The sequence below is a fragment of the Hibiscus syriacus genome, unplaced genomic scaffold, assembly GCF_006381635.1.
Source record: "Hibiscus syriacus cultivar Baekdansim isolate YM2019G1 unplaced genomic scaffold, ASM638163v2 tig00005974_pilon, whole genome shotgun sequence".
Classification (NCBI taxonomy): domain Eukaryota; kingdom Viridiplantae; phylum Streptophyta; class Magnoliopsida; order Malvales; family Malvaceae; genus Hibiscus; species Hibiscus syriacus.
The window spans coordinates 1,136,617-1,208,705 of record NW_024062076.1 but is presented as its reverse complement, the minus strand read 5'-3'; the positions used below and the strand labels follow the sequence as shown (position 1 = coordinate 1,208,705).

At 33.6% G+C, this 72,089-nt stretch overlaps 1 pseudogene; it reads right to left on the bottom strand.

The window, feature by feature from the left end:
• Positions 1-14,799: 14,799 nt before the first annotated feature.
• On the bottom strand, positions 14,800-42,958 carry LOC120200466 (annotated as a pseudogene).
• Between the last annotated feature and the right edge of the window lie 29,131 nt (positions 42,959-72,089).

Below are 72,089 nucleotides of genomic sequence, written 5' to 3'. Positions count from 1 at the left end.
TCAAACGGATAAATGAACTCTAAATGAGCTCATTTATCATTATGTCAAATTACTCACTTGAAAAGTGAAAGAAAAAAATAAAACCAAAATGTAGTTAGCAAGGGCCCAACTCAAAAAACACAATAGTATGTTATAAAGGGTTGTTCTCTCTAAGATAAGTTAGGACATATGAGGAGAAATTAAATTTTATAACAATAAGCAACTACTTTGGTTATTATGAGCAATTTAGGGGTTATAAGTTTTATAATATCATAATTATAAATAATTTTAAGGTGAGATCTATAACATTATTTTTGAGGATGTTGAGTTTGGAGGGATAAATAAGGTTTAAGGAATTGAGTTTGAGGAGAAATTGGATTATAACTCAATTCCTATGATCACTTTTGATGATATTATGTGTTCATACATTTCGTTAATCAAGAAGTGAATCTAGAATCTCAACAAGATTATTTTGAACAACTCTCCATTAAGATGAGAAGTTGTCATAGAAGAACAAACTCAACAACCTTGAAGAACAAACTCAACAACCTCAAAGAACAAGTGTCATTAAAAAGATCCATGAGATAAGAGATATTATTTTAGATTATAATGTTTTTACAAGAAATAAGGATGATAGTGGAATGATGGAAGATGTTTAATCAACTTTCATCATGTCATAAAACTTCTGACTCTCAAAAGTGGATTAATGTCATGTAAGGAGAGTATAAGTTCTATACAAGATAATAAAGTTTGAGAACTTGTCTCATTACCTGAAGATGCAAAACTTATTGGTTGAGAATGAATATTTAAAACCAAGATGGATGCAAATGATTATGTTAATAGGTATAAGGCGTGTCTTGTATCTAAAGGATATACTCAGAAAGAATAGACTAATTTCATAGTCTTTCTCTTTGGTTTAATTGAAAGACTCTTTTAGAATAATTATGATACTTGTTGCTCATATTTGATTTTGATTTACATAAGTTGGATTTTAAAATTGTGTTTCTCAATGGTAACATTGATGAAATATTTTATATGGTGGAGTTAGAAAATTGTGTCAAATGATACAAAATTAATGATATGCAAATTAAGGAAATCCATTTATAAGTTCAAGTATCACTCCTGTTAATTGTATAACAAATTTCACCAAGTGATTATCTTTTTTAGTTTTGAAATGAATTTGGTTGACAATTGTATATAATATAAGTTCAATAGGAGTAAATAAAATAATTCCCCTTATTGCTAAAGGAAACAAGTATACTCTTGATCAACTCCCTAAGGATGATTATGAAACTAAGGAAATATTAAAGGTTCCTTATGCTTTAAAAATAAATGAGGACTTTAATGTATACATAATATGCATTCAGACATAGCGCATGATTTTAGGATATTAAGTAAATATTTAAGCAATTTGTGTATTAATCATTGAATATCAGTCAAATTGATTCATACGATATATTTACAAATAAAAATATTACATGCTCACATATCGGAGGTCTAGTAAGTAAAAGATCATCAGATTTATGGACTCTGACTTATTGGAATATGGATTCAGAATTTTATCAGATAAACTATTATTTATTGATTGATAAGAAATACCACTTGAGTTATTTTGTGATAAAAAAGTTGCGGTCTTTGTTTTCAAATATAACATAAACATCTTAAATCTGAGTACATAGACATTATGTTTCTGGTTGTTTGAGAAATTTTAGAGTGATTATGTGTGTAGACAGTGGTTTTCGCCCTTATTATTATTATTATTAAATAATTAAAATTTACATTACAATCCTAATTATAACATCAAATCAGGCCCAACAAACCCAAACCCGATACATGATCCAGAAGGCCCAAAATGAAGACCCAAATAGAACCAGTCGACCCAAAGTCCAAGATCTGACCCAATCATCTGGCCCAAACCTGGCTAGGGTTTTTACCCTAGCCCCAGCCACCTTTAATCCTAGCCGTTGGATATGATTGAGATTCAACGGTCCACAAGCGTTTAGATTAGAGTTTTAACCCTAAAGACTTATAAACCTCCGCAGCCGATAACATTAGAACCGTCCACCTGCCGTGTGTGTGTTGCACGCGTCCACCTCCTTAGATTCCAGCCACCGCCGCTGTCATTTTTAGACCGCCGCTGTCATTTTCAGACCGCACGACCAAAATCCAAAAGATCTGGATGCATTAAATGCACCCAACTAGGAATCGACGTCACCCCTAAGTGAGTCACTATCATAGCCCGATGATTCAGAGGACTTCTCCTCTCCGACCGGTTCGAAGGGAGAGCCATGGGTCCCTATAAAAGGAACCCACCTGCAAGTAAGAGAAAAGAGAAGCAACAACCAACTACCAATAGACAAAAAATACACAGCAACCATTCGAGCAACAACAAGACCAAAAACAATAGAAAACCGAAAAAAACTTACCTCGTCGTCATCGGAGCCTTCAAGCATCGTCGGAGAGTCGTCGGTTCGAAGGTATCTCCCTAGATCTAGGGCGTTTGGTGGGATTTTAGTCTTAGGGGTGATTGGATTTGGGTTTAGGGTAGGAAAATGGTTATTTTGAGGTAACGTTTATATCGCTGGCCGTCGTGTGTGGCGGCGGGAAGCTCCGGCAAGCGGTGGCCAGAGGTTGGCGGCCTTCCTTCGATGAGAGAAGTAATAGCGAGGCGAGAGACAAAAAGTTTTCTGTCTTTCAGAGATATAAGCAAAATGAAAAATTGAGAGTTTTGGCTCATTTTTGGGACGGTTAAGGGTATTTATACCCTCCCTCATATGGCGCCGTTTTGAGGGGAATTTTTGCGTTTTAGTGTGTGGGCAAACCCTTTTCCAGTCCTTTGAATTTTGTAAAACTTTAATTTTGGTCACTGTAATTAATTTCCATGTACTTTAATTTGGATCTCAAGTTTTATCCGTGTTCTATTTTAGTCCTTTTATGCTTGTTGTTTTATATTTTATGTTTATTTAATTCGAGTCCTTAAATTTTAATGATTTTCATTTTATTCCTAGATATTGGTAGTGGTTAAATTATGATTCCAGTACCTTTATTGTGTAATATTCTAGTTTATGGCCATGACTTTCGATGGGTTTATAGTTTAATCCCTAAATTTAATATTTTTTTATTTTAATTCTTCATTTAGATGTTTGTCAATTTTTCTAATTGTAATGATTTTCATTTTAATCCTAGATATTGGTAGTGGTTAAATTGTAATATTTTTAAATGTTATTTTACTTGAAAAGTTTATAGAAGCAAACCTTAACTGACAAGGAGTGTGTTTCCAAGAATTTTTCGAAAAAAATAATATATTTTACATTCGAATAATTTTTTTTAATATAATTCATATATGTATTTCGACAATATTATTTTGTATGGGAAATACATAAAAATATCCACTTAACTAACAAGGAATGTATTTTTGAGAAATTTTCTTGCAAAATAACAACCTTTATATTTTTTCTAAAAAAATATCATAATTTAAATGTTTTTCGAATTTGCCAATTTCAATATTTAGATGATGTATAATCGCTTAGGTACCAATTTCGGGCATTATGGGGGTGCTACTCCTTCCCCACACTTAATCGACTCTCAAAACCTTTTCAAAATGAATTATTGGTCAAACACATATCATTTTTTATCTTTTAAAATTGTTTTTCTTAAAATTATTTTAAAAGATATTTTTAGGTATTCGACCTACCTAATCCAAAGGTCGATGGAGACGCCAAAAATAATTATTTTTTTATTTTAAAACCCAACCTTTTCCTAAAATTAAGTTGGATCAATCCCCACCATAGCCCTAAAAAGTTATAAGGGTCGTTCCAACAACTTGGCGAAGAGAGTTATACTGTAATCGATTATATGTCATCTTTTTAGTTGAAAATAAAAAATATGAATGATATTTAAATTTTGAAAATTAAATTTTTTTCCATCACATCACATTTTTTATTAGTCGTACTAATGTTATTGGTTTACGTGTTTCAGATTTCTAACCTTTATTGGTTTGATTATTCTTGGATCGAGGCAAAGGATTATGAGTTTCCCCTCACACAAACCATAACTTTTGACATTTAGAACCTTCTAATTGTGCTCTATCCCGTTAGGTAAAGGTGAACGCTATGCTTACGTGAGAAAAAATATTTTTCTCCACATGGGCTTTAGCAAGTAACCTCTGGCGTATGTATGCCTCATGTTTATGAATGAAACATCAAGTTTCCTCATATGGACATGGGGAAACACATCCTCTCGAATTGAACTCAATCCGTTTAAGCCTATAATGGGTGAGGATCGAGGGTCTGACATGCTCAAGGGGGCACCATCAAAGGATAATTTGAGGACCCTATTCATAGTACCAAATTTATGCCTGTTTTATACTGAATCTCTGTCTGCGGTTCTTCAAAAGTCACAAAGGGGGAAACTTACTCTAACCTTTTTCTCGAATCTATTTATTTATTTTTGCAAAAAGCATGAGAACTAGAAAAGTATGCAATTAAGTTTTATATTTTCGTATGAAGTCTGTGAATTAGATATTATATGGTTAGGATTATTTTCTTGTAAATAACTGTATAAGTTTCTAGAGATGAAAAGAAGTCATGCAATCAAAACTCATTGGTACTTAGGAGTTTGCTCCCAAGTTCAGAGACTCAAGTTCAATCCAAGCCGAGAGGTGGCTCTCATTTTGATTCTATCCCTATATCATATAAGGAGTTGTACAAGAAGTTACTAGAAGCCCGGGAGGTGGCCCTGCATTATGTGAAACCTTGGCAACTTCCATATCCAAATTGGTATGGTATCAATGTTCATTGTGAATATAATGTCAGAGCTCAAGGATATGCCATTAAGAATTGCACCGCCTTCAAGCATCGAGTCTAACACCTTTTAGATCATGGAGTTAGAGATGAAAGGTTGATCTAGTTTGGTAACTGATTGTCCTATTAGGTTGGAGCCAAAAATATTTGAAGGTAAGGGTATCAGTGGGGACATCCAGGAAGAAGAAAGTTTGTTAAAGTACGAAGCTCAAGTGCATCCCTTAAGGAGTAGATAACAGGGGTCACTAAGATAAAGAACGATGTTGAACACTGGAGAAAGAATTGAAAAGTACATGAAGGTCGAGACAAAAAGTCCTCTCATGATTTACAGATGGCAAAAAAAGGCGCAATACAACAGTTAATGACTTGGAAAGATGCCAAGTCGAAAATCATATGTTGAATATGTTCATAGCCAATATGGAAGCTTCATACTAGCGTCACCAATGTGAGAATAATGTCGAGCTAAAAGTCACTAAAGCTAAAAACAAGACATTGACGAGGATTATAGATGTTTCATAACCACAAAGACTCTCGTACAAGGAAAAAAGAACAACAGTGTATACAGCTCCGAGAGTTAACACAGACGAAGATGATTTCATGCAAGAAGTTGTTGCCCAAACAAGGAATATGGATCACAAGTTGATTGATTTAGTTGGCTTTGCAGGAGAATTGAAGCAGATTAATAACTCAACACTCGAGTATGAGAGAAAGTTAACTCGACCTCTAAAAAAATAGAAAAGTTAGGAGTTAAGGCTATCCTTTCTATGTAAAGTTTGTTTGACATACCAAAACCCTTGTGTTCAATGAAAGTTGTTTTAAGATGGTCACTCTGGAATGACATCTCTTGCATTTGCATCGCAACTTTTACATTTCCCTTTCTGTATCTTCACATTCGTATGTGCATCTTTACATTCATATAATACGTCATACATTGCATAATATATATGCATTAATCACAGATTTTGGTATTATCTCGTAGAGAGTCTTGTGACAGTAATATTGAAGGTAAATTGAAGCCACCCCGTTTGTACCTAAAAAATGTTTGAAAACAATGGATATGAAGCTTTGGGCATGCCACTAAGAACAATTGGGCGTCGAAGAGCATGTTGTAGAATCTAATTGATTCAGAGACATAGTCTTTAGATTGTAATAACCCTGATGATCAAGTCGAGCATCCACATGTCTGATGAGTAATGGGGCATCCTAATTAGGAAAATATCATTTCATTCATCATGAAGCGTTTTCTTCACTTGCATTGTCTTGTTTGAGTCTGTTTTTGTTCTTTCTTTCTTTATTTACCTAAATATTTACTAAAAATGTTTGGTGATTGAACTTATGCTACTTTTTAAGGTCATGAGCAATGAATCAAATTTTTAATCTTGAAGTTTTTTTTAGTACCAAGTGAATTAAAAATTCTTTTAATTTTTCAAGAGTTATAGATCTTTGGCAAATGGTAAAATTAGACCTTTCATATCTCGTCCAAAGCCAAAAAAAAATTACTCGATCTTCTTTTACCTTAAATAATTCTTAGTCATTACCAAAACCAAATTTTGACACTACATTTATCGGAGTCTCTGAAGTCATACCTTTACCTTTTTTTTCGAAACACTAAATTCATACTTTTTATCTTCTCGGGTAGAGCCGATCTATTTAAAACACTATCTTCCCCCATATACATGACTCAAAGTCACATTTTTTCCTTTTCAGATACAAAACCATCATTTTTCTTTATACCAGTGAAACCGAAAGGCCTCAAAGTACAAAACTTTCATTTTTCCATGAATTTTCCTATAAGAAGAGATGAGATGGTGCATCATGGACCAACTTGTTGAAGAGAAGCTCGAGTAATTAAGGCATGATCGAAGCAAGAAAAAGAAAAAAACAAAGGGAATGATTTAAATAACTATATCATGCATTAATTACATTGTTTTCATGTAAATAAAAGTTAATCCTAAATATTCATCCCCTGGGGATACCTCTTTTTACAAGGACTTATGTGTATGAAATGATGAACGACTTTCTTTCATTTATCCCTTCAAAAAAAGAGAAAAATATATCCCTTCTTGTCCCCATTTGAGCCTGAATTATTTTTCTTCAGATTCAACACTAACCAAGGATCTCCCTCCACATTGGGGGCAAGGTGAATGATATCTGCTCACAGGAGTAAAGTTCGTCAAACCAATTTTATTACAGGGGTAACTCTCCATGAAATAAAGAGGAATAACAAGGAACAATAAGGTAGATCAAATGCAAAGTGCTCAGAGATCAAATCCAGTCGAGAACAACGAATGAAATTCCAAATACAAGAAACAAATAGGAAAAGAAGTTGCTCAAAACAATTACAGTCCTATATTAATCTAATAAAGCAGAGATAGAAGAAAAAATAGATAAAAAGATAATAGAAAAAGAAAAAGAAAGAGAAAGAGAAGAAAAAAGATAGAAAGAGAAAAAAGAAATGATAAAAGAAGCAAAGAAATAAAGAAAAAAGAGAGATGAAAACAAAGAGAAAAAAGAAGAAAGAAAATAAATCAAGTATTTCAAGATGAGTGACTCATTGAGCCTCAAGCCACAAGGTTGATCAAGTGCAATCATTTCAAAGATTCATATTCAAAAATAAGAGCAAGAAATGCTGAAAATATAAGAAAGTGGAAATGAACTCTAGCGTGAAAACCCAAAAATGGGCAGACTAGAGGGATCCAGAAAAAGAAAAAGAAGATAAAAGACAAATACCAAGCAGTCCAAGCCAAGAAAGGCAAGATTGAAGGCATCAGAATGAATTTATCCTTGGTTCAATTACCCTTGAACACTTGTTTGGGCCTATTTATCACTTTCTTTCGTAACCTTGAGCCCTAGCCTATATTACGGGCCTAAAAAGTCCATTCTAATCATACATCAATTTCCAAGTGAAAGAGACTATCTTCATATTTCATTCCGCTTCTCAGGATTGATTTTTATTTGCAAAAATTGGGTTTTTAAAATATTTAATGCATGATAAGAAAAATATTAAATGAAAGAAAGACGTTTATCATTTCATACACATAAGTCCTTGTAAAAAGAGGATACCTCTTTTATTTACATGAAATGATGAACGGCTTTCTTTCATTTTCCCTTCACAAAAGGAGAAAACATTTTTCAAAATTCTTTTAATTGATATTTTATATTTTTTTTAAATAAAAAGAAGAAGAAAAACATTTTCAAACAAGGCAATCTTTGGAGTAGGTCTTGGTAGTTAAGACATGTCCCTCAGACACAAATTTCATGCTTGGAATCAATGATGGAACAAGGAAATGATAAATGTTGGGGAATTTTTTGAAGTCTCGTATCATTCAAGAATACAAGATCATATTACTGACCGCAACAAGAATTTGAGAGAGAAAACACTTCCTCTAAAATGAAGATGGAAAACAAAGACCATAAGAGAATCAGGCTAATCCTATAAAGATTGCAAACTTGAGCTGATTAGTTGCTATAGGTACATTCATCTTGTTATACATGTATACATGTTTCTTACATATTATGCAAGAAAAGAAGAGAAAAGAAAAATCATAATTCAAGCCTCAAATGGAGGGGATTGCATTAAGAGTGGCAGAAACCCAAGAATTGAGAAACCCAATGCACATGACAATCATCGTTTTAGAAGTGGGCTAGGTTACCCAGCTAATGCGTTTTTTGGAAACTAAGTCTGACTTTCAGAGGTTTCCTGATAGAATTTTAAATGAGTTATCAAAGAAGCTAAGTCTGGTTTTCAGATGTTTTTGAACATGATAGATTTTTTTTAAAAAAAACTAAGCTTGATTTGCAAAAGTTTCTTACTTGGTAAGTTATTTGGGCAATCAGTAGTCTTTTGAGCATGATGATTAAATCCTTTGGGTCATATGTAAGTCTTTCGAGAAAGATAATAAGTCCTTTGGGCATTTCGGTTAGGATGTTTTCACATAAATTTTGATAAATGAGAAAGTGATTTCCAAAGTTTCTTACCCAGTAAACCATTTCCCAAATTGGACTATCAGATGTAGAAGGAAAGCAAAGATTCTTAGGCAAAGAAAGCCAATCTTATCAGGGGTAAATATTTGTTGGGGATAAGAAGAAATTGACACAACTCAAGACTTGGAAGAGTGCATGCTGGTGCAAACAAAAGTGAAGATAACTTAATCAGGAAAAGAATAAAGATCGCTCTTACAGCCATTCCCACCATATATCAAGAAAACATGAATTTATACATGATACATGAATTTGTGTCATTGCACCATATGTCATTTCATATATATGTGATAAATTTTGATCTCTCTCATGAGAATGTCTATTAAAATATGTTTTGAGAAATTTTTGTCTCTCTTAAGTTGGTTTCCCTAGAAACTTTAATTGTGGAATTCTTAGAACATGTCTCATAAGAAACTCAATCTTGTCTTACTAAAAATCATTTTCCCTTGAAACTTCAACTTGACTTCCTCATGAAGAGAAGTCAATCTTTATTATTACTGACTTCCTCACGAAGATGAGTCAATCGTTGACTTTCTCGTAAAGAGAAGTTAATCTTTGTTATTCCTGACTCCCTTGGGAAGAAGAGTCAATCCTTGACTTCCTCGTAAAGGGAAGTTAATCTTAGTTATTCTTAAATTCCTCGTGATGAGAAGTCAATCTTTGTTATTCCTGACTCTCTCGCGAAGAGGAGTCAATCCTTGGCTTTCTCGTGAATAGAAGTTAATCTTTGTTATCATTTACTTTCTCGTGAAGAGAAATAAATCTTTGTTATCCTTGACTTCCTTGTAAAAAAAAGTCAATCTTTGTTATTCTTGATTTTCTCGTGAAGAGAAGTCAATTTCTCAGTATTATTATTCTTGACCTTCTCGTACAGAGGAGTCAATTTTCAGTGTTGTCTTCCTTGATTTCTCATGCAGAGGAGTCAATCTTTTAGTGTTGTCCTTCTTGATTTTCTATCGAAGAGGAGTTAATCTTTCAAATTCGGTCTTCTTGAAGAGCAGCAAAGCAATTGACCTTCGATTCAATCATCCCTGAAGAGTATCGAAGTATATTAAAATTTTTCTCGAGTTTGATCTCACCTAAAGAGTAGTGGAGCAGACTTGTCTTCCCTAAGATCTTATCTCTCCTAAAGAGTAGCAGAGCATATCGTTATTTTCTAGATTTGATCTTCCTGAAGAGCAGTAAAGAAAATCAAGTTCGATTCAAGCTTCCATGAAGAGCAGCGAAGTAGATCAAATTTTTTCTTGAGTCTAATCTCCCCTAAAGAGTAGTGGAGTAGACCCATCTTCCCTTAGATCTGATCTCTCCTATAGAGTAGCAGAGCAGATTGTCATTTTCCAGATTTGATCTTCCTGAAGAGCAGTGAAGCAAATCAAGTTTGATTCAATATATCCTGAAAAACAGTGAAGTGAATTAAAAATGTTTATATCTGAGTACCCGAAAAAGAGGAACAGATCAAGTCCGATCTACCCTAAAGAAATAGTAGAGTAGATCTCTCATCAGATTTCAAAGCATGAAGTCGACTGGACGAGAACTCATTATCTCTTTGTCTTTGCCCTATTCTTGTTAACACTAGAATAAACAAAAAGGGGCAGTTGTAGATAGTGATTTTCGTCCCTATTATTATTATAATTATTATTAAATAATTAAAATTTACATTATAGGCTCAATTACAACATCAAATCAAGCCCAACAAACCCAAGCCCGATACATGATCCAGTAAACCCAGAATGAAGACCCAGTTACAACTAGCCAACCCGAAGTCCAAAATTCGACCCAATCAGTAGGCCCAAACCCGACTAAGGTTTTCACCATTAGCATCGGTTGCCGTTAGATCTGATTGAGATCCAGCTGTCCATAAGCATTCAGATTATGATTTTTACCCTAAAGATTTATCAACCATCACCGTCGATGGAATTAGAACCGTCTGCCACGCGTGTGTTGCACGCGCCCGACTCCTCATATTCTAGCCACCGCCGTTGTCGTTTTTAAACAGCACCGGCCAAAATCCAAAAGATCTTGATGCTTTAAATGCACCCAGCTAGAATTCGGTGTTGCAGCTAAGTGAGTCATCGCCATATTCGGGTGACCCAGAGGACTTTTTCTCTCCGATCGGTCTAAAGGGAGAGCCATGGGTCCCTATAAAAGGAACCCACCTGCAAGCAAGAGAAAAGAAAAGTAACAACCAACAACCAACAGACCAAAAATACACAACAACCATTCAAGCAACAACAAGACCAAAAACAGTAGAAAACAAAAAAAAAAGCTTACCTCGCTATCACTGGAGCCTTCAAGCATCGTCAGAGAGTCGTCGGTTTGAAGGTATCTCCCTAGATCTAGGGCGTTTGGTGGGTTTATAGTCTTAGGGGTTATTGAATTTGGGTTTAGGGTCAAAAAAGGGTTATATGAGGTAACTTTTATATCACCGACCGCCATGTGCGGTGGCGGGAAGCTCCGACGAGCGGTGGCCAGAGCTTGCCGACCTCCCTCCAGCGAGAGAAATAAGAGAGAGGCGATAGAGAAAAAGTTTTCTCTCTTTTTAGAAAGATAAGAAAAAAATGAGAGTTTGGCTCATTTTTGGGCCGATTAAGGATATTTATACCCTCCCTCATATAACACTGTTTTGAGGGGTCTCTGCGTGTTTGCAAATCCTTTTCCAGGTCCTTTGAACTTTTTAAAACTTTCATGTTGGTCATTGTAATTAATTTCCATGTATTTTAATTTGGATCTCAAGTTTTACCCGTGTTTTGTTTTAGCCCTTTTATAGTTGTTATTTTATTTTTTTTGTTTATTTTAATTTGAGTCCTTAAATTTTAATGATTTTCATTTTAAAACCTAGATATTGGTAGTGGTTAAATTACGATTCCATTACCTTTATTGTGTAATATTCTAGTTTATGGCCATGACTTTCAATGATTTTGCAGTTTAATCCCCAAATTTAATATTTTTAATATTTTAATTATTCATTACATGTTTTGCAAATATTTGCTAATTGTAATATTTTTAAATATTATTTTACTCGAGAAATTTATAAAAGCACACCTTAACTGACAAGGAGTGTGTTTCCAATAATTTTTTGAATAAAATAATATATTTTAGATTCAAATGAATTTGTTTTTAATATAATTCATATATGTGTTTGGGCAATATTATTTTGCATGGGGAATCCATAAATATACCCCCTTAACTAACAAAGAAGGTATTTTCGAGAATTGTTCATGTAAAATAACAACCTTTATATTTTTTTCTAAAAAATATCATAATTTAAATGTTATTCAAATTTGCCAATTTCAATATTTAGTTGACATATAATTGCTTAAGTACCGATTTCGGGCGTTGTGCCTGTGCTAATCCTTCCCCACACGTAATCGACTCTCGAACTATTTTCAAAATGAATCTCTTGTCAAACGCAAATAAATTTTTTATCTTTTAAAATTGTTTTTCTTAAATTTATTTTAAAAGGTATTTTTAGGTATTCAACATACCTAATCCAAAGGTCGATGGAGACTCCAAAAATATTTATTTGTTTTATTTTTAAACCCAACCTTTTCCTAAAATAAAGTTGGATCGATCCCTGCCATAGCCCTAAAAAACTGTAAGGACCGTTCCAACAATGTGTTTACAGAGCATATTGATACAAACTCATAACTGCGCTTACTAAAGAACTTTCACCCAAGGTCTTTTATGAGCACACTACTCATGTGAGTGTAATATCATTTAAGGATATTCAGTTTTAGTGAGAGTTTGTAATTATAATGCTTGTTTGTCATAAACACAATTCCAGTTGCTTCAGTTTAAGGATATTTATGTCAAAGTTATTTTCTGTATAAATAAAGTTTGTTTGGTTTATCCACCATCTGATTTTGGTAAAATTTGATTTCACTAATGTTTAAAGATTACTAGTTGGAGATAGACATGTGTGGTTCACATTGCATGGAATTTTCATGTTATGCTCCATGATTGATCTATGTTATTTGACTTTATTTGTATACGTGACCATTGATGGATTTAGTCATGATTTCTATAGCAAAGGATTCTTTGATCCTATATGAATATAGTTGATGGACGAGATTGTTATAGAATACCTATTGTATGATAACAAGTTTTGAGCTCATAAGGTTATACATTTATCATGAAACATTTGTAGCCCAAGTGGGAGATTGTTGGATTAAAATCCATAATTATGGGCACATATTTATAATGTATATTGTTATCATAAAATATGACATAAATTAAGTGACTAATTATGTTATAAAATCATAAGGTATTAAAAGTGTCATGGAAACAAAAGTGTAGATACTATTAAAGTTTTATTTATAATTCAATAAGAGGCAGAGTTATAAGCACAAACAATAATTGATTTTTAAATCAGTTAATAAAGGGGTTATGGTCCCTAAGACATAGATATCTCATATTTTTTTCTTATCTCGTCATAGAGTTTATATGTAAGGGGACTATCTTCTTGGAAGATCAAAATCAAAGAAAGATTCAAAGATCTCAAGCTTTTGGGTAATCTCTAACAATTGATTCAAGTACGCTTCCATCAATCTAATATTTATTTTATTTGTGATGATTTAACATAATTAGATATTGGTTGTTTTTCATATTTATTATCTTTGTTTCTTAAAAAAAACTATAAGTATATCTTATTTCCTTTGCAATTACTCTATTATTAAATATAGAAAGGGACTTTGGCATAAATGCGAAGACATAAATGGGGTTACGAGTTTTTGTACTTAAAAACTAAAATCCCAGGCTGTCTTCCTCCCTCGTCTGTTTAATTAATGGGATTGATTTAAGAGGGCGGCAAATCAATGGTTGCCTTCATATATAAGAACCTGTTTTTATATATTTTGCATTTACATTTACATTTATACACTTAAATGTAATAACTCAAAATTAAGTAATTTGGAAATTCCTTATATATAACTATTTAATCATAAGTTCAGGTTTAATTGGACCTTGGCTGTTAATATGGGCAAAAGCTAATAGGAGCATCGGGTTGACATCTTTTTTTTAAATAGTTTATATATTTTATATAAAAAATATAAAAATAATTGGCCTACATTGTTTGTCTCATCCATTTTAAAATAAATTTGATACTATAATTTAATTTTTCTTATTCCGTTTGTGTTAGAGAAAAATATTTTTATTTTTTATTAAATTTCATAAAAAATATATAAATAAGATTTATTAGATAATATTTTAATTCAATTTCAAATATGAATAAAATCATGTATCTTTATATAAAATTGTTCAAACTCGAGTTACTTAGAGAGCAAACAATACTTTATTATTAGAACTACTTATTGAATTATGTATTGTTAAGAGATTTGAAAAACTGTGTTGTAGAGAGTTTTTTTTTTTTTTTTGAATAGTGTGTTGGAAAGAGTACTTTTATTTTTGACATCGCGTGTTGTAAAGAGTTAAATGTTGAAAATGGTGTGTTTATGAGGTCTATTGATACTATATTTAATTCTCGAGAAACATGTTTGAAATTCACCTCTCATGCTCTGGGGTAAATTTGTTCAATATTTTTCTAATAATTTAGATTAGTATAAGATATTATCCTTTTAAAATCTGTTTTTTAATTTATTCTCTTTAACCATTATAATCACTCATAAAGAATAGAGATTCCACATTATTGTTTGAAAATAGAGAATTACGCATAAGTACATACAATATAACTCCAAAATTTTTGGTAATAATAATTAAATAGAGGCAAACATATAATTGAATTAATTAAAGTCTTAAAAGTAGCATTCAAATTAAGCAAGAGAGAAACGGCAGTCACGCAGAAGTCAATTCCAAAATTGGTAAGGAGCCATTTTAGGCCTTACAAGAAAGCAAGGATCACAACTGGTGCGCTCTTGACTTCCCCCACTATTGTAAATAAAGTCTTTAGCCTCCCATCATATATTACATTTAAATTACTAAAACTGCACTACCCTGATAATTCCACTACTTGACTTTAAAAAAACTACCAATAACTTCCTCATTTATCACTCCATCTTCAATTCCAAAAACAAATGAGGATGTTATGGGTAACACACGAAGGACCAAGACCCTATTTTTCTGATGCATTGGCGGCCTCACTGCAAGAGCATGCACCATTTCCTTTATCAGGGCTGCTACTACTACTACTACTGAGAGCAGCCCTGATTTGGTGAACGTTTTTGCATAAATTGTTGTTGATGGTGGCAATGCTTGAGAAATTGATCTTTGCTAATGGAATTGTGCTGGCAAGAACTTGAAGTCCAACGGTGAGTAAACTGCCTGCAGACATGTGCCCATTTGCGTCTTCAGTACTGCCATCATCTTTGATGAGTTCCATTGGTGCTATAAAAAAGCCTAAAGGAAGCAATGGGATGCAAGATGTATCCTCCCGGCTCATCGTAGCCTGAACGGAATCGACATAGATGGTTGAGTATGAAACGAGGCTGCCGGATCGATCGGTGCAGCTCTCTTGCAGCATCAGCTCTACGTGCTGTGAGGAGTTGCTGGAAACCTACACTTAATGCGATTACAAGTTATATGTAGAAACATAGAATTTAGCAAGCCGAGGAGGAAACTTACATTCATTCTAAGAAGTGAAATGCAATTTCCGGGATGGGCGCCATTAGCAATGTGAGCCACTTCTTGTAAAGCATTCCTATTTGAAAGTATCTCCAGCTGCATAATATTCCATTAAAATGACGCAATCCGAGATGAAGCTAAAAAATGGATACAGATGAAACAAAATGGAATCTGAGCTCTGAGGCGTTCATCCCTCAAAAGGTCAAAGATTTGGTGGTGAGGATATGGCATCCAAGTAGTGGAAACAGCACAACGAATGAGTCCGTTGGGTTGGCCTGGTTAAGTGACTTTCCTTGTCGTGATTCTGACAGTATCATCATCGGAATCTGTAATAGCTGTCCATAACTGATCACTGGAACAGCTGATGTTAACACAGAATGATCTTATCATTCTTTGAGCAAGTCTCATCAGATTCTTCCTTGCTTCAGGGGAAGGTATCACTGAAAGTGAAAGAAACAAAAGGTGTGTGACTCATTATAATGGAACCCAAATCATAAAAAGTGGGATTTTTTGAACCTCCTATGTCAGTGATATTTCTGACCATGAGGCTTGCAATCCTTTTCACATTGTCTCTCTAAAACAGCAAACCAACGATTTGCTCCAAAAGCCGTCCCACTCTGAACGAAATGGTTAAATATCTGATGGATAGGTCTCTCCTCTATCTCTGCATGTTTAACCCATGTACCTGCAATTGTCTAATATCAAGTCATGCACAACTTTAATTAGAAACATTTATGTAAAAGAAAAGGATATTTTTGTACGCACCCTTGAGTATCCGTTACGCATGTCAAGAATTAAACATCCAGAGGGCCTTCTCTTGTATACGGGAAACGAAGTCTGTAAGTTATTATGAAAGCCACCAGTGGGAAATCAACAATTGCCCAATACGTTTCATCGTCCAGATTTTTCTGTTGGCAATTACGAAGGAAATATCCCTCTGGAGTGGGCACTGTTAGAAGTTAGTTGTTAAGTATAGCTGAGGTTAAGTTCAGCTAGGTTCAGGTGGTTGAGTTCTTGAGGTGATTAGTTTGTTACTCAAGGTTGTTAGTGTAGTTAACGGTAGTTAGCTTAACTACTTAGCATTGTAAGTTGTATATAACAGCAGGTGATGAACTCTTGTATTGTGTGTTGAATACAATTTCTAAAATTTACAAGTAGTTGATTTCTCAATATGTATCTAGGATCAAGGTCCTTCAGGCTCAAGATGATGTGGTTAATGAAATGAAAGAATCGGCATCCAAGGAACTTCTGAATGTGAGCCGTGATCACCGTGTGTACAAAAATCTTTTGAAATATGTCATTGTTCAGAGTTTGGTCAGACTGAAAGAACCTGCTGTTTTACTGCGTTGTCGCAAAGATGATGTGCACTTAGTGGTGTCTGTACTGGATTCAGCAAAAGGGGAATATGCTTCTAAAGTTAATGTTGATCCATCGGAGATATTCATCGACGATGTCCATCTTTCCCTGCACCTTCTCACCACAACGCTCATGGTCCTTTTTTGCTCTGGAGGTGTTGTCTTGACATCTCAAGATGGAAAGATTGTTTGTGAGAACACCTTAGATGCACGGTTGGATGTTGCATTCAATAAAAAGCTTCCAGAGATACACAAGTGGCTCTTTGGTCAGGTTGGTGCTTGAAGGGTAGATGTTGAACAGGATCCAGTTTCTATACTGGTGCCAATGGCAAGGCTATCACTGCTATTTCTGCATAGTTGTATAATTCTTTTGTGTGTGTAAACAGAAGTTTAATTTTGTATTCATTTTGTTGCTTTTGTTGCTTCTATCTCAAAGTGTCATGGGACTTGAAAACTTCACAGCTAAGAGTCCATAAAAAAAATTTCAAGGAACCTTGTAAAAGAGGGTGAAGAAGGAAGAAATGAAGGTGAATAAGAAGAACGAACGGAAGCATCGGCACTTTCGATTTAAAGTGAACTGAAGGAAGCATCGGCACTTTCGATTCAAGAAGAACGAAAGGAAGCATCGGCACTTTCAATTAAAAGTGAACGGAAGGAAGCATCAGTACTTTCGACTCAATTGTTCATCTTTTTGTCAAGAAGGTTGAGAAAGTAGGGAGAATGTTAGAAGTTAGTTGTTAAGTATAGCTGAGGTTCAGTTCAACTGTGTTCGGGTGGTTGAGTTCTTGAGGTGGTTAGTTTGTTACTTAAGGTTGTTAGTGTAGTTAACAGTAGTTAGCTTAACTACTTAGCATTGTAAGCTGTATATAACAGCAGGTGATGAACTCTTGTATTGTGTGTGTTGAATACAATTTCTAAAATTTACAAGTAGTTGATTTCTCAGTAGGCACCAATGGAGAGTACTTGAAGTTCAGCATACATCTGCTCAAATAAACAAAAACAACTTATGAATACAAGTTTAATGAATATAGTGTAGACATTGCATGAGTGTATACCAGCTGGAGGCAACCATTAGTCCCTGAAAGACCTGGTGATATCACTTGAATAGTTTTGGCTCTAGCAACTATAGAGGGAAACAGCTCGGTCCATTTGTTCTACAATTGTAAAGAAACTATTTCAAAAAATGAGTTTATGCCATTAACAACGGCTATCGTGAGAAATTGTAAGACAAAATTCAAGGAAAAGAAGTGTACGGCATCAAGGAATGCATCTATCAAGGTGATGCTATTCATTATAACAACTGCACTATCACGGCTAGCCTCAGTTCTGAACTCACTTGAGCGCTGCTTGAGATTTAATGGCCAATGAAACACCTTGGCATGCTCTTGGGGGTAAAGTAATTCCTTGCCATTTTCGTTGCTTCGGACCCAAAGAGGTTCATTTGATCGGCACATCTTCACCAGTTCATCCACGGCAGAGATTGCAAGCTCCATGGCAATAGTTTTCTCCTCCATTAAAAATAGATTGTTATTCTCAGGAAAGGAGGCTGCTTAATTCAGACAGTATTGGAGCCATAGGCTCTGGGAATTGTCTTGGATAAATGTTCATGTCCAAGTCTAATGCAGGTGGCATCAATGCACCCAATGTTTGGATTGGCCGCTCCCATATCATAGTACTAAATTGCAGCCGCAACGCTGCGTAAGGCCCGCATCGTAACGTTTTTTAAGGTTACTTCGACGCAATGCAATAAGGGAACCACATCACGATTGTTGCAGTAAAAAATCATTACGTAACACCGCAACACGATATAAATTGCGCCCCAATGCTGCAACAAACTTTAAATTATCTGAAATATAAAATTACATAGATGAATTGTTCTAATTGAATTCTTAAAACAATTATAAATATATATCATTAATAATATCATAATAACTATGTTTAAAATTAGTTACTTAAATTTGAATTAATTAAATTATTTATTACTTTATTTTAAAAGTAAATTAATTTAAATTTAAATTAAATTTTTCTCATATATAAATTGACTTGATTAGTTTTAAAATAAATTTTTATATTAACTAATTATATGTTTATTTATTATTATATTGGGAAATAATTGATAGACGATGAAGTAAACATCTTCATAGTGATTTGCATTCTGTTGGTACGTTATAAAACTTTTAAATTTAAAATTTGATATCTTGTTTAGATATTTATTATGCTATTTTTATGTAGGTGACAACTGTCGTTTTGATATCAAAATAAATTCCTTCTTCTCAATTAATAAATAAAAGAAATACGTAGTAAAGAGAATCAAGGGTCGATCCTCATGGACTTAGAAAATTTCATATTTCTGTTTGAATTGCTTAAACCATGCGATAAGTAGTAAAAAGGGGGTTTTGGTAAAAATGATTAAATAATAAAAATCAATTTTGAGTAAAAATAACGAAAACAAATAATGTAAAGATGAAAATGAATACGGTAAAAATAGCCTCAAGCCTCGCTTTGACTCAATTTCCTTCGGATAATCTAATTAGATTTTCCCTTCGGGATTCACGTCGGATACTTTGTCTACAAATTTGTCTACAAAGACAATCCTCGTGACTTTTTTGTATACTGAATACCCAATGCAATCTTTAATTCCATCTTTGGAAATTGACCTGATCAACATCAATTGTCGTAGATCAATAATAGTTTAAGTTCGTGAAGACGGACTCAGATTGTTATTTCAATAACTACTAATTCCGATCTCAATTCCCTCTTGGCAAGGTAATCTCACCAAATGTGTTCCCAAGAAGTCGAATGTGATTTCAATAAGTCGATTATTCCTCTCACACATTTAATCACAACAACATCTTGACCAAAGTCAATCTTTGATTTTAAAAAATGTTTTGATTTTGAAAATAAGCACAGAGATTGAGAGAGATATTATGAAGTTATTCAAGTGCTTTTCAATTCTCATGTTCGAATTGAGACATCGCTTTAGCCCTAGACTTATGAGAAAATTAGCAAAGCATGACAAAAATAATACTTAGCACGTTTAAAAATAAAACTTAAAATAAAATATAAAATAAAACTTGAAAATAAAAAAAAGAATTTTATAGAACTAGAAATAAGAAGAACAGTAAATTTTGAGTTGTCTATTTAGGCTTACCTCACGAGGGTATTTATAGCCTCTAAAACCCTATAGATAAACATAAAAATAAAAATAATCCTAAAGGTAATTCCAAATGTTTTCTAAATTTAAAATTTAAAATTTAAAAATAAGTATCCTAATATATATTTACCCGTCCAAATTCTAGAAGGCGCTGACTAGATCTTCTAGAAAACTGCTGCTGACTAGACCTTCTTGAAACTACCACATCAAACCATGTCATGCCCAGAGTCGTTCCCATGTCTCCAGCCATGACCAAATAATAAAAAATGCAGAATGCACCCTTTTTTTTGGTAATTCTAGAAAGTAAGCTCCCGTACCAAATCAGCAGAAAGAATCCATAAGATCGAAAAACAGGCAAATAAATATTATCGATTTAGAACACTCATCAAATTCCCCCTCACTTATCTCATGCTTGTCCTCAAGTATGATATAATCAAATCATCCAAAAATTACATTTGCCTTTCTTTGTCAAGTCTCACATTCAAGTAAGCAAAGTAGAGACTACAATAATCATGCAAGTCAAGACACCAATCAATTTAACATCACCAATTGGATCAAGTTAAATACAATTGAAACATCCATTCATTCATCTATCTCAATGCCCATAACTCAACACCTTACCGGGATTCACTCAAATCACTCAATGTGTTTGAGGAATAAAATCACTCAATGTCAGAACCGACATGACATTACCATAAGCCTGCAAGTAAATCGAATCTACACTACTAATAAGAAAAAGATGCATAAATCAAAGGGACCTTTATTGGTTGTAACGAGGCTTAGGTAAAGGTGGGAATAAGGCTAAATATATGGCTAAAATTCAAGACAATGAACTACAAATAATAAGTAATACTCCATCAATCGACTAAGTACAACAAGATCAAAGACACAATATCATCAAACAACACCTTTCCTTTCAAATTGAATTTGACTTTTTTGCACTTTTATTATTTTTTTTTTGTTTTTCCGCTATTTCCCATTTCTTTTTCTGTTTTGTTTTCTTTTCTTTTCTTTTTCTTTTTGAACTGTTTTTTTAAGAAGAACTTTTTCTTTTGCACATCACACCATACAAAATATTCTTATGTTCATAGAGCATACACCAGATAAATTGTTCACTTGTTCTGGAAAGGGTAGAAAAGATGGATAAAATAAATAGGCTCGAGTTTATGAATATGGTGAAAAAAAGAGTGGAAATAGGCACAATAGTGGTTAACTAGGGGAAAATGCATGGATAGACAATTTTAGTGGGGCAAAACGGAATGGTTAATCATAAGGTGCTCAAATCATTTGTAAGCATCATGTTCGTGTGTAATCTTGATAGTATTTAAAATGAAGGTTCTAGAATACCAATGTTAAATTCGACAAACTTAATCCAAAAAATGAGAGCAAAAATATATGTTCGAAAAGGCTCAAATCTTACCACATTGTTTTCATGCATTGAGCTAAGCACTTTTCAACCAACAAAATCATGGAATATCACAATAAATCCAACTTGATCTCAATTCATGCTATCCGCTATCAAGAATATCTTAACCTAAACAATTATGTGTTCCCAAACAAGCATGGCAGGCCAAAAACATTCAACAAGACAAAGAAATTCAAAGGAATTATAAGTAAATCCAACCAACACATAATAACATCAAAACTTAGAGATAAGAAAATGAAAATTCAACCTAGTCTCTACTCACCCTCACTTAAATCATTTTGTCAAAAAACATAAAATCAAAGTACGAGAGAAGGAATATATAATTCCCCGGGTTTATTATTGACTACAACCACGACCATGGCCACGGCGGGAGGTGTTGAGACAGAAAAGTGGGCTACCCGGGTTGATGTCATGAACTAGAAACATCATCAGGTGTGTGGTAGGTGGAAAACAACATCTAAATCCCCTGTAAAACTTAAACGGGATAGTACATTATTAATGGTTGAACAAAACTAGGATCGAAATTTACTTCAGGAGTATTTTCGGATGTTTTCGAATGCATTGAACATGATGATAAATTTGACGGGCATAGACATGAGGAAGAAAAGGCCACGGTTGGCATGGACTAGAAAGATGGTGATGGAGACCGCAACAGAATATGGACGACGACAAGTGCTCGATCCGGAGAGAGGTAGTGAGTGCAAATGTCGAATGATACGACACGGGTGGAGAATTAGGTGCGTGCCTTGGACTCATGCTAGGCGAGGATCAGATTACGGTGATGGCGGCTCTGAATCACAGGGCACTTCAACGATAGCTGGAGCGTTAAGCCGGCGGCACCTACCGAGAATGGTTGGTGGTGCGGCGTCATGGAATTGTTGGTTCCTTGTTCGGTTTTGTGAGCAGCAGTGGACGGGTAGGAGGCCGGTGACACGAACGGAACGACACGATAAAGTTAGCGACGATAAGCACCCCAAAGAGGAATAAACGGTGGACAATTTTTGGGGTGGGGGTTACGGTTTGGGGAAGAAAATATGCAGGAAAGGTATTGGGGTTTTAATTGTTTTGGTTTGGTTACAAAAACACGTGGGGGAAGAGTTTTAATTTGGGTGAAATTGGGTTGGTTTAAAAAATATATGATAACTGATAAGGGATGAGATAGGGTGTAGGTGTTTTAATTAAAATAAAAGAAAAAGGGTTTTAAATTCAAAAACTGAAGATACGGAATAGATGGGGGCCCACGTTAAATGAGAGAAAGAAAGGCAGATGTATGGTGAGCGGTAGCAGACATGTTACAAAAAGGGTGATAAAACTTTTTTTAAGGGTTAGCTAACATGTGTCAGCCTTTAAGAGGAGATTCTAACTTGAACTGTTTAATGAAACGATGTGCACAGTGTTGGGAAAATTGTTCCATCGTTATGGGTGATAGATTTTGCTACTTAGGGACTGAATTTTGCACTGTTCGAATATAATTTCGAAATCAACAACATTTAAGCTTGATTAAAAACATTTGGTCCCTGAAAAATAAAAATTAAACAAAATTTACTTAGTCGAAAATAAAATAAAATAAGAATAAAAATGCAACAGAATTAAAAATAATGGGTTGCCTCCCACGAAGCGCTTTTGTTTAACGTCGTTAGCTCGACGACCTGATTCAGACTACATGTTCTTCCAATTCGAGATATTCAATTAAGCAAGCCTGACTATTCACATAATAGAGTTCCCAAATCATATTCAAGTTCTACTACGCCATGAGGAAAATTTTTAATTACCGTATAAGGTCCACTCCACTTCGATCGAAGTTTACTTGTAAAAAGTTTCAACTTTGAATTAAAAAGAAAAACTTTTTATCCAATAGAAAAAGATTTAAAAGTAATTTTTCGATCATGAAATTCTTTTGTTTTGTTCTTATATATCCTGGCATTGTCGTAAGCATCTCTCCGGATTTCTTCAAGTTACAAGACGATATGACGACATGCCAATAGGTCCTTTATATGCAGTTCGATAAGCCTATAAGGCATCAATTAATTTTAAGCTCCAATCCTTGCAATTCGACTTGACTATCTTTTTAAAGAATTGTCTTCACTTCATGGTTTGATATTTCTGCTTGTCCGTACATTTGCAAATGATAAGTTGTGGCAATTCTGTGAGTTACTCCATGCTTTTTCATAAGAGCATCAATTACCCGATTGATGAAGTGTGTGCCGCGATCACTTTTTTTCGCTCTTGGTGTGCCAAACATGGAAAAATGCAATTTTTTTAGAAACTGAACAATAGTTTTGGCATCATTGTTTCGAGTGGCTTTAGCTCCTACCCACTTCAAAACATAGTCAACAAAAAGAATTATATAATAATTGCCAAAGGAAGAAACAAAATGACCCATATAATTAAGTCCTCAAACATAAAAAATTTCACATATGTGAAAAGGACTAAGGGGCATTTCCTTTCTTTGGTTCAAATTACCTGCACGTTGAAATTTATCACAGGATTTGAAAAACAAGTATGCATCATGGAATATATGAGGCCAAAAGATCCCGCATTCAAGAATTTTATGAGCAGTCCACTTTGGTACGAAATGGCCATCACACGAATAAGAATGAAAAAAAATTAATATGGAGTTTACCTCGCTTTTAGCAACACAACACCAAATTACCTAGTATGAATACTGCTTCCAAAGATACGGATCATCCCAAATGAAAAAAAAATATTCTCTTTTAATACGGTTTACTTTGGCTCTGATAAGTGCTTATTTTAGTTAATATTTTGCTTATAAATTACTCCTTAATCATTGGTTTTTATGGCTTAATAGTTCGTTTTCATTCATTTTCTGTGCAGGACGTCATATTCTGGAAATTGCACTAAAAGGAAAAAATTTGTAGTTTTTTTATTTTCGAAATCAAAGATGGATTAGTAGGCATGAACTCGAGCATGAAACATCTGACGAGGTGATGATGTCAACAACTTCTAGAAGATACAGTCACCGTTTCTAGAAGAACGAATGAGTTGGATGCACGTTTCTGGAATTTTGATTTGGATTAAACTCATGTTTATGATAATATTTTAAACATTATATTTTATCTTTGCATTTTATTTTAGATAGATGTTAGTATTTCAATTAGGATTTAGGATATTATTTTAAATAGTATTTTAGTTTATCTTTGTTTAAGGTATTTTAGTTTAAATAGTTTTATGTGCTTTTATTAGGATAAAAGATATTATTTTAGGAATTATCTTTAGCTTATTTTAGGAATTGAAGGCTATAAATACCCTCTAAGGATGAGCCTAGAAGCATATATCTCTCATCTGAGAATTAAATCTTCTTTTTCTCTCTAGTTTTCTCCTATTTTCGCATACTCCTTTATTTTTCTTTAAATTATGTTTTCAACAATTGCTAAGTATGACTTTGGTCATGCTTAGCTAATTTTCTTTTAAGCCGAGGGCTAAACGAAGGCTCAATTCTAAACGTGAGAATTGTAAGGTTTTCAGATTTCTCTCTCTGTTTTCTGAGCTTACTTTTCAAATCAAAACTATTTCGACATTGTTCCAGATGTTGTTATGGTTAAAGTTTGAAGAAAGATTTTCTTATTGAAGCATATTCAACTTCCCGAGAACAAACTTAGAAATTTGTTTGCTAAGAGTAAACTGAGATTGGAATAAGTTATTGTTGAAACGACACAATCCAAGTTGGCAACGAAGAATTGTCCTTGAAAGCCGACGTGAATCTTGAAGTAGAAATCCGTTTCGATGATATGAGGGATTTGAGACAAAGCTGAAGTCTGAGGTTGCTTTCACTATAAGTTTCTCTTTATCTCAATCTCTTTCAATTATTTATTTAATTATTTCTTTTATTGATTTCTTATATTTTATTTTAAAAACAACTTTTAAAAAACCCTTTTTTATTTTACTACTATTATTTATTATTTTATTATTTTCCCTTTTATTTATTATTACCTATTTTATTTTATTAAATCTTTTCACTTTTACTTGGAATTCTATTTCCTCCTAAAGTTAAGAAACAATTTTACTAAATCAGAAACACCACAGTCCCTGTGGATCGACCCTGCTTCTCTATACTACCTTTTCTTTTCTATTTAATTAAGAAGTCAGAATTATTTTGATAACAAAACGAAGGTTATCAAATTGGTACCGTTGTCGGGGACTAACGACAAGTACTGATTTATTTTTTTAGTTTTTGATTTATGACCAGAAGAAACCCAGGTAAATTAGTAGATCTATATCCGAAGATCAAAGCACGAGCACGAAGAATACACACACAAATGCTTCGAGAAAAGAGAAAAAGACAAGATGAACAAGAGCAGAGTTCAGAACCAAAATCAAATCCAGAGACAGACTTTGAAGCAGACACATACAACATCCCGATGGCAGAAGAAGAACAAACGATCCGAGAGCTAGCCACATCACCTGTCACTTAGACGCCATTATGCATCAATTTTCCTAGTGGCAGGACTATGTTTCAATTAAAGACGGGACTCATTCATCTTCTTCCCATCTTCCACGACTTTCCTACTGAAGATCTGCACAAACTCTTGTTAGAATTCGACATGGTTTGCACTAGCATTAAACCACAGGGAGTTACCAAAGATCAAATTATATTGAGAGCTTTCATTTTCTCTTTAGCCAACTTGGCTAAAGATTGGTTATTTTATTTACCTCCAAATTCAGTTAATTCATGGGCTGATATGAATCAAAATTTTCTTCGCACGTTCTTTCCACCGGCTAAAGAAAGCAAGTTACGAAGGAGCATTATCTCCATTCAACCAAAGAGCGAAGAAAGTCTTTATGACTATTAGAACGATTTAAAAAACTTTGTGCACATTATCTGCAACATGGATTAAGTGAGCAAACATTACTTCAATACTTTTATAAAAGTCTTTTACCAATGGAGATGAAAATGGTGGATGCCTCCAGTGGAGGAACATTAGTCAACATGACCACAAAAACAACAAGGGAATTGATTTCAACCATGGCAGCCAACTCTCAACAGTTTTCAAGTGAACCTAACCGACGGGTTCACGACATAAGTATTTTTTCCCTTGAGAATAAGTTAGACAAATTAACTGAAGTACTTAATTCACTTGCTGCATGAAAATATGGAGCAACAAGAGCATGTGGGATATGTACAAAGATAGACCATCCTACAGACTACTACCCGCTGATATAAGAAGGAAGCAATGCAGAAATCAATGTCGCAGGGAACTTTCCAGGTCCTCCACAAAGACAATACAACCTATACAACAATACTTATAATCCAGGATGGCGAGACCACCCAAACTTCAATTATTCGACAAATCAAAGACCAACTTATCAACCAAGACCTCCTCCTCAATAGAAAACACAAAAACCATCATTGGAGGAACTCATAGGAAAGTTAGCAATTTCACAAGAAAAGTTCATTGCATCCTAGGAAAAAAGCCGAACCGAAACACATCTTCAAGAGTTAGATAACCAAGTAAACCGACTAGCTCAAACTGTGGGAAAATTGGAATCACAAGGAAGATTACCTTATCAAACGGAGTTAAATCTGAGAGAGAATGTTAATGCCATCACACTCTGAATTGGAACAATTATCTTACCCGAAGTTCCAACAAAAAAAGTTGCACATCAGAAAGAACGTACATCAGAAAGAACAAGTGGACACGCTACCTTCAAAAATATAAGGTACGACCGAATCACATCATTCTCTTTCTTCTAATGAAATCACGCCACCACCCTTCCCATCAAGGTTGATGAAGCGTGATAAAAGACCTGAAGAAAAAGAGATATTAGAGGTGTTCAAAAAAGTTCAAGTCAACTTACCTCTTCTTGAAGTAATTCGACAAGTACCACGATATGCTCGATTTTTAAAATAACTTTGCACTACAAAGAAGACATTAATGGGGCATGAAAAGGTAAATTTGGGAGAACATGTCTCTCTAATTTTTCAACGAAATCTCCCACCAAATATTAAGGATCAAGGTATGTTCGCTATACCTTGCAAAATAGGTGATTTTAAAATTAAACGAGCAATGTGTGACTTAGGAGCTTCAATCAATGTTATGTCATATTCTATTTATAAAATGATTACTAACGAGCCTTTCAAGGAAACAGGAATAACGATACAATTGATTGACCGATATGTGATCTATCTAGTAGGAGTAATGAAAATTGTCTTTGTAAAGGTCGATGTATTATTTTTTCCTGCAGATTTCTATATAATTGACATAGAACATGATAGGTCGGATTCTTATTATGAGGTACTCTTAGGCCAACCCTTCCTAAGCACAGCACATAAAAATATCGATGTTAGAAGTGGTTTACTAATAATGGAATTTAATGGTGAGATAATTGAATTTGATGTTTACAAAGCAATGAAATGCCCTGATTATGTTGAAAGAATTAATTTTGATGATGTTATATATCTTTTAATTAATGAATATATTGAATATAATTTTTCTTATGATCTTTTTAAGGATCTTGAACTTTGTCACGAAGAGGAAGAAATGGAGTCTGAAAATATTAATTCAATCAATTCTGATTTAACTTTATCTCCCTCTAAAACTAAAATTTTACCTTTTGTTTTGCAGGCACCTGAGGTAGAATTGAAGCAATTACCAAAACATTTGAAATATACCTTTTTGGGAATATGGAACCTTACCAATGATCATCTCAATTAAATTGTCCGAATTAAAAGATGAAGCTTTGATAGCAATGTTGCGCTCTCACAAAGAAGCCATAGGATGGACCATTGCTGACATTAGAGGATTAAGTCCCTCAACTTGCATGCACAAGATCAAAGTCGAAGAAGGAGCAAAGTCATCACGAGAAGGACAACACCGATTAAATCCACCAATGATGGAAGTAGTAAAGAAGGAAATTCAGAAATTCCTTGATTACGACGTAATCTATCCGATATCTGATAGTAATTGGGTAAGTCCGATTCATGTGGTTCCCAAGAAAATGGGAGTCACCGTTGTCGAAATTCAAGAAGAGGAGTTAGTGCCAACAAGAGTTCAAAATGGATGGCAAGTTTGTATTGATTATAAGAAGTTGAGCTCTCTTTGTCAAAAAGATCATTTTCTTCTTCCCTTTATAGACCAAATGATTGAAATATTAGTTGGGAAAATTCATTACTGTTACCTTGATGGTTTTTTAGGTTTTTTCTAAATCCTAATAGCATCCGAGGATCAAGAGAAAATGACTTTTACTTGTCCCTTCAGTACGTTTGCCTATAGACGGATTCCCTTTGGTCTTTGTAACGCACCGACCACCTTCCAAATATACATGTTAAGTATATTTTCTGACTATGTAGAGAAGGGCATCGAAGTCTTTATGGATGATTTCAAGGTTTATGATAATTATTTTAGTGAATGTCTTGATAATCTAACTAGTGTGCTTAAAAGATGCTTAGAATATAATTTTGTTTTGAACTATGAAAAATGTCATTTTATGGTTGATAAAGGGTTAATTTTTGGTCATATTGTTTCTTCAAAAGAGATTGCGGTTGATAAGGCTAAAACATATATTATACGCTCACTTCCTTATCCCAGAACTGTGAGGGAAATTCTTTCTTTTCTTGTCCATGCAGGATTTTACCGTAGGTTTATTAAAAACTTTTCGAAGATAACACAACCTTTATGCAATCTACTTAAAAAGGATCAAGATTTTGACTTTAATTCAAAATGCAAGGAGTCCTTCAATTCATTGAAGGAAAAGCTTATTTCAACTCCAATTGATCAGCCACCAGATTGGAATTATCCCTTTGAACTTATGTGTGACGCATCGGATACTAGCGTTGGAGCCGTTCTCGGCCAAAAAATAGGGAAAGAGTCACATGTCATAGCCTATGCATCTCGAACTTTGGACTTAGCTCAGAAAAATTATTTGACTACGAAAAAAGAACTTTTTGGTATAATTTTTACTTTAGAAAAATTTAGATCTTATTTGCTTGGCACTAAAATTATTGCTTTTCCGATCATGCAACTATAAGGTATTTGATGAGCAAAAAGGAAGCAAAATCGAGGCTTATCCGATGGATCATGCTTTTATATGAATTTAACTTGGAAATCAAAGATACAAAAGGATGCAAAAATCTGGTAGCGGATCACTTGAGTCGAATTCCCCTTTCCACATCCGACCCACCACTTAGAGTAGAATTTCCTGAAGAAAAATTGATGGTGGCGCAAAGCATAACTCCATGGTTTGCGGACATGGATAATTTTTTGGCCACAAATAAGTTACCATTAGATTTGCCGAGAGCTGAAATTAATAGAATAAAGCGTGAATCCCGATACTATATCTAGGATTCTCCTTATTTATGGAAGCACTGCTCGGATCAAGTATTTTGACGATGTATTGCCGAAAGTGAGGTAAATTCAATTTTACAATTTTTTCATTCTTACTCTTGCGGTGGTCATTTTGGGCCAAAATGTACAGCCCATAAAATTCTTGAATATGGTTTCTTTTGGTCTAACATCTTTCGGGACTCTTATCTATGTTGTAAAACTTGTGAAAGATGTCAACATACAGATAATTTAGGCTATAGGAATAAAATAGTGCTTAATTCTATATAAGTTTGTGAAATTTTTAATGTTTGGGGAATCGATTATATGGGTCCTTCTATTTCGTCATTTGGAAATATTTATATTATTTTACCTGTAGATTATGTTTCTAAATAGGTGGAAGCTAAAGCCACTCGAAATAATGATGCTAAAACTACAATTAATTTTTTGAAAATTACTAATTTTCCATTTTTGGCACGTCATGGGCTAAAATAAGCAACAGATGAACATATTTCATAAACCGAGTGATGGAATCATTGATAAAGAAATTTGGAGTAACTCAAAGAATTGCTACTGCTTACCATCCACAAACAAATGGACAGGCAGAAGTATCAAATTGGGAAATTAAAAAAATTCTTGAAAAAATTGTTAAACCGGACCGGAAGGATTGGAGTTTAAAATTAACTAATGCACTTTGGGCATATCGAACCGCTTAAAGAGGTCCCATTGGGATGTCACTATACCGGCTTGTTTTCGGTAAACCATGCCATTTACCAGTTGAGTTAGAACATCAGGCTTACTGGGTCGTTAAATAGTGTAACAAGGACATGGATGTAATTGGTAAAGCTTGAAAATTACAGAGTCAAGAACTTGATGAAATCCGAAGAAATGCTTATGACATTGCTCGGATATTTAGAGAAAAAACAAAAGACTTTCACGATAGTAGAATTTATTTTAAAACATTTTATGTTGGTCAAAAGGTTTTGTTATTTAACTCCAAATTTAAACTTTTTGCAGGAAAGCTCAAATCAAAATGGCTCGGATCGTTTACAGTGACTCAAGTATTTCCTCACGGTGCTATTGAAGTTGAAAATAACTCAGGAGATCGATTTAAATTCAATGGTCAAAGGTTGAAGCCTTATTATGAAAATGCTCTGGTTGGTCTAATCAAAGAAATCAATTTAGAGGAACCCACACTTTGAAAAATCAAGTCGTCGAGCTAACGACGTTAAAAAAATTGCTTGATGGGAGGCAACCCATTTCATTTCATTTTATTTTTATTTTTATTTCTCTTTATTGTTAGCAAGATTTATTTCATTTCATTCCATTTATTTTATTTTATTTTATTTTATCATATGCTTAATTTAATTTAATTTTTTCTTTGAACTAATTCGAATTTCGATCGAATATTTCTTACCTTCGCCCGGGCTCGTCTCGACGTGGCCTTGGCTGCGGTCGCCACTAGATTGGGGAGAATTCCTTTTGCCTCTCTTTGTTTTTAGATTCGATATACGTTCTGGGACAAAACGAATTAAGTGAGGGGGAAGGTTTCTAAATGTCGTCAAATTTTTCCTTGACTTGTTTGATTGTTTGAAATTGAGTTATTCTGATGTTGATATGTTGGAATCGTTGGTTGCTATTCTTGAATTTCACTTTATACTCTTATTTCCTTTTGGATTGTGACTATGTTTTGATCAAATTTAATTTGAATGATTGGTGATTGATATAGCTGGTGAATTCTTTTATTGAGTATTGATATTTCATGCATTTATCGATAGAGATGAACTTGACTCAATACACATAAACTTTTCCTGTGAGACTTAAGCCTAACGATTATAAATTTTCTTTCTTGCTCATTGTTTGACTTGTGTGTGCAGGACTAATTATGATGTTCTAGAACTTGTAATCACAATGCATATCGAGACTACATGTTGAACGTAATGTTTTAATGTGATAGGGGCACCTAGGATAAACCCATTTTTCCCAAAAGAGCCTACCTTTTTATATATTCACTAGTGAACCAAATTTGAGCCTATTTCCTTTTCTTTGTTTTACACCTTACAATTAAACCTGAAGCCTTTCTTTTTATTTTTCCTCTTTTTTCACACCCTTGCTGAGACTTGATATCTTGTATTACTCTTGTTCCTCGAAAAAGAAAATAAAAGAAATAAAAAGTCACTGTTTCGAAATTTGTTGAAAAAAAGCTAGTTGTTCACTGTTTCGAACAACAGAAAAAACATACCCTTCATTTGAAAAAAGGGAAGGAAAAATCGATCGTTTCAATTGTCTTTCATCTATTATTTTTTTCTTTCTTTTGTTTTTTATTGCGCTTCATGTTATTTCGTGGATTGTTCTTAATTATTTTGCTCTCTTGTTTTGATATTTTAAACCTCTCTTTTTGGTGTTTTCCCTGCCCTAACCTAAGCCCCATTACACCTTGTTTAAAGACCCCTTGATTATTTCATTATATTCAATTTTTTGTAGTGGAGACTTGATTGGATTCCAAGCCTATGGTAATGTTTTGGTTAGTTTCAGTTTGAGCTGTTTCACTTACCCCAAACACTTTGAGCGAACATGTGTGAATTTTTGTAAGGTATTGAGTCATGTTTCATTGAAGTTGGCAATTAATTGGGATATCTTGCTTACATTAAATTTTCATAGTTGTGTCTTTGCTTGATTGTAACTTGAATTCGGCAAATATCATGGACTTAGTTCAATTGGAATTTTGAGGAATAACATGAAATTGAAGATGACAACTTATGATTTTGATATGTTAATTGATGAATGCTTGAGGACTAGCATTGAATAAGTGAGGGGGAATTTGATAATTGCTTATTTTAGTTAATATTTTACTTTTAATTTACTCCTTAATCATTGGTTTTTGTGGCTTTATTGTTCGCTTTTATTCATTTTCTATGCAGGATGTCATATTCTGGAAATTGCACTATAAGGAAAGAATTCTTTAGTTTTTTTTATTTTCGTAATCGTAGTTGGATTAGTGGGCATGAACTCGGGCATGAAACATCCGACGAGCTGATGACGTCAATACCTTCTAGAAGAACCAGTCAGCGTTTCTAGAGAACAAACGAGTTAGCCGCACGATTCTGGAATTCAGATTTGGATTAAACTCAAGTTAGGATACTATTTTAAACATTATATTTTATCTTTGAATTTTGGTTTAAATAGATGTTAGCATTTCAATTAGGACTTAGGATATTATTTTAAAAGGTATTTTAGTTTATCTTTGTTTTAGCTATTTTAGTTTAAATAGTTTTATGTGTTTTTATTAGGATAAAAGATATTATTTTAGGAATTATCTTTAGCTTATTTTTAGGAATTTGAAGGCTATAAATACCCTCTAAGGGTGAGCCTATAAACATCTCTCTCACATCTGATAATTAAATCTTCTTTTTCTCTCTAGCTTTCTCTTTATTTTTGCATACTCGTTTATTTTTATTTAAATTTCATTTTCAACAATTGCTAAGTATAACTTTGGTCATGCTTAGCTAATTTTCTTTTAAACCGAGAGCTAAAGGGAAGGCTCAATTCCAAACGTGAGAATTGTAAGGTACTTAAATCGCTTCAGATTTCTCTATCTGTTTTCTGAGCTTACTTTTAAAATAAACGATTTTGACATTGGTCCAGATGTTGTTATGGTTAACGCTTGAAGAAAGATTTGCTTATTGAAGCATATTCAACTTCCCAAGAACACAATTAGCAAAATTGTTTGCTAAGAGGAAACTGAGATCGAAATCATTTATTGTTGAAACGACATAATCCGAGTTGGCAGTGAAGAATTGTCCTTGTAAGTCGACATGAATCTTGAAGTATAAATATGTTTCGATGATCCGAGGAATTTGAGATAAAGCTGAAGTTTGAGGCTGCTTTCACTATAAGTTTCTATTTATCTCAATATCTTTCAATTATTTATTTACTTATTTCTTTTATTTAATTCTTATATTTTATTTTAAAAAGAACTTTTAAAAACCCCCTTTATATTTTACTACTGTTATTTATTATTTTATTATTTTCCCTTTTATTTATTATTATCTATTTTATTTTATTAAATCTTTTCAACTTTACATGGAATTCCATCTCCTCTTAAAATTAAGAAACAATTTTACTAAATCAGAAACACCATAGTCCATGTGGATCGACCCTGCTTCTCTATACTACCTTTTCCTTTCTATTTAATTAAGAAGTTGGAATTATTTTTATAACAAAACGACGATTATCAGGCTCTCATCAAATTAGATGGTAATTGACCTGTAGCTAAGTAATTAACTATATCTGCGAACCAAGGCATTGACTTCTACGCCATCATCAAGCTTTCCTCTGAGAATTCCTCACGAATTAGAGGATCAACTGTAGTGATTGGAAGCTGGCTTAAGTGATCGCCACCAAATTCTCACATCATTTCTTATCATTGATTTCTAAATAAATTTTTGGAGGAGTAAGATCCAACGGATTAGTCCTAGTTTCACCTTTTTTTTGCTAAGCAAATACTTCAAGGCTGCATGATCAGAGAAAACAACAACTTTAGTGCCAATAATATACAATCTAAATGTATCTAATGAAAAAATGACTGTGAATAATTATTTTTCCATTGTTGAATAATTCCTCTATGTGGAATCTAAGGTGCGTGACGCATAGGCAATAACTTGAGGTTATTTTCTGATCCTTTGTTCGAGTACGTCTCCAACACTTCCATCCAAAGCATCACACATGACTTCGAATCGGAAGTCCCAATTTTACCGTTAGACTATGAGTATTGAAACTAACTTCTATTTCAAAATGTCAAACGATTCTTTGCATTCTTGATTGAAATCAAAGTTTTTATCTTTTTGCAACAAATCGCATAATGGTTGTGCCACTTTGGGAAAAGTCTTTGATGAACCTACGGTAAAATCATGCATGACCAAGAAAGAGTGGATTTCTCTTACAGTAGTGGGGTATGGAAGTGAATAAATTATATCAGTTTTCTCTTTGTATACCGTAATTCCTTTTGAAGAAAAAATATGGCCTAAAATTAACCCCTTATCAACCATAAAATGACATTTTTCATAATTCAAAACAAAGTTAAATTCTAGGCACAGATGAAGCACATTTGTTATTTTTAATAGACGTTCATTAAATGAATTACCGTAAACAGTGAAGTCATCCATGAAGACTTCAATATCGTTCTCAATATAACCATAAAAATACTAATCATACACCTTTGGAATGTGGAAGGTGCATTGCAAAGTCCAAAAGGCATCTGTTGGTAAGCAAATGTGTCGAAGGGGCATGTGAATGTCGCCTTTTCTTAATCTTCTAGTGCTACTTGAATTTGAAAACCTGAAAAGCCATCAAGATAGCAATAGTGGGTCTTACCAGCTAATCTTTCTATCATTTGATCTATAAATGGAAGAGGAAAATGATTTTTTCAAATTAACGAATTCTAACTTCTTATAATCGATACAGACCATTCATCCATTCTAAACTCGTGTCGATATTAATTCTCCTTCAGAATTTTTGATTAGAGTAACTCCTATTTTTTAGGAACTACATATATCAGGCATACCTATTTACTATCCGAAATTAGATATATAATATCTGTATCGAGGAGTTTTTTATCTCATTTTTTCCACTTCAATCATTGGCAGATTTAACCAGCGTTGGCCTTCGTGGGTAAGTTTTGTTCCTTCTTCGATTTTAATTTTGTGCATGCATGTGGATGAACTTAATCATTTTATGACAGTCATGGTCTATCCTATAGCCTCATTGTATGCACGTAAAATCGTTATTAAATCTTTTTCATCTTCTTTGGACAATCCTTTTGATATGATCATTGGCATGGTGTTATTCACCTCGAGGAAAACGAACATCAAGTGATCCGGCAACGGTTTCAGTTCAACTTTAGGTGCCTGCAAAATAGAAGGCATAACCTTAGGCTTAGAAGAAATCAATTTTAATTCGGCGCAATCTGAATATATTTTTTTCAACTTCCTGATTTTGCTCATCATGATTTTCTAACTCCCTGCATAGATCAAAGAAAAATTAGTCCTTAAAAATTCATCAACGAAATGATCAATTATATCAACAGAATTTATACTATCCACTTTGTCAGGATATCTCAGTGATTTATACACGTCAAATTTAACGATCTCATCATCAAACTCATTGGTCAAAATTCTGATTCTTACATTATTTTTTGTTTGCATTGTGGTTAAGAAGGGACGCCCCAATAGAATATCGATAGAGGAATTGGTATGATCATTCTCCATGTCAATTACATAAAAATCAATGGGAAATATTAAATCGTTTACCTCCACCAACACATTTTCCAAGAGTCCTTCCTGGTAAATGACAGATCTGACGGCAAGCTGGATTGATATTTTTGTATCCTTTAAGGGCTCGTTAGTGATCATATTATAAACAGAGAGAGGCATCACATTAATAGAGGCACCAAGATCACACATGGCTCGCTTTATCCCAACTTTACCAATTTTAAAGGGTATTGCGAACATACCTTGGTCTTTCAGTTTTGTGGCAACTTTCATTGGAAAACAACTGAGACATGTTCTCCCAGATTTACCTTCTCGATCCCAGAAAATTTCCTATTTGTTGTACAAAGGTCTTTCAAAAACTAGGAATATCTTGGAACCTTTAGGATAGCCTCGATGAGAGGTATATTGATTTCCACCTTCCGAAATATATCTAGTATTTTCTTTTCCTCATCTTGTTTATCCCTTTTTACTAACCTTGATGGAAAATGTGGTGGCACATCATAGGGAGATGGTGTTGGATCCGTTTGTACTTTGTCACTCTTCTTCTAGGATATTGAGTCAACCATATTATTTCCTTTTTTAGATTGCTTCATCTTCTGGAATAGGCGGCGCGATCACTGTATCACTCCGAAGAGTGATGGCATTGACATTCTCCCCTTGGATTTACCTTGGTTTGAGATAGAAGTTTACCTTGTGATTCCAAACGTCCCACAGTCTGAGCCAGTTGGCTTATATGATTCTCTACCTCTTGTAAGTGGGCTTCAGTAAAAATCTAGAACTTTTCATAAGAATGAGCTAATCTTTCAACAATTGACTCTAACGATGTCTTTTGCGGCTGTAGGGGTGATGGAGACGACCATGGCTAATAAGCTTGATTTGGCCATGAGTTTTGGGCGTAACTAAAATTTGGATGATCCCTCCATCCTGGGTTGTAAGTGTTACCATATGGATTATAAGACCTCTGGGGAGGTCCTACAAAGATCCCTCCAATTTTTTTCTAAATTCAAACTTTAAAATTTAAAAATAAGTCTCCTAAGATATCTCTGCTCGTTCACCTTCTAAAAGGCGATGAAAAGATATTCTAGAAAACTGCTACTAACTGGACCTTCTAGAAACTGCCACGTCAGATTGTGTCATGCCCGAGTCGTGCCCATGTCTCCAGCTCTGACCAAATAATAAAACAAATGTAGAATGTACCCTTTTTACTGTTAATTCTAGAAATTAAGCTACTGCACACAAATAAGCATATGATAACCAACTCAACAACAATAAATCCATAAGATCAAAGGATAAACAAGAAAATATTACCGATTTAGAACACTCATCAATAGGATATTGTATAAATCCACAATTTCTATATGGATGCAATTCCACAAGTGAAGTGATTCGTGAAACTATGAATGGATTTAGAAATATCATACAGAGGACCAACTTGATTGATCAAATTCTTGCAATAAACCATGTATACATTTTATATAATTAAATTGTTTGAAAAAAATCATAAATTATCATGTTTAAACTACTAATTCATTTATTTATTTTTAGTTGTTGCTATATCGAGACAAAATAGATTCTTTTGGAACATCATTAGCTCAACCTACAATTTTGAAGACTAACCTTGGTAAACAAAAAGAATTTATCCTCTATAGTTTTGTAAATAATAAAGATATTTTTATAAATACTTTATGAATTATATCTTAATATTTATGTTTTTGTATCTAAATGGTGGATTAATTATGGAAATTGTGCACCGCAACTTCAACGGATCGTTGTCAATGTTTTGAGTAAAACAACTTCATCTTCAAATTGTGAGCATAATTGCAGTACTTTTAGTTTCATCCATACAAAGAAGAGAAATAGACTCAAGCATAAAAAGCTTCAAAAATTGGTTTATTTCCATTATAATATGAGGTTGAAGCTGAGACACATGCAAAGAAAAAGTGCACAATAATTAGAAATGGGTTTTAATCTGATTAATCTTGAAAATATTTTTGAAGAAGATGACCTACTAAATGCAATGATTAAAGAAAGAAAGAATGCTACACTTGATAGTGAACAAAATTTCTCATGGTTTCTCGAGGAGTTACTTAATAAAACTGATGAAGAAACTCAAGGTGAAGATATAAATAGTTCACCTACTCTATTTTATGAGGAAAATGTTCAACTATTGACGTCAAGTTATGATGATGACGATAACGATGATGATGGTGGTTGTGATGATCATGGTGGTATAATGAAGGTATGTACTAACCAGAATATGGACACATTTATTCTACTGCTTTTTATGGAGATCAAGGTATGTCTAGATATCCTTATGATGATCATTCATTGTTGACTGGCTGGACTAATCTGAACCAGCTGAACCGATCTGGGATGAGCCGCTGAGTCGAACTGAGCCAAGCTGAGCCGCCGAGCTGAGCCGAGCCGAGCTGTTGACCAAGCCGATGACCGTTGACCGAGTAGTTGACCGTTAACCGACCGTTGACTTTTTTGAGTACACCTATCGTGACGTTTTTTATGTCATGAGTCCGTTTTTGAGGTCCTTTTCTTCAAATTCGAACCCGGTAAGTTGTTTTTCACTGATTAATCACTCGATTCAATCCATTTTTCACAATTAAGCTCCGTTTTTTATGAAATTATTGTTATTATGTATTTCAGAAAAATATGACAATCCGTAAATCTCCGAGTTGTGAGTAAATACGTGAAGAATAATTTATCGAGGGTGCTCCCTTGTTAGAATTGTTCAAAAGAAATGAAATATATGATAAGTTTGAATTAAATAATAAGATATAAAGTAAGGAAATGATTGAAATACCCTGGATCTGTAAAACAACCAAAATACCCCTAGAATGCAAATGACCCAAGAATTTCACCAAGCCTACGAAGGATTGGATATCCTCAAGCTATGAAATGATAGAAATAACATTGAGCACCAAAATGACCAAAATACCCTATGGCCTAGAATAAGAAAATGTCTTGGATTAATTAAGGAAATCCAAATAAACATAGATGTTGTACTACCCTTAAAAGTTATGGAACACAGATTAAGTAGAACGACCAACCCTAATGCTATGTCGGTATCTAAATGGCATAGATACCAATTGAATGCTCGTTCGTTTCCTCAAGTTTCGATCGATGATAATTCTGGAAGTGCTCAGCTCAGCTAAATTCTAGAGTACATTCGGTACTAACAAGTGGATATTCGTGAGATAAATAAACCATGAATACCAAAATGACTTTGTTATATGACCAAAGTGAACTGAATAGAAGTACAATGTGTATCCGAAACTTAGAAGTGTCTAAATTACTCGGGAACACTCTGAAGTAACTGGGATCGACTTGACTACTAAATGAACTAAGTAGCCTTAATGACTGAGAATTTAGTAAGTGATTGGATGAGTCTAGGAACACCAATGAACTTTCATAATGTATTGTTCCTATGGGTTATGAACCAAGAATTAAGTACGTCGACAATTCCTGGTATTATTGCAATATTAAAATGAACTAAAGACCATTAGAATATCTATTTGTTTCCTTAAGATCTATTCAGTGATGATTCTGAAGATGATTTATAGACAATAATATTTGGTATTAAAGAGTGAATACCCTGGAAGGGCAATGAATTGACCAGTTAACAGACATCAGGTTTGGGAGTTGTTCGATAATCCTATTGATCAATATAAATGGTAGATGTCCTGAATCTTTGTTTCTCACTTATCAGCTCAAATCACATTGGTCATATCTGAACACGCAAGTAACTCGGATGCAAAGGATTCTGAAAACCCCATTTGGTTCAATTGGACTGAAATCATGTTAATTCAATGTATACTCCTGAATACCCATGATTGTTTGGGTAATGGAATCACTCTCAGTAAATCTGAATCTAGAATTATTTTGTATAAAAGGTTCCTGAACACTTTCATGATTCACATGAATCATAGTGGGATTCTAAAGTATTAACCTTAAATGTCTGATTAGATCGATTAGTAATCAATTCTTTTCCATAGGACCTCATTCCTGGAATCCGATCAAATTACATCAGTTTCATGTTATCCATTCTGATAACTACCAAGTGTCTTTGAGAAATACTTGACAGTTTTATATGTTCTGAAATGAGTTTTAACGAAAGCATTGATTTACTAGTTTATGAACCATGACAACATGATATGTATTCTCCGATTATGGTTTTCATCGAAAAATATGAATTGTTCCTGATTTATGGAATCAGAGATATTATTGGTTTATGAACTATGGTTTTTTGTTTTCACTGGTTATACTCGAACTATTTTATTGGGATATTATATGGGTAGAATGAAGGTACAACTCTAATCAAACTGGTAAATCCTTATGGACCTAAGGTAATCCTTGGGTAGGCTCTCAGGCCCCAAGGCACTCATTGGGTTAATCATTGGACTACATATGGTGTACAGGTGGAAATCAATTATACGATTTATTTCATTATCACAGTTATGACATATTACTGGAGAACAATCCAGAAATTATGATTTACGGCTAAAACTTATTTATATTGGATTTTTATATTGGTTGGACTATGGGATATGGAGGTACAACCCTGATCCAGCTGGTAAATCCTTACGGACCTAAGGATACCCTTGGGTAGGCCATAGGCCCCAAGGCATATCCTTAGGTTGGCTTCGTTTGTTGTGTTCTTAAGGTAAGCCTGACGGACCTAAGGATACCCTTGGGTAGGCCATAAGCCCCAAGGCATATCCTTAGGTTGGCTCCCTTTTTCTTTGTGCTTAGGGTAAGCCCTACGGACGTAGTTATGGGGAATTGCATAATGAAGTTTGGTTGGAGGGTTCCACTATGGTTTTAAAAGATTTATATCTTTTCACTGGTTTTGATTGTAACACACTAGACATCCTATTCGACCTCCTGAAAATGTGATACTATGAATGCTTCCTATGAACTGAGATCTTCATGGCTTCTACTCGATGAACAACAAGTGAAACCCCAAATTATCCCAAAAACCAATATACGTATGATTCAATAAGGAAATTATATGGTTTTCCATTTATCTGCATGTCCTGTAGCATCAACTGGTAGTATTGTATTACTAAGCTTCCCAAAGCTCACTCTGTTACTCACTTTTTCAGGTTAAAAGAAGCGTACCAGTGCTTCTATCGACATCAAAAATAGAGTTTTTCCGGCATTGCTAGCAGAGTATGGTATATGGATTAGGGGTCTTGTAGATTGTATTTTGTTTTATATCTAAGTCTGAAAACCTATTTAATTTCTAAATAATGATAAATCATTTTATGAGTTTACATGATTTAATAAAAAAATTAAATTTTCTGAGATTTTTATGGTGGGTCGCTCCGGTGGCCCTAATGTGACACCTTATATCGGATTGGGTCATCCGCATCGGTATGGGGGTGTTACAGATGGCTTCTTCACATGGAATAGGAAGGAATCAAAACCAAGACAATGACGAAGATGGAATTGCTTTAGATCCGCCACGCTATTCATTTTGGTGGTGAACTGTAAGATATAGAATTTTTATATTTGTAGTTATGTATTTTTCTTTCTTTCTAAGTTATGTAAAATGAACACTTTTATGTTACAATATAAAAAATTTGATATGATTTTTAGTGATATTGTTTATATGTTATTCATTAACATTGTAATTGTTATTACCTATTATCAAATGTGATAGCACTTCTACTATTTATATTAGTTTTAATAAAGTTTATCTATGAAATTAAATTTTTATTTTCAAAATAAAATATTAAAAGAGTATATTAATATTAGTATATTAAAAGATAATTGTAAAACGTATAAATATAATATTTTATAATTATTATGATTTTTGAGGAAGAGATCACGCCCGCGACAGCCGTAACACGTTATGTAACGTCCGTAGCATCCGCAACCGCGACACCGCAACAAAATCCGCAACCACAATTTGATACTATGCCCCATATATCGTGAAGCAATGGCGAAGACACGTTCCAACTGTTAAAAGATAGCAACATTGATCGTAAGCATTCTGCTTAGGGATAATATATATAAATAGAGAAAAAGTAAAATGGTGATGAATAACCTCTTCTGCAAGTCGTGCATTCATTATACGACCTCCAGGAACAGGCGGACCATCACAATTTGGACAAATAAGTTTGCTTAGTTCCGCCTGAAGGCAATAAAACTCGTTCTGGAGAGACTCATTCTCAGCTCTAAGTATGGCAATCTCAGATCGATCTTGTTGGGCCTAACAATTAAATTAAACCAACAAACGCAAAATCAAACATAAATTTTATCCTTAACAGCCATAATGAGTGTACATAAATTATATAATCTGCATTAACTATAAGAACCATTTGGGGAGAACATGAGCTGGTAAATGAGTTTAATTCTGAACCCCAGTCCACATTTATGAATACATTCTGCAGTTGCAGTGACCCCAAATTCAAGAAGATCTCATCCTTGGGTTTCACTTTAGGGTTTGAACTGGTTTTTTCACTTTTAGGGTTTAACTTTTCGGTATGTGTAGAGAAAGACCAGAGAGGGAGATGAAAATAAAGTTGTTTCATTTTCATCTTCATCTGAGTGCGGCAATTTTGGAACCAAAACTTGACTTGGCGAGGCTTAAGGCCAAGTTCTTGGCCGAGTCTCGTCCTTTGCTTGTCATCAGGATGGGGACACTCCTTAAAAACACTGCAAAAAAAACAAAGCATTGGTCTCTATAAACGAAGGCAATGTTATAATTATGAATGGGTATAAGAAAGTGTTAAAGATACGTGGAAATACGCTTACAATTATTGTATCTGACAAGCAGTGTATCGAGGGTAACGTTTTTTCTTGAGGAGCTGCTCACTGCTATTCTCTTCATTCCCAAACTTGTCTTCAGCTTTAGTTCACTACCAGACCCGCTTTCCATATCCTCTTTCCCTCTCAGAAATAACCCATTTTCTTCTTTCTGTAACATACAATGAATAAACAGTAGTAGAAGTTAAGCAAGAACAAGGGAAGATGGTAATTTGAGTGACTTACAGGGATCATTAATGGTTCGAAAGGCAAGAAGTTTAAATTAGGGCTTTGAAATGCTGATGAAAATAAGGCTTCTGAAGAAACCACGTTCTCTCCCTTTGATGAAATGACTTGACAATCTCCAATCATTTTTTTCTGATTTTTTACTACACTAAAATGGAGCTATTGGTCAAACTGCAACAATCAAATAGTGTAACCTATAAGAAAGGAGAAATTTACTCCAATATTAAATTCAAAGCGAAGAAAGTAGTTAACTTGATAAATGAATGATGGGATCTTTCTCAGGAAAAAAAAAAGACCATAGCTTCTTCATCTTCAAAACCACTCTACCTCAACCAAAACAAAAAGTTTTGAACGATGGTTTTTTGACATGTACAAATAAAACCCAACATGAACCAAAGCTTCATAAATTGAACCGATCGCGAGCACCAAAAAATAAAACTGAGTGAAACTGAGAATAATAAATATAATAATAATTAAAAAATTTATGTAGGAGTAAATACCACATCCAATGTTGTCAGTGTTTCCTCTACAGAGAGGAAGAAGAGGAGGAAAAAGACAGCTTTCCATTTTCTTCTCTTTGCTTTTACTTTGATTTCTGTACCTAAAATAGACACACACGTCTATGTACCTCGCTCTATTTCTTCTTGTAACAATTAATATTTTAGGTGAGATTGCAATTGCAGTCCTTATTTTGATTAAAGTTAAAAAAGTTTAAACTTTATCAAATAGAGGGACTAATCTTAGATTTTGACCTACAGGTTATTTATAATTTACCGTTTGTTAAACCCTAATTTTGTCCCAAAATTAAAATTGGATTGAAGACACTTGAGAATTATTTTGAAGATGGTCGTGACCTCGTGATTCTTTGCAGTCTTTGGTCGAAAGCAAGGAGAGGGAAGTAGAACTTGGTCCCTTAGACCTTTGTTTGGTTTTCTTTGGTCAATTTGGGCGTCGATTGGAGCTTGGGTGGTCTTTGTTGAGCGGCAGGGGTAATGTGTCCGACAAGGGGGTCATTTGAACCTTTGGTTTTTTGGTTGTCGTCTAGAGGGGATAGAAAGAGTGAGAGAGAAATATAATGGAGGGAGAGTTTTTTCAGTCGTTCCTCCTTTGGTCATGGTTAGGGTCTTGGTTGAACTGTACGAAAAAGGGGAGAATATTTTGTGTTTTAAGAAAAAAGGTAAATCACGCCTATGTCCCTCATTTTAGTACCCCATTGAATTTTGGCCACCTATTTTAGGGGAAAACTACACTCCAGTCCTCCAACTTCCACCGCTTTTTCGCATATTGGTCACATGTTCCTATTTTTATTTGATTTCGAATTTGGCATATCTTTCTCTTCATTTCTATTTTAGTCACCACATATGTTTTCCTATTTATTTAAGTTAGTTTGTTGATTTTATTTTATTTTATTTTATTTTGGTCATTGATTCTTTAATAATTATTGCTTATTAATATTCGAATTATTCTACGACCTTGTGGTGACTCGATCAGGGGTACGATCCACATTATTATGGTCTGGACTCTACTAACATTTCTAAAGATAACCGTTAATTACTAACCACTAACCACTAACTACTAACCACTAACTTTTTATTTATTTATTTATTTATTTTATGTTCGAGTTATAGTACGCCCTTGCGACAACCCGTACCGTGGTATGACTTGCATTATTTACTGTCCGAGTTAAATATTAAAATTAACCACTAACATTTTAATTTATTGCTCTTTTATTTTTTTTTATTTAATTTTATTCACATTTAATTCTCTACCCTTTGTTTTTTATTTATTTAATTTCAGTCCTCTAATTTCATTGCTTTAGTTTTATGTTTTATATTTATGTCATTTATTTTTCAGAACTTTAATTTCAGTCCTTTAGCTACTGTTCTTTATTTTCTATTTATTCAATTCTAGTCGCTAATGGGTTCTGCTTTGTTATTTTATGTTGTAGTTTCAATCTATCCATCTTGGTCATCATTGTTTCATGCTTTTAATTATTTTTTTAATTTTTACTTTTCATTTTGTTTCATTATAATATGGTCACCTATTTTTTATTTTAAATATATTAGCCCTTTTATATATATTAATATAACACATGTTTTAATCATCATTTGTTAAAGTTGCATCTACTCTTATATTCGATATTAATACTTGATAAGATTTCATTATACTCGTATGTTTTCAAGAACACACTATCGTAGAATGGGCGCGAAAAGCACAACATGATTGAAGTAGTGCGATTCAACACGATATTCGAACGAAAAATGAACTTGAAATAAGTTAATTATAATTAATTCGTTTTTAATCAAATGATGCAATACATTTTTTAAACAGTAATTTATTTTATGTAATAGTCGATTTATATTCAATTCGTGCTTTTTGATAACGTTAGGGAATGGGATATTTCTCGTATAAAGAAGAAATAAACGAGATAACCTTTTCATTGGAAGATGTCCAAATCCCGTGATTTCTTCTTAAATTAAGGAATGTTACCTAATAAATTCAAAACAAATTATCCAATGTTCAATAAAAGGATCACACTTTAAATATTGATTCGAATTTACGATGTTCACCATTCACGACAATGTATAAGCGATTAGGTACCAGATTTGACTGTTGTGAGGGTGATAACCCTTCCCTAAGCGTAATTGACTCTCGGATCCTAAAAATGAATATTTGATAACTCATACCAATTTTTGTCTTAAAAACGATTTTTCTTAAAATTATTTTAAAAGACATTTTTAGATATTCGACCAACCTAACCTAAAGGTCGATGGTGACTCCCATTCAAAATAATTCAAATTAATTAAAAATCCCTATTTTCTTTAAATAAGTCATAATTGGTTTTAAAAGCATAATTGTTTTTCAAAATAATTATTATGACAGCTTGACGACTCCACTAGGGACACTTTAGAGAGTTAGGTTGTAAGTTGCTTATACATTGTCATAATGATGGAAATTATGAGTTTGAGTCCATAGTTAACTTATGATCCATTTATTGAAATTTTTATAAATTCTTTATTTTTATCATATTTATTTTTATCATACTAACGTTTTAATCTATGTTTTCAACTTTGTCAAGGTTTCTATGAAGAGTTTTTTCTTTTTTTGGGTCAAAGGTTTGTATGTTCCTCCTCATACACGTCACGCGCATTTGCATGACATAAGCTATATACTCGAGCTTTGTCCCAAGTAAGTAGGGGTGAAAGCTATACTCTCGTAAGAATTTATTCTTCATACAAGTCTTATCAAATAGCCTCTGGGTTACACATGCCTTATATCCTCGTAGGAATTTATTCCTCGTATTGGTATAAGGAAGTAAACCCTCAGATTAAACTCGATTTATTTAAGCCTATAATGGGTTAGGATTGAGGGTTTGGCAGCCCAATAGAGCACCAACAACAAGGACAATTCGAGTATCATTTCTTAATAGACTTGAAACCATACATATAGTGAACCATAAATTGGTCACCCTAGGTAGAGTCATGTCGAACCTCTGTCCATTAGTAGGTACCGAAATAAGTGTACACGAAGGAAGAAAGACTCTAAACCTTTACATTTTGCTTTAAATTCATAGAATTTTTTTTTTTGAAAGATGTGAATTAGATATCGTGTGTATAGGATTAATTTTTTGAAATAAAGCATGTCGGGTAGAAAACATGTATGGGTAGGATTCCTATTTAATAAGAGCATGCTCGGGGTAGATACCATGATGGGGTAGGTGTTATATTCATATCTGAATAACAGTTTTATCTGTATCGATTATCTTACCTGTACTAACTCATTTTTTTTCTAATTTTTTGTTATTTTCTTATTTTTTTACATTGTAGCATGGTAACATAATGCAAAAATGTTGATTTGTAAGGGAATATTTAAGTAAAAATTTTCATACATAGAGAAAAAAGTTTTCAATCAAGCAGTCGCGTACATAGACATGCACTGATGGCTAATGAGGAAGAAAATTGCTTGAAGATTGCGCACTAGAGCTAACTGATAGAGCAACCTCGAAGACTCGAAAGGTGATCACTTTATCCGAGAATGTAAAGTAATGGTAGAGATTTCGTTTACAACTATTCCACCATTAATCATCAAGGTGTGTTAGATGATTGTAGCACTACATGGACATTAACTGAGATATGTTATAGAGCGCTAGAGGAGCATAATTTTCAAGTACAAACCTCTGAGATGAAGTATTGGCCCATTTTAGATCCAATGCCTAAGCTAAAACATGTATGTAAAATGGATTATCTTGTAATGTGAAGACTTTTTATCTCTGATGAAAAATATTCAATGATATTCATCGTTGGGATCAACTTTTTGCATATGCATTTGCATATTTACATTATGTATTTCATTTATTTAAACATTTTCACATTTTTCATTCATGAAAACATGGTGATTAATTCATGGATAATTATATGGAAGTGGTCTTAATCACATGACATAATGGAAGTAAAATTCAAAAAATTGAAGGAAGAACTGGAAGAGAATTTATAGAAAATGCAACGAGATTTGGAAGCTAAATTAGATCAATCAAAAAAGGCTACCATAGACCACATCTTACAAACCCAAGCCAACATATTCGATCAGATTGTTGAGAAATTAGTCGGGATCAATCAGAAAAAAGGCAAAAAACATGTTTTTCTATCCATGGAAACCTCTAAGTGTGTGATGGCACAGGCTAATCCATAATTACTCATTTCACTCGAGAGGCTACCAAGCCACCGAGTAAGATTCTCCTACTGATCACAATATGTCCCATCCTGATGAGATTAAAAAAGCCAAGAATGAGATTCCTGTGAACTTAAAAAATTTGTGTAGAGAGACATTCAAAGGAAATAGAGGACAAAGTCTTGGTTCCTGACTTGGTACTCCCACCTAAATTCAAAATGTTAGATTTTGAAAAGTACAATGGAACAAGTTACCCTACTGCCTATCTCATAATGTTTATTCGAATGATGACTGAATACGCTAACAATGATCAGATGTTGATCCATTATTTTCAAAATAGTTTGATTAGACCCACTTATAAGTCGTATAATCAACTAAGTCGTATTCAAATTCACTCCTGGGAGGATTTCGCTCATACCTTTTTAGGTCAATACAAGTACATGATTGATATGACCCTTGATCGAACAATGCTACAAAATATGGAGATGAAGCATAATGAGAGCTTCCAACAATATGCATAATGATGGAGGGATGTTGTATCTCAAGTGCATCCACCAATGATTAAAAGGGAGTTCATCACTTTATTCATCGATAAATTAAAAATCTCCATATATCAACTACATGTTAGAGGCTGCCACTAAGTGTTTCTTTGACTTCATCACATATGCAGAAATGATTGAAAGAGCTATCAAGAATGGTAAACTGAGGAATACAAGCAGGATTAATGTCGAAGAGGAAGCTGAAATCAATATAGGTGGAGCCTATTTAGCTCGTCGTAGGGTCGAGCCTTATAAGATAATCCGAGAAAAAAGTCAATTTGATCCATTTCTAATAATTTATGAGGAATTACTTCCAATACTGATTAAGAACTTGGTAACTTCAATTCAGTCCAAGCCAAAAAAATCCCCATATCATGAGGGCTACGATGTTGATTCCATATGAAGCTATTGTAATACCCCCAAATATCGGGTCGGTGACCATAGTGAAAGGATTTAAAATTTGTTGGGTTAAATTAATTAAATTGAAAAGTATAGGGAAAGATTAAGGAAATTGTGTTTAAGGCTAATTATTAAGAATAGAAGAATGTAAGGGCATTATGGTCCTTTAGAGGGAAATGAATTTAATATTCATTTTTATTAAGGATATTTAAGTGGGGAAATAAGAGGATAAGTCTACAAGTGGTTCTCTCATCTTCTTCTTCTCGTCCCGTGCCTTCCATATCTAAGGAAAAATATACTTCAAGTTGGTTTTTCCTTTCGTTTTTGGGTTGGTTTTGAAGTCTTAAGTAATATAGAGGCTTAAGGAAAGATTAAGGAGGATTAAAACTAAGAGATAAATGATTTATTTGAGATTGAATAAAATGGGTTTTTAATTGATTTAATTAAATAACGTCATTTATCGGAGTTTAAAGGCATATTTGACTTGACAAAGAAAAAAAATAAGAGATTCGGAGCTTTAGAAGTGATTAAAAACATGTTTGAAAAATTGGTGTGATTCTTAGTTTTGAGTGTTCTTTGGAGATTTTTTATATTATAGGGAAATTTATGGGTGTAAGTTAGTTAGATTAAGTAATGATGAGTTTAATGGTATGGTTGGAGATATAAGTAAGAAATTTAGGCAAAAATATGGTAAAAATCAAAGTGAAGTATGTAAAATCTGGGTAGAGGTATCGGTACTGGAAGAACAATACCGGTACTATAGGGTTAAATTTGAAGAAAGAGGATGAAAACGATGAACAATATCGATACTGATGCAAGTAGTATCGATATTGATGTGAAGATATCGATACTAAGAGGAAGGTATCGATAGTATAATTGGAAAATGGGTTCCAAAATGCAAAAATGGTATCCATACTGAAGTGGGTATCTGTACCATAGTATAGAAGTATTGATACCATAGGAGGGGTACCGATACTATTAAGCCTAGAATTTTAAGTTAGAATGAATTTTTAATAGAATTTGAAAATAATAGTACTTTTAAGTATTATTATTTTGTATAGATGTTAGATAGTATACTAACATTTGTAATGTATGTATGATTATAGATGCTTGTGTAGATCGTAACCAAACTCCTGAGTCAAGCAAGTAAAAAGGCAAGAATAAAGTAGCTGATTAGTCGGTGTATAATTAAGGAAAAATAATGAGGCATACCAGATGAGTGCATTTATTGTACTTATATGAGATGAGGAAGACTTGAGATAAGTCAACCTCGAATGTTTTCATAAAAATATGTTTTATAGTATTTCGATATGTTTTCATAATGTTTATGGGAAGGTTATACCAAAAAAGTTTAGAGTATGAACTGCTCTAAAATGAATAGATGAACATTTATGTTGTTTTTATGGTTATCGATGCTTTGGAAATAAATGCTTAATCTACAAATTTGATTTAAAAGCCCATTGTATGTGTATTGAGAGTCATAGGTGCATTTTGACATAAATTGTATATAATGGTTATCGGTCGATTTTGTGTAATGCATAACGGTGCATTTTCGTATCAGTACTATGTGTACTTTCGGCACTAGATGTGAAACCATGGTATTCAAAATGAGTTTTTGAATTACCATTTCGACATACAATTATGTAGATCGATTTTGTTAAATGCATAATGGTACATTTTCGTATCAATATTATGTGTACTTTCAGCACTAGATGTGCATCCATGGAATTCATAGTGAGTTTGTGAAATTCCATTTCGGTACCTAGGTGCAACTCATGTACCTTGCATTCTCATTTGACATACATTGGGAAAATAAAGGATAAATTGGAAAAATATGGATTTATAGGTATGTATGGCATACCAAATATTGTTTCACAAATTATGTGAAAGAAACTTGGTTTACCAAGCCAGTTTTATGTATTATTATGATTTATACGCTTTAATCCGTATTTTGATATTTTATGATATACTTATGTTTTCAGTTACATCTCTTTTGTATTATTATGCATCACTAAGTAAATATTTAGTGTGTGTTGATTTCACGCGTAGGTAATAGTAAAGACTAGAGGAGTAAGGAGTGCAGTGGATATCATCAATCAAATGTTGCCTTATCAATAATTGTAGAACAATTATGTCTACTTTTGATAATTAGATGGCATGTATTGAACTTATGAAAATGCTCTGAATGTATTTGACTTATGATTCTTGTAATATGTTATAACTTTAAGTCTATTTTTAACTATTGGAAGTTAACGATTGTTTTATTATTATTATATTAAAAGGTTTTACTTTTAGAAATAAAATTTTATGGGTTTACAAATAAGGAGATGTTCTAAAAGTCATGTGACACATGCGACTTGTGTATGAAAACGTATACAAAAAATGAGTGTTACATTTATTGCTATCAGAGCTACAGGTTTAGCCGATTCTCGTATGAAACCGGGTGTATTTTATTTTAAAATTTGTTTACATGCCACTAAGATGTCAAGGTTTCTGATATGGTGTAGTGAGAATATGATTAATGTCACTCCTTACTAACTTGAGCGTTATCAATATGTATGTTCTATTATATGTTGGAATCTACGAATTCGCGGAGAGCGACTAATCAAGAAGATAGAGAAGGGTTGGGTAGCAAGAACTATGAATCTAATAGTGTAATACCCCAAATATCATGTTAGTAACTTTATTGAAAAAATTTATAATATGAGGATTTATTTGAATAAATGATAAAGGATAAAAAATGATTTAGAAATAGTGTTTAAGTTCATTTGTAACAATTGAAGAATAAAAGGGGCATTGTGGTACTTTAAGGTGAAATGAATTTAAATTTTATTTTAATTAGGGTATTAAAGTATAGGAAAAAAGGGAAAGTGAAAAACACTAAGCTATCTTCTCTCCTTCTTTCCAGTGTAAGTGCTCTCATCCATAGCCAAAGGTAAGGCTTTATTTAGCTAGTTTTTCCTTTCGTTTTTTGTTTGGTCTTGAAACATTGAGTATTATAGAGGCTTAAGGAATGATTAAATAAGATTCAAACTAATAGATGGATGAATTATTTGAGATTGAAGAAAATGGGTTTTTAAATAATATATTGATATATGAGGTTTATTGAGGTTTATTAGTATATTTGACTTGTCAAAGAAGTAAATAAGACATTAGAAGCCTTGGATGTGATTAATAACATGCTAGAAAAAGTGGTATTATTCTTGGTTTGAGATGTTCTTTGGAGATTTTAGATGTTATTAGAAGTTAAAAGAAGGAAAGTTATTGGGGATAAGTAAAGAAGAGTTTAATAGTATTGTTGGAGGTAAAAGTAAGGGAATTTGACTAAATTTGTGTAAAAATCGAGCTGTAAAATGGAAAATCTAGGTACGGGTTTCAGTACTGAAAGAACAATACCGATACTATAGGTTTAAATTGGTAGAAATATAATGAACGGTATCGATACTGAAGCAATTGATATCGATACGGATGTGAGTATCGATACTACGAGAAAGGTATCGATACCATGGATTCCAGAATGTAGAAATGGTATCAATATTGAAAGGGAGTATCGGTACCATAGTATAGAAGTATCGATATCATGGTAGGGGTACCGATAGTATTGAGCCTGGAATTATAAGATAAGCTGAAATTGTAATAGAAATTAAAATAATAGTACTTTTGAGTATTATTAAAGTATAAATGTTAGGGAATATACTAACATTTGGTATGGTATTTGTCTTTAATGGATGATTGTGTAGATCATAACCAAGCTCCTGAATCTAGTAAGAAAAAGGGCAATGGTAAAGTTGTTGTATAGCAGGACATCATTACATCTTATTAGCAAGGCTTATCAGGTGAATACATTTATTGTATTTATATGAGATGAGTAAGATTCACAATGAGTTAACTTAGAATGTTTTTATTAAATGTATGTTTTACAATATTTAATATAGTTTCATTATGTGTATGGAAAGAATATTATGCATGAGTTTTAGAGCATGAACCGCTCTAAAATGAATGAATAAATGAAAATGCATAACTGTGCATTATCAGTATGAAACGATGCCCTAAATGAAAATGCATAATGGTGCATTATCGACATGAAATGATTCCATAAATGAAAATGTATAATCGTGCATTATAGGTATGAAAGAATGCCATAAATGAAAATGCATAACGGTGCATTATAGGCATGAAAGGATGCCATAAATGAAAATGCATAACAGTGCATTATAGGCATGAAAGGATGCCATAAATGAAAATGCATAATGGTGCATTATCGACATGAAAGGATGCCATAAATGAAAACTCATAACGGTGCATTTTAGGCATGAAAGGATGTAATAAATGAAAATAAAGAATAATTACTAAATAATAATGGAAATATATAGAATGATAGGTATGCTAGGCATACTAAGAATAATTACGATGATTTGTGAAAGAAATTTGGTTTAACTAAGACGGATTTATCTGATCCTTATGGATTATACAATTTAGTTCAAAACCAAATAACCATGATATACTTGTATATACATTAACATTTATTTACAATATTATGTCTCACTAAGTAAATACTTAATGTGTGTTGATTTCACGCGTAGGTAAAAGCAGAGACTAGCCGAGTAAGGTGTACAGCAGTAGCAATAATAGCTATCATCAATTTATGGTTGACTCGTCAGTAACAATAGGACAATATGGTTTATTTTGAAAATTAGTTGGCATGTAATTTAAAAAAAATGCTCTGAGATGTATTTAAGTTATAACTTTGTAATAGATTACAACGAATGTTTTGCTTTATATTAAAAATGTTTTGTTATGGAATTTTGAAACAAAATTTTATGATTTTTACAAACAAGTATATGGTTTCTAAAAGTAATGTGACATTTGTATCTTGTGTACAGAAACATATACAAGAAATGGTAGATACATTTATTAGTATCAGAGCTACAGGTTTAGCCGATTCTCGGCCAAAACTGGGTTTATTTAAAATTTGAAAAGGGGATTACACGCCTTTAAGATTGTCGAGAATACTGATATGGTATCATTAGAGTGTGATTGATGAAATTCCTTACTAACTTTAGGGTTGTTATTATTTATGTCCTAATAGATGTCGGAATCCTCAAACTCACGAAGAGCGGGGGAAAAAGAAATTAGAGAAGGAATTGGTAGCGAAAGTTACGAGGCTAATAGTGAACAGCCGATTCCATCTGAAAATGCTAGTGTGCCTGTACATAAAGGGATGACGGTGCCAAAGTTTGGAGCTTTTATGCAAGCTCTCTATGGCATCCTAACACGATTTCAACCTCCCCCTACTCCTCGAGCACAGAGGATGTTGATCCCAAAATAGCTGAAGATGTTGGGAGGCCCATAGTTCCAGGGAGAAGAAGATAAGGGTCATATGGAGGTTGACTTGTGGCTAAATAATGTTATGGTAATGCTTGAAAGTCTGCACTGATCGGATTCAAAAAAGCTGGGTGGAGTTGTATCTTTACTTAGAGGGTCAGCTCGAGTGTGGTAGTCAAATACTATGATGTATGCACTACTGGAGCAAGTTACCTGGCAATTCTTCCTGGAATAATTCAAGAACAAGTATGTGAGTGAGCAGTTTAGAAAGGAAATGTTGTTAAAGTTCCTTAATTTGAAACAAGGTGATCGAGTCGTACATGAGTTTGAGGCTGAGTATAATAAGCTGAGCCGTTTTGCTACTGAAGTAGTTCTCAATGACAAGGCATGACGTGATTGGTTCATAAAAGGTTTGAGGCCAAAGTTGAAAGAGAAAATGATGGCTTTGAACTTTCCTAGTTTGCAAGAAGTAATAAACTGAGCCAAGGCAATTGAAAAACCTCAAGAGGAGACCCTAGTAGCGGAGCAGAGTTTACAAACGGGGAAAAGAGTTGAAATGCCTTTAACTCCCCATCATACTAAGGGAGGCAAGGGCTCGAGTTCCAGATATACAGATAGAGATGCTTATGATGTAGCTTCACAGAAAACTAAACAATTATATTCTTTTGTTGCTAGCTCAGGTAGAGCATCTGGGAAAGGACTCCATGTCAAACTTGTGGTAAATTGCACTGTGGAGTGTGCAGACTTGTCAATGGAGCATGTTTCCAATGTGGCGAGAGTAGTCATTTTGCCAGAAACTGTCCTAAGAAATAAGGGACAATTCGATGTAATCTGAAAGATAGGTGGTAGCCTCTAATAGAAGCAGAGGAAGGGGTAGATTCAGGGGACCATTTGATTCAATGCAGTCATAAGAGACTCGGGGAGTCTCTAGAATTTATAACATTAAGACCAATGAGGATCGGGATGACCCCAAAATCATAACAGGTACAATCCATATTTTTTATGAGACTGTAATTGTTTTAATTAACCCTGGTTTTACACACTCATACATTAGTACAAAATTGGTTAGAGCTAAAGGAATTCCTTTAGAACAAATATTTAGTGAGATGATTACGGTAAACCCCATGGGTCATATTGCGAGAGTAACTCGGTTACGTATGAAGTGCTCTGTAAAGATTCAAGGGATTGTGTTTCCGGAAAACTTGATGAAGTTACCCATTAATAAGTTTGAAATCATTTTGGGAATGGATTGGTTATCTCTACATCATGGATGGGTTGATTGTCGCAAGAAACGATTATTCTTGAAAGATGCGGAAGGCTCCAAAATAGTACTGATCGGCAAAAAAGCGAAATAACCATCCAATGTGATATCGACCATAACTGCAAAGACAATGATGTCAAGGGGGTGTATAGCTTTCTTAGCTAATGTGATAGATACTCGAGTACCGAAAGTGAGATTAAATGATATCCCAACAGTTAAAGAGTTTCCAGAGGTTTTTCTGAAAGAATTATCGAGTTTACCTCCAGACCGTGAAGTATAATCAATAATTGAAGTTTATCCGGGTATCGAACCTGTTTCTATGGCTCCATATCGAATGGCTCCAACGGAGTTAAGAGAGTTAAAAGCCCAATTGCAAGAGCTACTCGATAAGGGATTTATGAGACCCTGTGTTTCTCCTTGGGGAGCACATGTGTTGTTTGTGAAAAAGAATGATGGGTCTATGCGATTATGCATCGACTACCATCAATTAAACAAAGTAACGATAAAGAATAATATCCTCTTCCGAGGATTGATGATATGTTCGATCAATTGAAAGGTGTATCAGTGTTCTTTAAGATAGATATGAGGTCAGGTACCACCAATTAAAGATAAAAGAGGATGATATTTCAAAAACAGCTTTTCAGACTAGGTATGGACACTATGAATTTGTGGTGATGCCATTTGGATTAACTAATGCTCCTGCAACATTTATGGACTTGATAAACCGAGTATTCCAACCTTACTTAGATCAATTCATGGTGGTATTTATAGACGATATTTTTGTGTATTCCAAGTCAAGAGAGGAACATGATGACCATCTTCGAGTGGTTCTTCAGACACTTCGAGAGAAGAAGTTGTATGCCAAATTGTCCAACTATGAATTTTTGTTAGCTGAGATTGCTTTCCTTGGTCATATAGTCTCCGTAGAAGGCATAAGAGTAGATCCTAAAAAGATTTAAGCTAAAGTGGATTTGGCAACCCCCAAAGAATATTTCTGCATTTTAGAATTTCTTGGGGCTTGATGGTTATTATAGATAGTTTGTGAAGAACTTCTCAATGTTAGCTTTGCCTCTAACTAAGTTGTTAAGGAAAGATGTACCTTTTGTTTGGTCATAGAAATGTTAAGAAAGTTTTGAAATGTTAAAGAGAATAGTAACAGAGGCATCAGTGCTCGTACAACCTGAGTCGAGTAAAGACTATGTAGTATATAGTGATGCATCTCATAATAGGTTGGGATGTGTACTCATGCAAGATGGAAAAGTTATGGCTTATACCTCAAGATAGTTGAAGAATCATGAGAAAAATTACACGACACACGATTTGGAATTGGCAGCAATCGTGTTTGCCTTGAAAATCTGGCTTCATTATCTGTATGGTGAGCGGTGCCATATTTATACAAATCACAAGAGTCTAAAGTACTTGCTGACTCAGAAAGTACTGAACTTAAGGTAGAGAAGATGGATCGAGCTTTTAAAAGATTATGATTTGATTATTGATTATCATCCTGGAAAGGCTAATGTGGTAGCGGATGCACTTAGCCGAAAGATGTTTTCCACTCTAAGAGCTTTGGATATGCGTATGTCTTTAAAAGAAGATGGTGCATTGATTCATGAAATTAAGTTAAAGTCGATGTTTTTGGATCGGGTAAAAAGAGCTGCAAGGTCAAGATGAGAACTACTTAGCGAGGATGGCACAAGTAGAAAAAGAAGAAATCAAATACTTTAAAATGAGGGCTGATAGATGTTTATATTTATCGTGGAAGACGGTGCATTCCATATAATGAGGAATTGAATAAAGATATTCTTTCCGAGGCATATTATAGTCCTTTATCGATGCATCCATGCGGGAATAAGATGTATTAGGATTTAAAGAGTCGTTATTGGTGGCCTGGTATGAAAATAGTTGTACCAAAGTTTGTTGTGAGATGCTTGACATGTCAGTAAATGAAAGCTGAACACCAAGTGCCATCTGGATTGCTACAATTGTTATCCATTCCTGAGTGGAAATGAGAACGAGTTATAATAGATTTTTTTTCAAGGTTACCTTTATCACAAGTAAAAATGACTCGATATGGGTAATTATAGACAGATTGACCAAGACAGCTTACTTTATTCTAGTTCGGGTAGATTACTCGATAGATATATATGCGGAATTGTATATAAAAGAAATAGTTTGGCTGCATGGAATGCCTATATCGATAGTTTCCGATCGAGACCCAAGGTTTACTTTAAGATTTTGGAAGTCCTTATATTAGGCATTGGGTACTCGATTGAATTTCAGCACGCTTTTCATCCGCAGACAGATGGGCAGTCAGAACGAACTATTCAAATAGTATAGGATATGCTAAGTGCATGTGTGATTGAGTTCAAAGGATCATGGGAAAGGTATTTTCCTTTAGCATAATTTTCTTATAATAATAGTTACCAATCGAGTATTAGGATGGTCCCATATAAAGCTTTGTAAGGGAAGAAGTGTCAAACACCCTTAAATTGGTTTGAACTAATGGATCGCGACCTATTTGTCCCAAATTTGATGAAAGAAATAGAGGAAAAAGTGAAAATTATCCAGGATAATCTAAAGATAGCCTACGTTTGACAAAAATCTTATGTTGATTTGAAAAGAAAAGAAATTGAATTTCAAGTAGGAGACAAGGCATTTTTGAAAGTGTCTCCCTGGAAGAAAGTATTTCAGTTTGGGTGCAAAGGAAAGCCGGGTTTGAGATTCATTGGACCTTATGAGATCTTCAAAAGGGTCAGACTCGTAGCTTATCAATTAGATTTGCCTCCAGATATGGATAAGATCCACAATGTTTTTCATGTGTCGATACTCAGAATGTACAATCCTATCCATCCCATATTATAACACCAGAGGAGATAGAGATCCGAACAGATCTGACTCATGAGAAAGAACTAGTACGGATCTTGGCTAGAGAAAACAAGGAGCTGCGTAGCAAGAAGATTCCTTTAGTTAAAGTGCTCTAGCAGAATCATAAGGTGGAAGAAGCTACTTGGGATAGAATGAAAGACATAAGGAAGCAATTTCCACACCTCTTCGTTTCAGGTACTTCTTTAAATTCGAGGATAAATTTTCTTAAGGGAGGAGAATTGTAATACCGCAAATATCAGGTCAGAGACTTTATTGAAAATATTTAAAATATGAGGATTTATTTGAATAAATGACAATGGATAAGAAATAGTGTTTAAGACCAATTTGTAACAATGGAAGAATAAAAAGGGCATTGTGGTCCTTTAAGGGGAAATGAATTTAAAATTTATTTTAATTAGGGTATTTAAGTATAGAAAAAAGGGGAAAGTGAAAAACACTAAACTATATTCTCTTCTTCTTTCCCATGTAAGTGTTATCATCCATAGCCAAAGGTAAGGCTTCATTTAGCTAGTTTTTCCTTTCGTTTTTGGTTTGTTCTTGAAACGTTGAGTATTATAGAGGCTTAAGAAATGATTAAATAAGATTAAAACTAAGATATGGATGAATTATTTGAGATTGAAGAAAATGGGTTTTTGAATGATATGTTGATATGCGAGTTTTTATTGAGGTTTATTAGTATATTTGACATGTCAAAGAAGTAAATAAAATATTAGAAGTCTTGGTTGTGATTAATAACATGTTAGAAAAAATGGTATAATTCTTGGTTTGAGATGTTCTTTGGAGATTTTAGATTTTATAAGAAGTTAAATGAAGGAAAGTTAATGATGATAAGTAAAAAATAGTTTAATAGTATTGTTGGAGGTAAAAGGGAATTTGACTAAATTTGTGTAAAAATCAAGCTGTAAAATGGAAAATCTTTGTAGGGGTATATGTACTGAAAGAAAAGTACCGATACTATAGGTTTAAATTGGTAGAAATACGATGAATAATATCAATACTAAAACAATTACTTTCGATACTGATGTGAGTATCGATACTATAAGAAAGGTATCGATACCATGGATTTCAGAATGTAGAAATGGTATCGATATTGAAATGGAGTATCGGTACCATATTATAGAAGTATCGATACCATAGTAGGGGTACCGATACTATTGAGCATGGAATTATAAGATAGGCTAAAATTGTAATAGAAATTGAAATAATAGTACTTTTGAGTATTATTAAAGTGTAAATGTTAGGGAATATACTAACATTTGGTATGGTAGGTGTCTTCAATGGATGCTTGTGTAGATCGTAACCAGGCTCCTGAGTCTAGCAAGAAAAAGGGAAAGGGTAAAGTTGTCGAATAACCAGACACCATTACAACTTATTTGTGAGGCTTATCAGGTGAGTAAATTTATTGTATTTATATGAGATGAGTAAGATTCGCAATGAATCAACTTAGAATATATTTATTCAATGTATGTTTTGCATTATTTAATATACTTTCATTATGTGTATGAAAGGATATTATGAATGAGTTTTAGAGTATGAACTGCTCTAAAATGAATAAATGAATGAAAATGCATAACGGTGCATTATCAGCATGAAAGGATACCATAAATGAAAATGCATAACAGTACATTATCGGCATTGAAGGATGTCATAAATGAAAATGCATAACGGTGCATTATAGGCATAAAAGGATGCCATAAATGAAAATACATAACAGTGCATTATAGGCATGAAAGGATGCCAGAAATGAAAATGCATAACGATGCATTATAGGTATGAAAGGATGCCATAAATTAAAATGCATAATAGAGCATTATCGGTATGAAAGGATGTCATAAATGAAAATGTATAACGGTGCATTTTAGGCATGAATGGATGCCATAAATGAAAATAAGGAATAATTACTAAAGAATAATGGGAAAATATACAGAAAGATGGGTATGCTGGGCATACTAAGAATAATTACGATGATTGTATGAAAGAAATTTGGTTTAATTGAGATGGATTTATATGATCCTTATGGAGTATACAATTAGTTCGAAACCAAATAACCATGATATACTTATGTATACATTAACATTTATTTACAATATTATGTCTCACTAAGTAAATAATTAATGTGTGTTGATTTCATTCGTTGGTAGAAGTAGAGACTATCGAGTAACGAGTGCAGCAGTAGCAGCAGCTATCATAAATTTATGGTTGACTCATCAATAATAATAGGACAATCTGGTTTATTTTAAAAATTAGTTTGCATGTAATTGAAGTAAGAAAAATGCTCTAGAATGTATTTAAGTTATAACTTTGTAATAGATTACAACAAAGTTTTGCTTTATATTAAAAATGTTTTGCTATAAAAATTTGAAATAAAATTTTATGAGTTTTACAAACAAGTATATGGTTTCTAAAAGTACTGTGACGTCTGTATCTTGTGTACGGAAACATATACGAGAAATGGGTGTTACAAACAGTGAGCATCTGATCCCGTCTAAAAATACTAGTGCGCTGGTACATCAAGGTATGTCAGTGCCAGAATTTAGAGCTTTTATGCAGGCTCTCAATTCAATCCTGACTCAATTTCAACCTCCTCCACGTCCCCTACTCCTCCAGCACCGCGAATTTTGATCCAAAAAGAGTTGAAAAGTTTGGGAGCTCTTGAGTTTCGGGGAGAAGAGAATGAAGGTCCTATAGATGTTGATTTATGGTTAAATGAAATTAAGGTGATGATGGAAATTCTTTACTGCTCAGATTCTGAAAAGCTAGTTGGAGTTATATCTTTACATCGAGGATCAGCTTGAGTGTGGTGGACCAATGCTACCATGTATGCACCACCGGAGCAAGTGACCTGGCAGTTCTTTTAGAATGAATTTAAGAACAAGTACATTGGTGAGCAGTTTAGGTGAGCAATGCTGCTGAATTTTCTTAATCTGAAATAAGGTGATCGAGGAGTCTATGAGTATGAGGCTGAGTAAAACAAGCTGAGTCGTTTTGCTACTGAGGTATTTCCCAATGACAAAGCTCGACGTGATTGGTTCATCGAGGGTTTGAAGCCTAAGATGAAAGAGATAATGTTAGCTTTAAACTTGCCTAGCCTGTAAGAAATTATAAACCGAGCTAAGGCTATTGAAAGAGCTCAATAAGAGACTCTCGCAGAGGAGCACGGTATGCAGACGTGAAAAGAGTTGAAACGTGTTCAACTTCCCATCATGCTAAGAGATTCAAGGGTTCGAGTTCCAGATATAATAGTAGAGATGGTTCTGCTATATCTTCACAATAAAATAAGCAATCTTTTACTACTAGCTTGGGTAGAGCATATGGAGAAAGAACTACTCCATGTCAGACATGTGCAAAATTTAACCGTGGAGTATGTAGATTTCTCAGTGGAGCTTGCTTCCAGTGTGGTGAAACTGGTCACTATGCTCGAAATTTTCTTACGAAAACTGGGGATAATTCAGTGTAAACTGAGAGATTAGTAGCAACATCAAATAGAAATAGAGGGAGTGGTAGATCCAGGGGACAATCTGAGACAATCCCACAACTAGAGACTCATGGTGTAGCCAGAATTTATAATATTAAGACTAATGAAGATCAAGATGACCCAAAAATTTTAACATGTACCTTCCATCTTTTCGATGAGCCTATATTTGTTTTAGTTAACCCTGGTTCTACACACTCTTATATTAGTACAAAGTTGGTTAGAACTAGAGGAATTCCTTTAGAACTAATTGTTAGTGGATAGCGGTAAACCCTATTGGTCATAGTGCAAGGGTAACTCATGTATATCGATAATGCCCGATAAAGATTCAAGGGGATTTGTTTCCGAAAAACTTAATGGAATTACCTTTTGATGAGTTCAAAATTATTTTGGGCATGGATTGGATGTCTCCACATGATGGATGAGTTGGTTTTTGTAAAAAGCAATTATTTTTTAAGGACACGAAAGGCTCAAAAATCATAGTGATCGGCGAAAAAGCAAAATCACCATCCAATGTGATATCAACAATGACTTCAAGGAAAATGATGTCGAAAGGGTGTATAGATTTTATGGCTAACGTGATAGATACTCGAATATTGGTAGTGAGACTAGATGATATTCCAACGGTTAGGGAGTTTTCGGATGTTTTTCCAAAAGAATTAACGGGCTTACCTCTAGACCGTGAGGTGGAATTCCAGATTGATGTTTACCCGAGTACCGAACCTGTTTCTATGGCTCTACATATAATGGCTCCAATGAAGTTAAGAGAGTTAAAAGCCCAATTATAGGAGCTTCTCGACAAGGGATCTATCAAACCCAGTGTTTCTCCATGGAGTACACATGTGCTTTTTGTGAAAAAGAATGATGGGTTTATGCGATTATGTATAGATTATCGTTAGTTAAATAAAGTAAAAATAACAAATAAGTATCCTCTTCCGAGGATTGATGATTTGTTCGATCAATTGAAAAAAGAAATAGTGTTCTCTAAGATAGACCTGCGATCAGGATACCACCAATTAAAGATTAAAAATGAGGATAATTCAAAAACAACTTTTCGGACTTGGTATGGACATTTTGAATTTATGGTTATGCCATTCGGATTGACTAATGATCCTTTAGCATTTATGAATTTGATGAACCGAGTATTCCAACCTTATCTGGATCAATTTATGGTTGCATTTATTGATAATATTTTGGTATATTCAAAGTCAAGAGAGGAGCATGATACTCATATTTGTGTTGTTCTTCAAACTCTTCGAGAGAGGAAGTTGTATACCAAATTCTCCAAGTGTGAGTTCTGATTAGCTGAGGTTGTTTTCCTTGACTATATAGTCCCCACAAAAAGCATAAGAGTAGATCCTAAAAAGATTCAAGCTATTGTGGATTGAAAACCCCCAAAGAATGTTTCTGAATTTCAGAGTTTCTTGGGGCCTGTTGGTTATTATCGAAGGTTCGTGAAGAACTTTTCAATGTTAGCTTCACTGCTAACTAAGTTGTTACAGAAAGATGTACCTTTTGTTTAGTCAGAGAAATGCCAAGAAAGATTTCAAATGCTAAAGAGGATTGTAATAGAGGCACCAGTGCTTGTAAAACCTGGGTCGGGTAAAGACTATGTAGTTTTTAGTGATGCATCTCATAACAGATTGGGATGTGTGCCTATTCAATAAGGGAAAGTTATGGCCTATGCGTCAAGACAGCTGAAGCCTCACGAGAGAAATTACCCGAAACATGACTTAGAGCTAGAAGCGGTCATTTTTACGTTGAATATTTGGTGTCATTATCTATACAGGGAGCGGTGCTAGATTTATTTGGATCACGATAGTCTAAAGTATTTGTTGACTCAAAAAGAGATGATCTTGAGGCAAAGAAGATGGATCAAGCTTTTAAAAGATTATGATGTGAACATTGATTATCATCTAGGGAAGGCTAATGAGGTAGATGATACACTTATCCAAAAGACTTTTGCAACTTTATGGGCTTTGAATGCACACATGTTGTTAAAGGAAGATGGCACCTTGATTGTTGAGCTTAAGTTAAAGTAAATGTTGTTGGATCGAATAAAAGAGTTGTAAGGAAAAGATGAAAAATTTTTAGCAAGAATTGCACAGGTAGAAAAAAGTGAGGCCAAAGTCTTCGAAATCAGGATTGATGGATATTTATATTATCATGGAAGACTTTGCATTGCAGATAATGAAAAATTGAAGAAAGATATTCTCTTTTAGGCGCATTATAGTCCTTTGACTATGCATCCAGGTGGGAATAAGATGTATCAGGATATAAAGGGTCGTTATTGGTGATTGTCATGAAAAGAGTTGTATCATAGGTTGTTACAAAATACCTGACATGTCAACAAGTGCCTTATAGATTGCTACAATCGATATCCATTCTCGAGTGGAAGTGAGAATGAGTTACAATGGATTTTGTTTTAGGGCTACCTTTGGCACCCAGTAAAAAGGACTCAATATGGGTAATCGTGGATAGATTGACAAAGACACCTCATTTTATTTTAGTTCGGATAGATTACTCAATGGATAAATATGCAGAGTTATACATAAAAGAGATAGTTCGACTGCATGGAGTACTAGTTTCGATAGTATCCGACTGAGAACCCAGGTTTACTTTAAGATTCTTGAAGTCTTTGCATGAGGCATTGGGTACTCGATTGAATTTCAGCACATCTTTTCATCCGCAGACAGATGGGTAATCAGAGTAAACTATTCAGATATTGGAAGATATACTAAGAGCATGCGTGATTGAATTCAAATGATCATGGGAAAGATATTTACCTTTAGCGAAAGTTGTTTATAATAAAAGTTACCAATTGAGTATAAAGATGGCCCCGTATGAAGCCCTCTATTGGATAAAGTGTCAAACACCATTAAATTGGTTTGAGATAAAATATCGAGACCTAATTGGTCTAGATTTAATGGATGATAAAGTGAAGGATATCCAAGATAATCTTATGATAGCTTCTAATCGACAAAAGTCTTATGTTGATCAAAAGAGAAAAGAGATTGAATATCAAGTGGGAGATAAGGTATTTATGAAAGTATAACCTTGGAAGAAACTATTAAGGTTTGGTTGCAAAGGAAAGTTGAGTCTGAGATTTATTGGACCTTATGAGATTTTAAAAAGGGTCGGACCAGTAGCTTATCAGTTAGCTTTGCCTCCCGATATGGACATGATCCATAATATTTTTCACGTGTGGATGCTCAGGAAGTACCGGTCAGATCCATCGCATATCATCACACTAGAGAAAATAGAGATCTGACCAGATTTCACTTTCGAAGAAGAACCAGTGTGGATCTTGGCTCGAGAAAACAAATAACTGCATAATAAGAAGATTCCTCTAGTTAAAGTACTTTGGCAAAATCATAAAGTCGGAGAATCTACCTGGGAAAGTGAAAAGGACATGAGGAAGCAATTTCCCCACTGCTTCGCATCAGGTAGGTCTTAAAATTCAAGGATAACTTTTCTTAAGGGGGAGAATTTTAATACCCTCAAATATCGGGTCGGTGACCATAGTGAAAGGATTTAAAATTTGGTAGGTTAATTGAGTAAATTAAAAAGTATATGGAATGATTTAGGAAATTGTGTTTAAGACTAATTAATAAGAATGAAAGAATGGAAACACATTATGGTCCTTTAGAGGGAAATGAATTTTATATTCATTTTTATTAAGCATATTTAAGTGGGGAAATAGGGAAAATAAGAGGATAAGTCTAAAAGTGGTTCTTTCCTCTTCTTCTTCTTCTCGGTCCGTGCCTTCCATAGCTAAGGTAAGATTTCCTTCAAGTTGATTTTTCCTTTCGTTTTTGGGTTGGTTTTGAAGTATTAAGTAATATAGAGGCATAAGGAAAGTTCAAAGAGGATTAAAACTAAAAGATGAATGATTTAATTGAGATTGAATAAAATGGGATTTTAGTTATTTGATAAAATAGGGTAAATTATTGGAGTTTAAAGGCATATTTGACTTGACAAAGAAGTAAATAAGAGATTTGGAGCCTAATCAGTGATTAAAAATATGTTTAAAAAATTGGTGTGATTCTTAGTTTTGAGTGTTCTTTGGAGATTTTGGATATTATAGGCAAATTTATGGGTGTAAGTTAGTTGGATTAAGTAATGATGAGTTTAATGGTATGGTTGGAGATATAAGTAAGAGAGTTAGGCAAAAATGTGGTAAAAATTGAAGTTAAATATGTAAAATATGGGTAGAGGTATCAGTACTGGAAGAACAATACCGATACTCTAAGGTTAAATTTCAGGAAAGATGATGAAAATGATGAACAATATCGATACTGATGCAAGTAGTATCGATATTGATGTGTAGTTATCAATACAAAGAGGAAGGTATTGATACTGTAATTGGAAAATGGATTCCATAATGTAAAAATGGTATCGATACTGAAGTGGGTATCGGTACCATAGTATAGAAGTATTGACATCATAGGAGGGGTATCGATAATATTAAACCTAGAATTTTAAGTTAGGATGATTTTTTAATAGAATTCGAAAATAATAGTACTTTTAAGTATTATTATTTTGTATAGATGTTAGACAATATAGTACCATTTGTAATATATGTATTATTATGGATGCTTATGTAGATCGTAACCAAACTCCTGAGTCAAGCAAGCAAAAAGGCAAGAATAAACTAGCTTATTAGTCGGTCTATAATTAAGGAAAAATAGTGAGGCATACCATATGAGTGCATTTATTGTACTTATATAAGATGAAGAAGACTTGCGATGATTTAACCTCGAATGTTTTGATAAAAGTATATTTTATAGTATTTCGTTATGTTTTCATAATGTTTATGGGAATAATATTACGAAAAAGTTTAGAGCATGAAACACTCTAAAATGAATAGATGAATATTTATGTTGTTTTTATGGTTATTGATGCTTCAAAAATAAATGTTTAATCTACAAATTTGATTTAAAAGCCCATTGTATATGCATTTAGAGTCATACGTGCATTTCGACATAAATTGTATATAATGGTTATCGATTGATTTTGTGTAATGCATAACGGTGAATTTTCGTATTAGTACTATGTGTACTTTCGGCACTAGATGTGCAACCATGGTATTCAAAATGAGTTTGTGAATTACCATTTCGTCATCCCATTATGTATAAAAGTTATCGATCGATTTTGTTAAATGCATAATGGTTCTTTTTTGTATCACTACTATGTGTACTTTCGGCACTTGATGTACATCCATGGAATTCATAATGAGTTTGTGAATTTCCATTTTGGCGCTTAGGTGCAACGCATGTACCTTGCATTATCATTTGACATACATTGGGAAAATAAAGGATAAATTGGAAAATACGGATTTATAGGTATATCGGGCATACCAAATATTGTTTCACAAATTATGTGAAAGAAACTTGGTTTACCAAGCCAGTTTTATGTATTATTATGATTTATACGATTTAAATTGTATTTTGATATTTTATGGTATACTTATGTTTTCAATTACATCTCTTTTGTATTATTATGCCTCACTAAGTAAACACTTAGCATGTGTTAATTTCACTCGTAGGTAATAGAAAAGTGTTGAGTTAATCGATCGACAAAATAGCCAAGAGGGGGTGAATTGGCAATAAAAAACTTGGTGGAAGCTTTTGCATAAAATAGAAAATAAATGCACAACGATTTAGAGTGGTTCGACTTTCTCAACCAAAGTCTATGTCCACTACCTTAGCTATCCACACTAAGGATTTTCCACAAATTCACAAATTTGTCTTTCTTTTGAGGACAAAGAGTAACCTTACAAATCCCTCAAGAATTATACCCCAAATTCTTGAAAACACTCTCTCCCAAAGAGAACAATACAAATTTTGCAAACTTACAGAAAAACCAAACAAGGCAATGTGTTTGCACAATTCTAGAACAAGAAAAGAACACTCAAAGATGATTACAAATGAGCACAATATGTGTTCTTGAAAGAAAAATGAATATTGAAGGAAAATTGGCTTGAAATGCACAAACTTGATGTTTAATGCTTTCTCTCTTGTTTCTCAATGAATTCTTGTTGATCAATGGCTTCAGAACTTGTTTAAATACACCTTGGATTGATTCTAGCCGTTGTGAATCATTTGGGTGATGTTAGAGCCATTGTGAATCATTTAGGTGATGTTAGAGCCGTTGTAGTGTGAAAACCCTCTTGAGAAATGCTGTTGGGAGCGTGGGGTATCGGTACCTCTTCAATGGGTATCAGTACCTGTAGTGTAAAATTCAAATATTTCTACCATTAAATGACTAGGGGTATCGGTACCCATAAGGGGGTATCGGTGCCCATAGGACATTCTATTTTTCTTGGAGCCATAACTTGCATAAGGGTATCGGTACCTTATGAGGGGTATTGGTACCCACTGGGCAATCTATTTTTCTCAAAGCCCTTCTATTTAAAAATTATTTTTGGCTCAATTAAGGCTCGAAATACTTTGTAAAATTTATTTCAGAAATATTTTGATATTTACCTTTGAAAAACTTGGAGTAATATTTTGATATTCGAATAATTTAATCAAATATACTTTAAAAATTATTACAAAATCTTAAAATCGAATAACATTTAATTTGTTATATCGAAACATCAAAATGTTTTCAACAATCTCCTCATTTTTGATATAACAAAACATTTTAGTAATTTTAAGATTTTCTTTCAAAAATCATTTTTGAAATCAATTTTGAAAAATCACCCCCCTTACTATAACACTTCTCCCCTTTTTTGTTAAATCAAAAAGACTTTAGAAAACGATTTTAAACAAGAATTTAAAATTTAAGCAAATTAATATTTAGATATAGCGTAAGCTGCTAAGATCAAAGTCAAGAGAAGATTAACCATTAGTCCATAATCAATATTCATAAACAATGTGTAATGGTAATTGGTCATATGTGTATAAATGATGCAAAATATAAAAAATTAAATTGAAGCTCAAATAACTAATAACCATTCAAATATCATTCAAACCAAAATAATCATCCAAACAAACACTTCAAACATCCAAAATCCAGAACAAAAATAAGTAAAATGTTTTAAAAAAACAATGTTAGGATCCATTTTGATGCAACCTAAGAAAAATAGCAAGTGAAGTTCAAGCATCCGTAGGAGGATCGGGAGGAGACAGATGTGCCCATATATTAGCCATATCTCATGTAAGCTCATCAAGTCTATCATCCACAGCATTAAATCGATTATTCATTGCTTCACGGGTAGCTCGAATCTCTTGTTGATTCTCCAAATGATGAGTCCTCATAGCAGTCAAGTGAGACTCTAAAGATGCAAACCTCAAATCTAATGTTTCCATAAACGATTGGAAGTATGGAGGTATTTGACTTTATTGCTATGCTAGCTCATCGTCGATATCGTCGATATCTTGCATAGGCTGTTGAAGCTCTGGATCATCGTCCGCAGCTGGTGCCGGTGCAGGTGGAGCTCGTGAAGAACTAGCTCCTTGTGTTTTTTCAAGGGATCGAACCCATTGATCATTTTCCTTCTTCCATCCCGATTTCTTTAAAGATGTTAGATTGATTTTGTTTTTTAGAGGGATGACTATATCAAGCTGTACTCTAAGTTGAGCTTTGATAAACAAGTTACACAGAAGACAACCGTAAACTAGAGTTTCACAAATCTTTTTATTAGGGATAAGGTTTACAGTTTAAATGAGTTCGGAAAAGATAATTTGAGGTAGGTTTATTTTCTTATTATTCTGGATACAAAGTATCTGCCAAAGATCTAAAGCTCTAAAAGTTGAGAATTTTCCTCTGGATGGTCTAAACCACCAAGAGATCATCAGATGGAGAAAATGATCGTGGTGATCTAACACACTCGCACTCCACTTGACCTTATAAGGAGTACTTACTACTTTTTTTCATTATCTAAACTGATATTATCTAAACCAAATGCGTTAGTAATGTAATCCGAGTCAATATAAATGAATTGACCTAGAAGATAGGATCAAATTCCTATTGTTTCAGTTTTAGCTTGATTTTGGATACAAACGACATTGGAATAGAAAATTTGAACAAGTTGTTGGTAAACAATTGGTTCTAGTTGAAAAAGTTTATCAAATTTCCAAGCTTGTAAGGTATGAAGATATCTAAAGTTCATTTCTACCATAGCTTGAAGAGAAGGAATATGTTCTTCCCGAATTTTATAGGACTCGAAGAGATAGACAAACCTATGGTAAAGATTATCCCTACGGCCAAGTTCGTTAAAGCATGAGTTTCGAATAGTCATTTCGGGATCATCGGGATTAGGATTTTGTGGTTGGATTGGTGGTGGATTTAGAGGTCGGTTTGAATGACTAGATGATGACCTAGGACGTTTATGAGACCTATAATTTTCAAACATATGTATGCAATACAATCAATTCCCAAAACTCAAATGAGTCTTCAATATTTCAAGGTTCTCTAAAATAATCTTAATGGGCATTTTTGAAAACTATGTTTGAAAATAATGTTTGAAAATTAATATGTAGTTTTCAAAACAACATAATTAAATAAAAAAACAATTTTAAAATCAAAATAATTTGTTTATTTCAAAATTTGAACTTTTTTTTATTAAATCTTGTGTTTATGATGAAATTGGTTGTAGATTCTAGTTTAGAAACATCGTATAATCAATGCCCGATATATAGTTTAACCTAGAACTAATCAAAACTAGTCCTAAGTTCAAAAATCAATAAAATAGGGTTTTTAGAAAAGTTTCCTTGAAATTTAAAGATTGAGTGAGAATGTGATGTTGTTTTCACGAAATTAATGATGCTAGCAGGTTTAGGAGTTGAAAACTAAACTAATTTCGACTTGAATCATTGAAAAAGAGCAAGAATAGAGAGTAGGGTGATTTGAGAGATGCACGGCTTAAAGGGTTTTTGTTAAAGGGTTTTGACAAATTGAGGTTTTAGGGATTTAAAGGCCAGAACTTGATGGGGTTATTGGTACCCTTATGGGGGTATCGGTACCCATTCAAAGAGGGTATCGATATACGTTGAAGGGGTATCGATACCTAGTTCACAGAAAAGTTAAAAATCTATATTTAAAAACTCAAAATGCTAAATTAATCAGCTCTAGTGGTATTGGCAACTTATAGATCGAAAATTAACTATTTTAAATCAAACAAATCTATCCTTAATTTTTATTTGAACATATTATTAATTTTCACTAAAGATCATAAACTCCTCCTAACTATTAGAAAAGAATGAAATCAAAAATATTATTTTTTATAAGCATTTTTTATTTCTAATTAAAAGTGCTAAAATTATTTTAAACAATAAGTGAAGATAGGTCAGTTAAACCTAATTCTCTCCTAAGTATCCAAAATCTTTCTTTATCTAAAGGTTTTGTAAAAATATCCGCTAATTGGTGCAAAGTATCAACAAATTCTAGAAATACATATTCTTTAGCGACATGATCTCTAATGAAATGATGTCTAATTTCAATGTGCTTAGTTCTAGAGTGTTGGATGGGATTTTTAGTGAGACAAATTTCATTAGTGTTGTCACACTTGATAGGTATGGTACTAAAATCGATTCCATAATCTAAAAGTTGTTGTTTCATCCATAAAACTTGTTCACAATAGCTACCGACTGAAATGTATTCCGCTTCAGTGGTAGATAATGCAAAACAATTTTGTTTCATTGAAAACCATGAAATCAGCATATTTCCTAGGAATTGACAAGTATCGGAGGTGCTTTTCCTATCTATTTTACATCCTCCATAATCCGTATCAGAGAAGGCATTCAAGCTAAAGCTAGAGTCTCTAGGATACCAAAGTCCTAAACTAAAAGTATCCTTAAGGAATCTAAAGATTCTCTTAACAGCTAGTAAATGTGATTCCTTAGGACATGATTGAAATCTAGCACATAAGCAAACACTAAACATAATGTCAGGTCTACTTGAGGTTAGATAAAGCAATGAGCCACTCATGGATCTATGTAATTTAACATCCACATATTTACCTCCATCTTTGTCAAGCTTTGTTGATGAGCTCATTGGAGTGGCATGAGGTTTCCCATTTTCCAATCCAAATTTCTTGAGCATATCCTTGACGTATTTTGCTTGATTGATGGAGATGCCATCTTTTCTTTGCTTGATTTGGAGTCCCAAGAAAAATGAGAGCTCCCCTATCATGCTCATATTGAATTCACTCCGCATTAGCTTAAAAAATCTTGGCAAAGAGCATCATTAGTAGAACCAAATATTATATCATCAACATAAATTTGAACTACTAACAAATCATTACCTTTATGCTTTAAAAACAATGTAGTGTCAACCTTCCCTTTTGAAAAACCTTTTTCAATTAAAAAATTTGACAATCTTTCATACCAAGCTCTAGGAGCTTCTTTTAAACCATAAAGCGCTTTTGTCAATTTAAAAACATGATCTAGAAATTTTGAATCTTCAAAACCTGGAGGTTGTTCCACGTACACTTATTCTTTTATAAAACCATTTAAAAATGCACTTTGAACATCCATTTGATATAATTTAAATTCATGAAAACATGCAAATGTCAATAACATTCTTATTGCTTCCATCCTAGCTACGGGAGCGTATATTTCATCATAGTCTATGCCCTCTTCTTAAGTATAGCCTTGAGCAACAAGTCTAGCCTTGTTTCTCACTATATTACCACTTTCATCAAGCTTATTCCTAAATACCCATCTAGTACCTACAATAGATTTATTACTAGGCCTTTCA